This window comes from Dryobates pubescens, chromosome 18, assembly GCF_014839835.1.
Source record: "Dryobates pubescens isolate bDryPub1 chromosome 18, bDryPub1.pri, whole genome shotgun sequence".
In the NCBI taxonomy this organism is placed as follows: domain Eukaryota; kingdom Metazoa; phylum Chordata; class Aves; order Piciformes; family Picidae; genus Dryobates; species Dryobates pubescens.
In genome coordinates, this window is record NC_071629.1 from 15,009,022 (window position 1) to 15,080,416 (window position 71,395).

At 43.3% G+C, this 71,395-nt stretch overlaps 3 protein-coding genes across 3 annotated transcripts in view; all 3 read right to left on the reverse strand.

The window, feature by feature from the left end:
* Positions 1-2,414: 2,414 nt before the first annotated feature.
* On the reverse strand, positions 2,415-32,134 carry LOC104300150 (pre-mRNA 3'-end-processing factor FIP1-like). Its single transcript, XM_054169374.1, has 16 exons — positions 31,976-32,134; positions 31,086-31,125; positions 27,022-27,106; positions 25,522-25,628; positions 24,474-24,532; positions 23,257-23,367; positions 19,684-19,814; positions 18,452-18,576; positions 17,255-17,360; positions 15,641-15,839; positions 14,254-14,280; positions 11,795-11,852; positions 11,001-11,056; positions 9,422-9,620; positions 6,928-7,086; positions 2,415-3,403 (listed from the first exon to the last, which is right to left on the reverse strand). The coding sequence occupies exons 1-16, from the start codon at positions 32,067-32,069 to the stop codon at positions 3,271-3,273; spliced, it is 1,689 nt and encodes a 562-aa protein (XP_054025349.1). The 5' UTR covers positions 32,070-32,134; the 3' UTR covers positions 2,415-3,270.
* Positions 32,135-38,608: 6,474 nt separating this feature from the next.
* CHIC1 (cysteine rich hydrophobic domain 1) lies at positions 38,609-57,651 on the reverse strand. Its single transcript, XM_054169560.1, has 6 exons — positions 57,480-57,651; positions 50,229-50,283; positions 43,264-43,419; positions 41,335-41,391; positions 40,925-40,984; positions 38,609-40,160 (listed from the first exon to the last, which is right to left on the reverse strand). Exons 1-6 carry the CDS (start codon positions 57,641-57,643, stop codon positions 40,110-40,112), a joined length of 543 nt encoding a protein of 180 aa, XP_054025535.1. The 5' UTR covers positions 57,644-57,651; the 3' UTR covers positions 38,609-40,109.
* A 6,507-nt stretch (positions 57,652-64,158) lies between these two features.
* The window catches only part of LOC104300131 (homeobox protein CDX-4), an 8,676-nt gene continuing 1,439 nt past the window's right edge, over positions 64,159-71,395 (reverse strand). The window contains exons 2-3 of the mRNA XM_009900380.2: positions 67,392-67,537; positions 64,159-64,362 (exon numbers count right to left, since the gene is read on the reverse strand). Of these exons, the coding sequence (XP_009898682.1) occupies positions 64,159-64,362; positions 67,392-67,537 (350 nt within the window). The remainder of the gene's footprint in view (positions 64,363-67,391; positions 67,538-71,395) is intronic.

Here is a 71,395-nt window from a genome sequence, read left to right on the forward strand (position 1 = left end):
TTATCAGTTTCCCAGTGATGAGAGGCAGAGATAAGGCAGGGAAGGGGGGGTGGAGGAGAATGATGTACCTGACACAGCACCTGCCCTGTCAGGCATGGGAGATAAATTCCTGCAGTTCTGTATGTGTCCCTCTGCAGCTGGAGGGAGCTGGCTGGAGCAGCTCAGAGGGGCTTAGGAAACAAACCAACTCCAGAGGGACAGCACCACCAGTCTGGCCCCAGTTCAAACCCACTGTAGAGCCAAAGAACTTAAGCCAAGGCAGGTTGGTTGGCTCTGTGAACCCTTCTGAACTTCCTGCCTGCAAATTCCCCATGAAGCAGCTCCCTCTATTTTCAGGAGGCTGTCAATGAGCAGCAGAAGTGACAGCTGTGTCTCCAGCCAGGCTCCCTGCAGAGAGCTTCACGCCTGGGCTGTTCCTGCTGTAAATGCTCAGCTCAGGCAGTGAGACCCATGGGAGCTCTCCCTGCAAAGGTGCTACCTGGTGATGTTAATGCCTGCTCTGAGCTGGCTGCAGGTGAAAGCCCAGCACTGCCTTCAGCAAAGCTGCTCTGAGGGCTGGCTGCTTCCTAATTAGCTGCTGCTGCAGAGCATAATGGTTCCTTAGTTTACCTCCAGCCTGACTTCAGTTCCTCTGGCTCTTAGCTCCAGGCAGTGCATGGCAGAGCCTCTTATCAGAGCTAATGACACCAAAATAGCTCCAGCTCCCATCCTCACCACAGCTCCCCTGGCCTCTCTGGGTGATAAACACCACTGGGGCCAGCTGGGTTTTGGGGCCTTTTTTCCCCCCTCTTGTTCCTACCCTAGTGAAATAGGCACTCAGCCTCTGCCACAAACAGGGGAACCTGAAGTGATATTTTTTTCCCCCTCTCTCTTTCCAAATCAGTGTGCAGAAGCTGTGCCTGGTAAAATGTTTCTGTAGCTGGAGGAGGTGAATCCCCCTGAAAAGTACCCAATTCCCCCTGCAGGAAAAAGCCATGCAGCTGGGGTGAAGAGGGTGCTGCAGGAGCTAGTTTGGCTTTCCCTGTTCCTCCATCTCCTTTCAAGGTGCCTTCAACTTCACCAGAACGTCCTCCTAATTTAAGTGTTGTTTCCATGATCAGCTTGTTAATAGATGTTGAATGTTTTAATGCCTTTATAAATTATTGTGATATTACTGAAAACCATGGATTAGAGGTGGGTGTTTTTTTAACCTTTCTTTCCAGTCTCTATCAGCTGACAGCCCCAGAATCAGTCACCTCAAAAGGAGGTGGGACTTGTAAAGCAGAAAATAACAGCAAGACTGCTTCTTCTGAGCTGGGAGCTGGGCCATCCTGCCATCTTCTATGGTTGAGACCGAGTCAAAAACACCTGAGCAAACATAAATCCCACAAACCATTTCTCTCAGTGCTGGGTCAACAGTTGGACTTGATGAGCTTTAAGGTCTCCAACCAAAACCATTCCATAGTTGAATTGCATCCCTGCAGGCATGTCTTGAATCCTTCTTACCAGTTTTGTTGTGGTATCTCTTCTGCCCCCATCACAACTGGCTAAAACCAAGCTCAGCCCCAGTTCCTGCAAGCTATGGGACAAGCAGAGCTGGACCCCACCATCCTGCCTTCAGGAGAAGCATGCCAGATCTCCCCTCATTCCACCTCCTCAGGGCCAGGCCCTGGGATTGCCACAGCCCTTCTCTCATTTATGCCCAGACCGGCAGCAGCTGAGATGCCCTGCTGCTGATCCTAGTGCTCCAGCACAGCTCTGACCCAGCTGCAGAGGGAGGAACACTTGGAAGCTTCATCCTAGGTGCCACCCGTTCACTCTGGTTCTGTTCACGCCTCCCCACCGCACTCCTATCTCCCATGGTCCCAAAGCACATGAAAAAGACTGTGTTAACCCCCCAAATCTAAAGAAATCCCCCCTGCAGGTTTGGCAGTTAAATCACTCACCAAATGTCACTGCAGAGGAACTGTTAGTGTGGTGCTTCACAGGTTGGAGTCTCTGAGGCTTCACAGGACACTCAGACTTGAGAGCACAATACACAAACCCCAGAACACTTCAGAACCAGAGTATTTTAGGGCAAAGATTTCAGACAGTTTTAAGTTAGAAGTCAAAAGCAGTGGAAGATACTTAAAAAATGAGACAGTTGTGGGCTGACACAAAGGGAGGTGCAGCATCTAAGCCCTACATAGATCCAAACCCCTCAAAATTATTTCCCCTGTTCTTCCCACCCCAAAATCTCTCTGTTTACTCCCTCCCCACCCAATACTAAGTCCAAAAGAACTTTGGAATTCAACTGGATTTATTTGGAGCTCTAGGGGGAAGGAATGTGTGGCACAGGAGTGTGGGTGAGAACCAAAACCAGAAAGAAGCCAAGCCCAGGAGGGCAAGCTGCCAGGTGGGACTTCACCTTCTCTACTGCACTGGGTTCTTCAGCTCTTAGTAAAAACAAAACCAAGTTAGTCAGATCTCATCACAGAGAAATTCATGCTCTGGGTCTTCAGTGGGTTTCCCACCTTGCAACATATGACAGAACTATTTTTAGTTAAAAAAACAAAACAAAGCACACAAAAAGCAGCCAGGTTTGGAGTCTTTGCACACCCTGTGTAAACACACGATAGCTTCTCAAAGCCATCAGAGCAAGGCAGGAGCTTGTGTCCCACCACTGGAAGCAGTTCGTCCTCCTCCTGTGCTGCCCATCTGGCCATGGAGAAATCAGGAGGTGGTTTTGTGCTCTAAAGAAATTTATTTGGGGATGAGACTTTTTCCACTACTAGAAGCCAGGCTCTAAGCTGGCTCTCAGGATCCTAAATCACACCTTTCTTTGGACAATAAATCTTGAGTTGCACTTACTGTCCTGTTTTTCAAAGAGGAATGATGATGATGATGAAAAAAAAAAGGCCATAATAAAAACTGTGACCTAAACGTGTTAGTTTCAGCTGAAGCCATCTTCCATCAGAAACCATAGGATCTGACACAGCAAAGTTCTCTCCAGGGATGCTTAGGAGTAGCTCAGTGCTTGGGATCTCAGGACTGCTGTAGTTTGTCTTGTATCAAAAAGAAAACCCAACAAAAGTCGAAGCGCACCTGCAAGCCTCCACTCTCCACCCCCTGCGAGGTGCACTGCTGCTCACCCAGAGTCAGCCTCTCTCTCCCCTTGGAAAGAAAAATAATAATACCAAAAAATAACAACAATAATAAAAAAAAGTCAAAATCAAAGCCTCAAACCAAACCATCACCACTGCCGCGCTGGTTCCAACGGAGCGAGTTCCTGCTGAGGGCTGCAGGTGATGGTTACTCCTTGGCATCCTGCTCCTCTCCTTCCTGGGCACCGTCCTCGCTGGCCTCCTTCTCCTCCTTGCTGCGCTTGTTCTTTTTGTGCTTGTGGCGCCGGTGACTCTCCCCCTCCTCGCTCTCGTGCTGCTTGCTGTGGTGGGGAAGGAAGGGGAGATAAGTTCCACCAAGTTCCACCACAGCCTGCCTCATCATGGCACAGGCCTGAACACACCAACGCTGCATGTGGAGGGAACAGGGCAGTTTGATCTGCAAGAAGTAGCAGGCAGAGCAGAAGTGCAGAGGACATCAGGAACCCAGGGAAAGGCTGGGCTGTTTGTCTGTGATGATCTGGTGTCCCACAGGGATGAACCCAGAGCAGGGCCTACAAACCATGGGAGAGGGTGGCTCTGCACCATGCACTGCCTCAGCACACGGCTTCAGCAGGTAGAGAGTGAGACAGATGCTGTCAGGAAGATCCCAGGGTGGGTTTTATGAGCAATCACAGCTTTTCGTGTGGAAAAACCTTTAAGATCATTGCGTCCAGCTATTCTCTAGCGCTGCCAAGTCTGGTGCTAAACCATGTCCCTCAGCAACACATCTCTCTGGCTTTTAAACCCCTCCAGCAATCTGAATTCAACCACCTCCCTAGACATTCTGTTCCAAGGGTTGAGAAATCCTTTCAGTGAAGAAGCTTCTTCTAATGTCCAACCTAAATCTCCCCTGGGGCAACTTGAGGCCATTTCCTCTTGTCCTGTCACTTGTTCCCAAGGACAAAAGACCAACTCCCACCTAGCCACAAACTCCTTTCAGGGACTTGCACACAGCAAGGAGGTCTCCCCTCAGCCTCCTTTTTCCAGGCTGAACCAACCCAGTTCCCTCAGCTGCTCCTCACCAGACCTGTTCTCCAGAGCCTTCACCAGCTGTGTTGCCCTTCTCTGGACCTGCTCCAGCACCTCAATGTCCTTGGAGTGAGTGGCCCAGATCTGTCCTTCCCACTCCCAAGGAAGCTCTAACAAATTTGACACATCTTGAACTTCAATGTGAAACACTAAATCCAGGAGGTGTTTGAAACCTTCAGTTCCCTTAAGACCTCAGGAAACCCCTGGACCAGAGGCAAGAAAGGGATTGATGAGGCAGATTCTGTTTCTACTTCTGCAACCAACCTATCACTTGACTGGCTTTGTGCTTTAAAACTCTACCTCCTCACTCAGAGCTGTTTTCCAGGTGCAGCTGGTGAGCTGTGGATGTTTAATGTGGGATTTCTGTGATGTGGGAGAGATCCCAGCCAGAAGCAGCTCTGATGAGGTGGTGCAAACCTCTGAGCCCTGCTACTGCCCACAGCCTGCTGCAGCATGGACACACAGCCTGCCCAGCAGCCCCACATCCCCGGGGATGGAAGATGGGAGCTCTGGTTGGGCCCACTCTGGTCCTTGGTCCTCAAGCATACAATTCTTCCTCCTAAGGCTGAAAAACCAGGTGAGGTCTCTAGAGCTGACTGTGATGTGGAAGTAGCAGGATTCAAACAGATCAGGTGATCACAGGAAGATGTCTGGGCACACAGGACAGACACACAGCTCCACCAGTGGGGACGGTCAGGTGTACAGACAAATTCTTGCCACATCTGGATGCCAGTTTAGCAGAGACAGCCCTAACTGGCTGAGCCACTGAAGCCCAGGAGTTGAGTCATTTTCTGAATTGTTTATTAAATGGTTTCACAGTTGTTGAGGGGGAAGAAAAACCAACCAGGCTGTTGCCTCCTGCTCCTCAGCACATCTCCAGCCACCTGGTGGACAGCACCATGGTGGTGGCTTATGCTTCAGCAAAGTGACTGTCCTCTTATATTGAAAGCAGCATCAGGGATTTCCTTCAGACTGGTCAAGCTGTGGAAACTGGAACCTACAAGGAAACCCTTTCATCTTCCTGCAAATGCCTTCAACAGGCTCAGCTCTCACAGTGCCTCAGGGAGCCCCTGCTCATCCATTTGTTCTGGCTAACGAACACTCTCCACCTCACCACTCTCAGCAAGACACAGAGCACCTATGTGTGGTTTGAGGCACAGGGGATAAGTCACCTCACTACTACCTCATGCTGTAGCCTAGCTCTGGAAATCAAGCCCTCAGGCAGGCTCTGATGTTGCTTTACTAGATTCCATCCTGTTTAAGCAGTCAGGTTTCTAACACTGGGTTTCAATTCTGAGCAGAGGAAGCTGAGAAATAACCCTTAAAGCTATTGCCTTCTTAGTCTGGTATCAGCTCAGCTTCCATTTGGTTTGTTTTCAGTTCTGAAGCCTTTCTTCCCATCCCTTTGTTCCCAACCCGTCAGCAATCCATCCTTTCTTCAAAACGTATTCATCCCCTTAGGGACAAGAGCAGCCTTTTGCCTCCAGCCACTGTGTAGGAGTTTTTCTGATAACAGTTTCAAAATGAAGGTAAATTACCAACAGAGCTGGCAGGGGTTTCATCTGAAAGAAGGAAGTTGAGGCACCAAAAACCAGGGAGCAAGTCTGCTCAAGCCATTACCAGGATGTGAACTGAAACAGCAGCTGAGCCTTGCCTCAGAGCAGTGACAAGAGGAATGCTCTCACAGGAAGATCATCTGCAGCAAATCCATTTTCTCCAGAAAAGCTTTGATTTTTAGGACATCCTGCTCTGCTCCAAGTGTTTCAGGTCTGCCCAGATCATCAGCAACCTCACTACCACAAGCGCTGGACACAGCTCTGATCATGCAGCCTCCTGTCCCAAGGGGAAATTTCAGATTACAGGTTGAAGGAAGCTCTTCTCAAAACACAAAACTCGACCAGAAGCATGAGTGTCCTGTGCCGGTGGCAGGGATCTGCCACCCTGCATGCTGCCTAATTGAGACCTTACCCACACCAAGGGCTCCCCTCCCTGTTCTGCCTCCTGCCCAAGTATCTGCCCCAGAGCACTTTTTCTTCCTGCATGTCACAGCTCAGGACAGCAGCAGCCAGAACAACCAGTTTGGGGGTGCTAGCAGGTGAAGAGCTGGACATGAGCTGGCACTGTGCACTCACAACCCAGAGCCATCCCAGTCCTGGGCTGATCCCCAGCAGCATGGGCAGCAGGTGGAGGGAGGGGATCCTGCCCCTCTGCTCCACTCTGCTGAGACCCCACCTGCAGTGTTGGGGCCAGCTCTGGAGTCCTGAGCACAGCAGAGACATGGAGCTGTTGGAGCAGGGCCAGAGGAGGCCACAGCAGTGATGGGAGGGCTGGAAGCCCTCTGCCGTGAGAGCTGGGTTTGTTCAGCCAGGAGAAGAGAAGGCTCCAAGAAGACCTTAGAGCAGCCTTCCAGGAGAGGGGATACAGGGGAGCTGCAGAGGGACTTTTTACAAAGGCATGGAATGACAGGATGAGAGGTGATGGCTTCAAAGTGGAAGAAGCTGGATTTAGATTAGACATTAAGAGGAAATTCTTCCTCATCAGGGTGGTGATGCACTGGAACAAGTTGTCCAGAGATGTGGAGGCTCCAACCCCAGAAGTGTTCAAAGCCCGTTTGGACAGGGCCTTTAGCAACCTGATCTAGTAGGGTGTGTCCCTGCCCATGGAAGGGGGTTGGATCTTTAAGGTCCCTTCCAACCCAGGCCTGGGGCTAGAGCGTCACCCTCTGCGATTCTGTGTGTCCCCAGCAGCAGCCCAGCCGAAGCCCAGCAGCTCTCACCGTCGGGAGGACTTATGCTTGCTGCTCTCCTCCTTGTCCCGGTGCCGGCGCTCCCGGTGCCGGTCCTCGCGCTCGCGGCTGCGGTCCCGGCTGCGGCGGTAGTCGCGCTCGAAGTCGTAGCTGCGCTCGCGGCTGTAGTAGCGGTACCGCTCGTCGTCACTGCGGGGCGGGAGCGAGGAGTCAGGCAGGGCAGCCGGGCACAGCGACCCCACCCTCACCAACCACACCTGCAGAGCACACGGAATGCCAGCTTCCCGGGGACCCCAAGGACCACCTGGCCCGGCCTTTCGAGGCGATTGTGTAGTTGAAAGGAACTGGCCCAGCGCCCTGTCAGGCTGAGTCTTAACACTGACCAGTGTAGAGGAATCCATTGCTTCCCTTGGGAGATGATTCCAGCGTCTCTCTGTTCTTAGGGAAGCATTTTCTTCTGGAGTCCCATTGGAATCTCCCCAGCAGTAACTTGTACCCTTTGCCCCCAGCCCTTTTCCATCTGACTCCTGGTAGCCACCCTTTATGTACATCTCCCACCTCTTACTCCAGCAACATGGATTTTGTGATGCTCCTGAAAGAACCTGTAATGATGAGCTGCTGCTGCTCACTGAACCCAGGCTGTGACCCAATCCATTTGTCACCATCAAGAAATAACTTTCTCCACTGGACTATTACAGAGCTGGGAAGCCCAGACAGTTGAATACCATGGATTTGCCAAGGGAGTACCTTAGCAGCAGGCATGTGGCCAATGTTTCAAGGCTTTTGCTCCCCCAGTCCTGGAATATGCCCAAGACATCCAAATATCTTGTTCAGAACCAACAGAAACATGCTCCTCTTACCATTCCACCTCCCCTGGTGCTGGGTTTTACCTCCCAGTGCTTTTGTTGCAGATAACCTGTAACTCTCTTGTGTGAGTTACACCGAGGGATCATTTTCTTCCCCATGAGTTCAAAACTCTAAGAACAGCTGACACGGTCTCTCTGTCTACCCCTACCTACCTGCTGAAGGCACCTCATTTGATCCACACAGATGAGTGAGAGTGATGTATCCCTAATCCAGACCCATCCCACACTCTCCTCTACACCTCACAGCCCTTACTCAACTTCTGAAAGCCAAAGTCTAAAAGGTTACAAGTCCCACTGTGGGAAACAATATTCAGACTCTGAGAAATGAAGTCTGAAGCATCACTCTTAACACTCATGGGGCTTGGTCTAGACAACCTTAAAAGGCCCCTTCCAACCCAAAGCATTCCATGATTCTGTGGAATCAAGCTAGACAAATAAGGTCCAGTATCAATCACCTGGGAGTGCCCCACAGGACTCCATGGAGGACAGCTACCTGCCCCGATCTCAGAGGTCATCATGCTCCAGAGCTCTCAGCAATGCCAACAATCTGCTCAGTAGTGCTGTCCACAGGACTTGGCAGCAGCACCAACCTGCTCAGGAAGCGTGGGAGTCTGAGCTCTCCCAGCTGCAGCAACTTTGTCTTCTCTCCTATTCCTCCTCCTTTCACCCACAGTGCCCACAAGTTTGTCAGGAAAAAAAAAGTAGAAATGGGGGGAAGAGCAAAGATTAGGAAAATGCTTCCCTGTTTGCTCAGCCCCTGGGCAGGGAAGTTCCCCAGCAGGAATGTGCATTCTGAGCGTGTTTGGAATGACTCTTGGTATTTCTGAGATGGCAAAACACTGACGCTGCCTGTGACAGTGAACCAGTAAGTGATGGTTTTAGAGCCTCACAGCCCAGCCTTCAGCACTCTAGATCAATGCTGGGAGGTTGAAAGGCTCCCTCCCCAAGTGCTCCCAGCACTGCTGTCACCAGAGATCACACCAGTTCCCACCAAAGAGGCTGTCCCCAGCACTGCCACAGAAATGTCTGGTTAAGGATTTCCAGGTTCTGGTGAAGGGCACTCCTTGCTCCAGGAGTCCCTTGCAGCAGAGCTGAGCAAAGCAGGGTGGTTTTGCCTTTGATCTGACAGCTGTGTTTAGGAGACATGAAGCAGCAGCTCCTGAGACACTTCACACTGAGTATCTACTAGACAGAGGGGCTAGCTCGTGTACTGGCCTCACATTACAGGTGAGAGCAAGTGTAACTGGTTCTGCTGGGTTTAAACAAAAAACAGCAACAGGAGGCCAGCCAGCTCCTAGTTTGTCCTCTGGTTATTGACCCAAGGTATCCCTTCCCTAGACATTTCAGCAATTATACTGGCACTGAGGGTGGCAGAGCACTGGAGCAGGCTGCCCAGAAAGGTTGTGAAGCCTCTGTCTCTGAAGGCACTCAAAACCTGCCTGGATGTGTTCCTGTATGATTTACTCCAGCTGATCCTGCACTAGCTGGGGCTCCGGATTCTTCAGAGGTCCCTTCTAACCCCCACCACACCTGGGATTTGGGGATTCTGTGGTAACCAACGAACCCATCCCTTGATCAGACACCTTCTGGGGCTGCAGGGCAGCGCCAGAGCTCCCGGCTGGGCGGCAGTGAGCAGGCTGTGGGAGCCCAGCACTCACTTGTTGTACTCGCTGGTGGTGGGGGTGCGGTCCCGGTCTCGCTCGCGTTCCCGCTCCCGCTCCCGTTCCCGCTCCCGCTCGCGCCTGGAGCCCGAGTACTCCCAATGGCTGCTGCTGGAGCTGCTCGTGCCTTTGTCCACCGTCGTCACCCAGGGCGTGTGGGACGTGGAGATGGGCGGGTAGCTGATGAAACCTGAATCTGCAGCGAGAGAGCACAACCCTCCTCATCTGAAGCACCTTTCCAAAACACCCTCGGGAGGTACAGCAGAAGCCAAGGAGACAACAGCCCAGCTCCCTCCTGTCCTCACTCTCCCTTTGCACTTTCAGCAGTTGGTAGGAACGTGTAGACACCTTTTCCCTCAGGAAAGGTGAATACAGAGATTTACAAACATCACAGCAACATCTCCCCAGCACATTCCTGCGAGGGCTGTGCACTCCCCCAGCTCCTGCTATCCAGGTCCTGCTAGAAGGTCTCCACTGAGAAAGCTTTTAGCCCATCCCTCTCAGACATCCTGGCTTGCGGGGCAAGGTGCCTGCAGTGCTGAGACTGATGAATTTGGTCAGCCCTAGACTCTAGGGCTAGCCACACTTGGAAGGTCTCACTTCTCACAGGTACCTTCTGGTCTAAGGTGGTACCTGGGGAAGGAGCGAGGGACACAAACTGTTAATCAAGGATTATGCAGGATCCAGGACATGGTTCAATGGCCGTGGTGGTGTTAGGTTGCCAGCTGGACTTAATGATCTTAGAGGTCTTTTCCAACCACAACACTTCCATGAGCCCAGAGCCATCAGCACCTCCTCATCCAGATGCTGGCCTGCTAGGGCCTGCTCAGCTGGACCAGTGAGGGCATGTCCCAGAGAGAACCACCTGTTGGAAGGCAACATGAGACAGCACTTGAGCCTCCCGTTTCTCATGAAGGCCCCACACTGCCCACTCCTCCAACCACCTCCTGCAGAGGTGACAGCATGGTGCTGCTTATCATGCTGTCCATCCTGCCTGTCACTGCTCAGCACAAGGAAGAGTCACTGCTCCATGTGCTGGTCACTAAGGAAAAGCGAGGACATGGACATTGCTGGCAAGCCCGGGACAGGGAAGGAACTCTGGAATTCTGGCACTGCCTCCACCATTACAAAACAAAGGAGACAGAAGTCTGCGTGTGCCCGCAGGCAAAGGAGATGATCCAGTGGGGGAGGAGGGCATTCAAAAGCTCAGGGAGGAGATGGGAAGCTGAGGGTGTGGGGAAAAAGAAGAAAGCTTGAGGGAGTGTGAGCAAATGTGTGCAAACAAGGACAAGAAGGTGTTGCTGAGGCACATGGGAAACTGCTCTGTTGCTGGACATCTGCACCAAAAAAAGTGATCTGAGGCTTTAGCACTCAGCTACAAAACTGCATCCACCAACACTACAAAGCACTCGCTTGCCAGACATTCTGTGGTGTCATCAGTGACTGGGATAGTCTGGGGCACAAGCAGGACCCTACAGCTAAAGCAAACATGATGTCCATCAGCTTAGGGAAGGCCTGAAACACCAAGTACAAGAGAAGAGATGAAGCAATTTGACTTGTTATCTACAGTGCTCACCTGCAGAGTTGTAGCCAAATGGTGGAGGCTGCCTGTTGTTGTAGCTGGCTGGTTGGCTGTGGGGAGAGGAGAGGACACACATTACTAACACCAGTGACCCCCCCTGCAGGTACCTCTGTGCTGTAAGCTCACCCCATTTTTTCTAAAGGTCTGTGGCAAAGCTATGGTTTCAAGTCAATCTGTTTCTGGTGAGACAGGAACAGGCTGCCCAGGGAAGTTGTGGAGGCTCCAAGCCTGGACGTGTTCCAAGCCAGGCTGGATGAGGCCTTGAGCAACCTGGACTAGTAGGAGGTGTCCCTGCCCATGGCAGAGGGTCTGAAACTAGATGATCTTTAAGGTTGCTTCCAACCCAAACCTATGATTCATTTTGCACTGCAAACAACCAGAAGCTCATACAGGTGCAGTTGCTTTGCCTCAGCTTCTGTATCTGCTGTACCTCAAGTGCTTGTCCTGCTCTACCCCTCCCTGCCCTAAATCAGGCAGAATCAGGCACTGGGAAATAGCCAGCCCTGACAAAGTACCTGGAGACCTTTATAGAAAACATCAGGCCTAACATAACCTGCTCTCCACTGCTCTGGATAGACCCAAGGACTGACCTAACTTCCACTGACTCTTTCCTGTGTCATGAATACACCACATCAAGGTGCAGATTCCCTACAGAGTATTCCCTATGGGCTCTGCTCTCAACCCTCACCCCAATCCATCACCAGACTAAGAATTTCTAACCCTGATTTGAGACTTATCCTCCTCCTCTCCTCCTTATGAAGGCTGGCTCAGCCCAGGTGTGGTCTTACCCATCCAAGGTTGGAATGAGGAGAGCTGGTGGTGGTGCCAGAGGAGGCGGGAACAACCCTAGACACAGAAGTAGAAGTCATCACAAGGATCTCTCAGCTCCCCATGAGGGAGCAAGACTTCATTGCTGTTTACAGTTCATAGCAGTTCAAACATCTTTTTACTCTAAAAAAAGGCCCAGTTTGTAATTTTTCCCTCAGGGTAGTATCTACTACCAGAATTAAAACCCTACAGCTATGTTAGCTCTGGAGGGGCATGGAAAGTAAAACAAAGGAAGAACTATCTTTTGTTTTGGCTTGTTCATCTTAAATGTAAGATTAAGTAAGGAGTAAACATTAACCCTTGCAGTCCTGTGGAAGACAAAGATCTTGGGATGCAGACAGGTTGCACCTACTGCAAAGGTTTTATTGATCTATTGAGCAGAACGTTGTCTCCTGCAAAGCAGGTAACAATTCACTGGTTTGGTTTGTCTATAAAGGAAGCCAATTTTGTGAGCTCAGACATTTAAAAACCATGAGGACACAGCAACAACAATGAACAGAGTTGTCTGAAAGGTCTGGCATTAAACATGAGCCCAGAGTCAAACACATGGTGAGTTGGTATACAAAACCACAAGGGACCATCTTCAACAAAGCAGAATTCAGCAGCACTTTATGAAGGCCATTTCCAGAAAGGACATAAACCTTGGAAGCCAAAGGCCTCATGACCAACCTGAAAGTGAAAGGCATGCTGACTGCTCCTAAGGGAGCTTCTTGAACTTGTTTCCATAACCATAAGCAATCATTATTTCTGTAGGCAGCTATCAATGCCAACAAGAGCAGACTAACCACCCAGTGGCTTGACTTTGCATAGCAATTCCTCTGTTTAGTATTGAACAGCAAAAATGGAGAATCAAACTGCACTGATAACAAAGACAGGAATCATCTGTCTCTCTGCAGTCCTTTATATTGAGACTGGCAGCTACAGGTTCCTTTTCAAGTCAAGGGAGTTGAACCAGCAGTCATTGAAACTGTGGGACAGTTCATCACCTCTCCCTCTGAACACCTAAAATAGGTCAGAAGAACCTCTCCCTAGAAGTGCCTCACTGCAAAAAGAGCCTGAAGTATCCAGTGGAGATCTACACTGTGAACTAGTTGGGAGACACATTGCACTCTTGGATACTTTTCCCCTCCTCTTCCTAAGATGTTCCAATAAAATGCAATGCCTAGAGCATTTCAATCACACCTGCTCACCAAGAGCAAGTTCTTCAAAGCGCTGCGATGATAAGCACCCAACTTCGATGCTGCTGGATCGCCATGATCGTAGTTAGCAGGTCTTTTCCCTCATCTCCCTTTCCAACCCAGCAACCTGAAGTGGAAGTACTTTGGAACAGCCTGGTCATCATGTCCACCTTCCTCCTCCCAAACAATCTGAATCTAAATGCATTTGACTAGCAGCTGGGCACTGCAATGGCAACAGACAAGATCAGTTTGTGTCCAGTTGCACTATAATATGGTTCTTCTACACCTGAGCTTACTATGAGTAGGTACTTTCTAGTACAAGATGAAAAACAGCTCTGAAATATTACTGTACACCGAGAGGAGAATGAAAAGTGGCATTTTAAGTGACTGAGAGACTGCCTTGCAAGTGCAAGGTTTTCCATAGCTCCATTTAGGAAGCTCAAGGCAGAGCATAAATACAAAGGCATGGACACAATAGTTGTGTATCAAGTCCAACATGTATGACACACAGTGAGGGCAAGACCCAAGTGCTTTAGGCACAGAACATCTGAGTACATGGACCAATTGTCCAGCACAACAGAGGCAGTGGCCTGACTGCATGTACATGGTCACCACCATGGATTTTCACATGTATGGCATCTGGTCACAACTCTCACTCCAGCTGGTGTGCTGCACAAACAGCTACATCTGGGACTAGGCAAAATTTCCAGAAGGAAAAATAAATTCCAGCTAGAAGAAAGTCTGTTTTATAGCAGCTCTGAATTTGTGGGGCTCTTAACTCAGGCACAGGATTGACTGTTACATTTCTCTATTAGCATTCACCATCCTCACTGCACACCAGGGAGCAAAGGCTTCTGATGGAAATGGCATTTGTTCTGCTCAGTCTCCTCCTCCCAGCTGCCATACAAAGCATCAATTTCTCACTGTGCAAATGCCCTAAGAAGAACTAAACCATTTCACATGGAACTAAGTGGCTTTTGCTATCTGAAGTTCTCCATTTCACTTCCTAAACTGATCTTCAGAGACCAAACAAGATGGCATTAAGAAGTGCTACAGATTATTATTTATTAGGTCCACAATACGAGGTAAGCAGCTGGAGTTCAACACTGTGCTGGAGATTATTAGCCTTAAATCAGGCTTTAAAATGGGCCTTGGTGTCATATTACTTAATTCAAACACTCAGAGAGGGCCATCTGTGTGTTCAGAATCACTGCTGTTACTAAGAGCAAGTTAAGACCTACCTGGAATAGGACCGGGTGGTGGCAGACCTATGGAGACAAAGAGGCAGAACAAGTGAGGACAAGAGGAAAGCACATCATTGCTGCACCTCAAGCTAAACCTAACACCACACTTTTGAATAAAACCCCATGTATCTGAGCAAAAAGACCAGCAGAAAAATCAGTGCTGTTAAGCAGTAATTAGCCTACCAATCTAATTTTTCCTAATGATGATCTCTTTCCTTTTCATGTTACAGATAATTTTAAATGTTGCTGCCCTCTTGCACTAGAGAATTCCTTTATCCAGGAGCATCAACACACAAACAATTGATTTGGCTTCAGAACAACTGAAAGGGCTGGAGAGCAGATCCTGCTGCAGGTGCCTGTGGGTCTTTTTCCTTGTTTGTTATTGGTTGTTCTAAGGTTTATTTTTTAAACTTAATAAACAGTGCAGTCATAACTGCAAAGTGAAATCAGTCACCCTGGTGAGCAACCAAAAAAAACCAAAACAACAAGCGAGGACTGGAGCTTCTCTCCGAGGAGGAAAGGCTGAGAGCCCTGGGGCTGTTGAGCCTGGAGAAGAGCAGCCTGAGAGGGGATCTGATCAATGCTCAGCAAGAGATAAAGGGTGAGGGGCAAGAGGATGGATCAAGACTTGTCAGTGGTGCCCAGTGACAGGACATGGGGCTCTGGGCACAAACTGGAACCCAGGAGGCTCCATATGAACAGGAGAAGAAACTTCTTTGGTGTGAGGGTGCTGGAGTCCTGGAGCAGGCTGCCCAGAGAATCTCCTTCTCTGGAGAGACTCCAAAACTACCTGGACATCGTGATACTGGGCAACCTGCTGTGGGTGCCCCTGCTTTAGCGGAGGGGTTGGACTGGATGATCCCCAGAGGTCCCTTAGAACCCTCACTCTGCTGGGATTCTGTAAGTGAACAATTTGTCTTGATTTTGCCAATCACTTTAATGAAAGGCATGGCTCACCAGCAAGTACCTCAGTAATAATCCTCCTCAGATTAAAAGCCTTGAGCGAGCTTTTTATTCTGCATGTGAAGTGGGTGCAAAATACAGGAGTTACTGCAGGAGGTGTTCCTGGTGACTTCTCAGAATCCTGGCCTCTGCCTACAGGACCATTTATCAATAAAGCAAAAGGATCAGTAACACCCAAACTAGAAACAAAGCCTAGAAGGCTGTTTTTTTTTCCAGGGAACAGCTGCCAGTTCATAAGCATTGAAGGGCAAATGGCTGATGGAGGCACTCAACAAACACTGGCCAGGCCCAAGGACCTGTTTGTTACCCAACTGCTTGACTGTCCTATAGCATTTAATAATCAAACCTTTGGCTTGCTCCAAGCCTGGGCCATTTTAACTTGCAGCCTGGGACTGCCATGTATTGCTGTGTGAGCACATACCTGGAGGATGCAGGGGAGGTGGAACAGAAGTAACTGGCGGAGGAGGATGGAGGAAGTGTGGTGGAGGTGGCCCAGCCAGCGGGGGAGGCGGTGGGCCTGCTGGTGGTGCAAATGGCTGTTGCTGAGGTGGCTGCTGGGGCTGTGATGGCTGCTGGGGCTGCTGGGGAGGTTGGGGCTTGTTTCCATGGTCTCCAAGGACCTTAGACGGAAGAGGAATAAGAAGAGAACTTTAATTTCTTTGCTCCTATGGCTAAGACCAAGCAGGCAGTACTGTGACACCTGGAAACCAGGCTGTGCTATACCCAGGGGTAAGAGCTTCCGGGAAAGAAGGAACGTTGAGCAAAACAATCACCACCCGTAGCAAGTTCTTCTTTCTCATCAGAGTAGATTCCAGCTGCACACATGATTGTGGAAGACAGTTTCAGTATTAGGAACATCTTCTATTCGTGGGAATTGCCACTGGTACAGGCTTTGGATTACAACCTGCCATATTTGAGGGTGACATAGTACTACTTCCTTTATTTTTTTCAACCCAATTTATCTTTCCTGAGAGCAGCGAGAGGCCAAATTCTGCTCTAGATTTGTGCCCACACATGTCAAAAGGAAGAATGGATTCACATCTGCCTGACAAAAGCAGGTGATGCACCCACTACTGCTGAAGAAATGATCAATACAGACACCACAAAGACCTGGAAATGCAGGTGTCAATGCTTGTAAGCAGAAGGAGCAACCATTTCCCTGCAAATTCCTTCTCACAGGCAAACTGTTTTTGGAGACGTTGGTGCCAGAATTCAGAAACTGACTACAAAAAAACAAAAAAAAAAAAGTGAAAACAAATCCAGGAATTGTGTCTAGAGAGAGGAAAGATTCCATATTTGTTTTTTTTCAGTAGGAGGAAGGTAGTTAAGAGAAGACCTCTTGGCAGATGGTCCTCAAATCCTACAGATAGCACCTTCCTACCTAGAAGCCAACCAGGACATTATGGTCATACACTGGATGTGCAAGATCAGAACAGAACACAGTTTTAAACCTCAGGCTTTTATTTCTTACACGGATAAGATCCAGTAACACAGGCCCACCCCAAGTCTGAAGCATAGGTGCATCTAATGATGCTTAAACTAAATATCACTTCCAAGTACAAAGAAACACAAGTCCAAAACTGAAGTCCTCCTTTGCAGACATGGATTCCAATACAACTGTGGAAAGGAAGGCAATAACCCAGCTAAGAGCCTTCCACCTACCCCAAGGAATTCATTGGGAGACTTATGAGGAAAGGAACTTGAGTGTTACCAATTAGATGGCGAGCTAGTCTGTAAAGGACAGTCTCTAGTTCCTAGTGAGATAAAGCTCAAAGACTTTAACTGAACCTGCAGAAGGTTAATTCAACACAGAGACACCTCGATAAGGTGACCCTGCTTTAGCAGGGGAGTTGAATTAGATGATGTCCAGAGGTCCCTTCCCACTGTGATTCTGGGATTCTGATATAACACCTACTGCTTTGCAGACAGAAAGTTACCTGGGAGGTCAGGAACAACAGGGATTTAGGGATTTGCTCAGCCTTCACTAGAAGAGCAGTAAAATTAGAAGTTTGCCAAGTCAGAACAAACCATGTACCTGAATTGGGTTCTCCTCAGAGGCATGCTTATCACGACGTCTTCCTTCTACTCTCCTGATGGTGCCTGCCTGCCCACCGATCACGTCGATGGTCCCACCCAGCTTCCTGGTACAAAGCAAAGGCATGAATTGTTAGGCTCAAAAACATCAGAAGGAGCAGTTTTCCCCACTAGCAGACCTTACTCTTTTCCACCCAAGAGAAAAACAACCCTCTCTTTACCAGTCTAAATGATTCTATGATACATCCAGATCCCAAAACTCTGGTTCTTCTGGTTTCACATGGCTTTGGCCTTGGTTTTTTATCAAAATCTTCAGAAAAGCCAAGTGGTTCTCCCAGCAGAGGCTGCCAATCACAATGACTCAATTGTTTTGCTCTGTCCAGCCTTATAGATGTCCTTTCTCACTGGAGAGCAGAACTAATTAGCACGTATGAAGCAGCCAGTACACCGGCTCAGAAACCAATTGCTCTTCTTATCAGCTGCCAAAAGTCTCATCCCCTTCCACTTCAAGAGGCAAAGATTAACATCGTGGGAATGAGAATAAGCCAAGTAAGCACAAGCAGACAGCAATGTAAGCCCTCAAAGCTCAGGTGTTTGCCTTGTTTCTTCTACTCCCAGAGACATGTCCCTTCAGCTGGGGGGTGGTATAGGTTTTCCCTCTCTGTGTTGCTCTGTACTGAGGGGATCACCAAGGAGAGGTAAATGGGGTGCACAATCCTCAGGAGAGCACTGCTTAAGAGGATAGTTAAATGAGTGACCACAGCAGTTTCCTTCAAGGTTTAGAAGCTTTTTCTCTTTCAGGCATCAGAGAATGGCAGGGGCTGGAAGAGACCTCTGGAGATCACAGAGTCCAACCCTCATGCCCCAGAAGGCTTACCTAGAGGAGGTCACACAGAACATATCCAGGTGGGTTTTGAATGTCTCCAGAGATAGGCTCTACCAACTCTGAGCAGCCTGTTCCAGTGCTCTGCCACCCTCAAAGTAATGAAGTTCCTCCTGATGTTTAGCTAGAACTTCCTTTATTCAAGTCTGTGCCCATTACCCTTTGTCCTGTCACTGGACACCACTGAAAAAAGACTGGCCTGCCCCATCCTCCTGACACCCACCCTTTAAGTATTTACAAGAAGGCCCTGGTAGATCCCAGCTATGCCCATGAAGACCAAGTTCATCCAAGCTTTATGTCAGGACCATCTCTTACCTATTGGGAGGAGGCCCAGCCTTCATGCGTCCTCCCACTAGAGCCAAGAAGTCTGTTTTGAATTCTGTTTTGATGATGTTGTTTTCCACCTCTTTCTCAGCATTTCCTGTTCTTCCTTGCTGAACCTTTGAAGGCAAAATGTAACACACAGGTTTAATGCTCTTCCTTCCAACTGAACAAACCCTTGGCAAAGGAAAAGGGCTCCCTTGAGGAACAATCACAGGGCTCTTGCCAACAAGGAACCTGCTCTTCAGTCAAAGCAGCAGACAGTTCTGTACACCAGCTAACTGTTCCAACCTCAGCTTCCTGTCTGCTGCCTCCTGTTAGAAGTCCAAAAGTGTACTTCATATCCTTTTTCAGGTAGTCACAGAATGTTATGATCATCCAGTCAACCCCCCTGCCAGAGTAGGATCACCTATACCAGATCACAGAGGAACGTATCCAGGTGGGTTTTGAGTATCTCCTGAGAGGGAGGCCCCACAACGCCTCAGGCAGCCTGTTCCAGTGTTCTGTCACCCTCACAGTGAAAAACGCTTTTCCTCACATTCACATGGAACTTCCTATGCCTCAACTTCCACCCATTGCCCCTTGTCCTGTCATTGGGCATCACCGAGAAGAGCCTTAAGTGAAAAGAGAAGAGTCCTTAACTCAAAACTGGAAATGGCAATACTTGCTGTATTTGGCTGAAGTTCTAACAGCTCTCGGCCACCCGATGAACTTCATAGATTCACAGAATGGTTTGGGTTGGAAGGGACCTTAAAGATCATAGGTAGGGACACCTCTCACTAGGCCAGATTGCTCAAGGCTTCATCCAATTTATGCAAAGGTTGGTGGCAAAGCAGTCTCCAAATACAAAAGGCAGCCACACAGCTGTAATAGTCATTAAAACCGAGCAGAACAGCCATGGGTATCCAGTTCCCCTCTCTACAGCTCTCATATCCACAGAACTTCCAAACAGTCACCTCTACTGCTGAGTAGCCTCCTCAGAATCAACTGGAAACTCACACAAGTTTTGGGGCTGTGGTGGTTCAAATCTGCCAGGCAGCTGGAACTGTTTGTTTGTTCCATAAAGATTTTCAGCAGAGACATCTGATCTTTAAAGGTACAGTTTTGTAGTACTCATCACCAAAAGGAAAACAGATATTAAGGTATCTTCTGCTCTTACTCTTGTCTCTGTGACTACCAAGTCCCAGCTTTACTGTAGCCATACACAGCAGTAACATGTCACCTACTGTGATCTTATTCTCCGTGCTGATGGGAGGAGCAGGATCCAGTCCCAGCTGAAGCCGTCGCTGCTTTTCACAGTAAGCTTTCCATGTTTCTTCATTGAATCCATAATTAAAGTAATCAGAAAGATCAGCACCTGCCAAAGGGAGCAGAAGTTAACACAGGGATTCTCACAGGTCTCATTCTCAAGCTGTCCTTTAACTGCTTAAATGGAGAAATAAGAAAACAGAAATCTTCTAGAGGGCACAGCTCCCTTTCCATCGTTCTGTCAGGAAGCTGCTGTGTGCCACAGTGGAGATGGTTGTCTCTTTTGGTGGCAGGGGGACAACAGCCTGAACAGTGGTGGGACCATTAGGGTCACAGAATCCAGCACATGTGCAGGCTATTAAGAGAGACTTGCAACCAATTGGTCACTAACTGGATCTTTTCAGACTGATTTCTTGCCAATTCTCCAAATAAGCTGAGTGCCGAGAGGAACACAGGAATGATGGTTCCAGATGCCAACACAAAACCAGCACTGGTGCCACAGAACCTTCCTCTTGGCAGAGTAAAGCCAACGTGTTCCACTCCTGACCTTTGCTGCTTTGAGAAGAGATTCTGGTACTCACCCATTTTGTGAAACACAGTCACAGAATCATTTAGGCTGGAAAAGATCTCCAAGATCATCGAGTCCATCCATTAGCCCACCACTGCCAGGTCACCACTAAACCATGTCCCTCAGCACCACATCTCCACAGCTTTGAAACCTCTCCAGGGACTGGGACTCTACCACTGCCCTAGGCAGACTGTTCCAGGGCTTAACAACCCTTTTGGGGAAGAAATAGTTCTGCATGTTCAACCTAAACCTCCTCTGGAACAACCAGAGGCCATTTCCCCTTGTCCTGTTGCGTCTTCCTTGGGAGAAGAGACAAATCCCCACTTGGTTCCAGCCTCCTTTCAGGGAGTTGTAGAGAGGGAGAAGGTCTCCCCTCAGCCTCCTTTTCTCCAGGCTGAATAACCCCAGTTCCATCAGCTGCTCCTCACAAGATTTGTGCTCTAGATCCTTCACCAGATTCTTTGCCCTTCCCTGGGCCTACTCCAGCACCTTGATGCGACATGGCTAAAGTGGAAGTTATTTATCGACACAGAGTACACAAGTTCAGTCATGACCCTAACCACAGCCTTCCAAGATCGTCATCTTACTTGGCAGCCTTCTGTGAAATGTGCTAATTCAGCATGAGCACTTCACAGCGAGAGGTGGCCACAGACTGCTTGCCAAGAAAACACATGCAGAGGGACAAACTCAACTGCACCTAACTCTGAAGGCTCACCTCGCAACAGGAAACATTACAAAGTATCTCTGTGCTCTGCTGAGGTGTCCCTCAAACATCCCACTCACAAAGCTACTCCTAGACAGACCAATTCTAAATGAAGGGGCTGATACATAAAGGCTGTACAAACCACTCTGACCGTGCTGAGCTTGGATCTACACAGCAAGGTTTAAGTTTATCTTCTAGGCAGGCTGCTCTTCCTGTCCTACCACCCAAACATGCAAATTGCCCCAGCACAGACTCAGCAACATGATATTTACATATCTATTTTATCAGCCTTTATTTCAGCCCTCTATCAGTTCTTCCATACTGTATTTCTTCTTCCTCTCACTTCAAAGAGATCCCAACCTGCTGAACAATTAACTGGCTATAAAGTTGAAAGGCTGTTGAGTAACAGGCTACTTGTTATCTAAAATAAACTTACACCTCTGTAGGCTTACAGGCTACACACTTGTGCAGACAGCTTCCCTCTACCTGTACTTCAACACTGTTTCAAGGCCAGTTGGCTTCATTTTGGTCCAGGGATGTCAGCATGACCACAATTTCTATGCTTTATCTCTGAACTTCACTTTGTTGCCTTCTTCTAATTTGTTTTCATACAGGCACTGGGAAATCCCCTGCAGAGGAAAGGCTATATGCTCTGTTACATTTGTACTAGCTACAGTGCTTCAGTACTGGTTTGATGCCATGATGTGCCCATGTAGTTATCAGCAGTTACACCGATGCCCTTCATTTCAGGTGGGCAAGAGCTACCAAAACACACCATAGACAACCTTATAAAAGCAGAACATACTCAACAGGCAATAAAAGAAAGTACAGGGGCTGGAAATGAGAATAATTCTGAGAAGAGGTAAGAGGAGTTTTTGCTTCAGATATTTAATTGTAGCAGTTTTTATGTAGCACAGCAAAGTCTGGTTCTCTTTAGTTCCTTCATTTCGTTTTGTATCGAACTCTGATAAACCAAATGGTTTATTTGTAGCACCTTAGAGCTGTGATGCAGGAATCACTTTTGAGCAGGAATCTCCCCAACAGTAATCAGGAAAAGAGACCATGTACATAGTAAAGCTGCTGTGCAAAGTACTTCTGGTCGGCATGGTCTAGACAATATTGTCCAGAAGACAGAAGTGGAGATTGCTCACTTGCAGTTATGCAGCAGGGGTAGAATCTAGTGCAGAATTAGGCAGCACAGCTTTTCTAAAAGAAAGACCTTAGTCCTTCCTGTCAGTCTAGACAGTGTTTTGCTGTCTTTTGTTCAACTGTTTGCAGCAGAACATTCAGCATAAGAAAATGGCTTTCCTATCATGACATGCTCATGTCGTAATTCCCACTATCAGTGACCTCTGCAAGAAGCACTGTCCTGCAGAAGGGTGGACATCCCAGAAACCACATGAGAAGGGTGCTCAGGGATGATTCTGAGTTTGGCCATGGAGAGACAGAGTAAGCAAAGTGCTATGTATAGAGAGGAGAGCAAACATCATCAACAGTCAATCTTGGTCCTACTCAACTGACTTTAAGGCCAACAAATATTATCATCTCGATATCATGGAATCACTTTGGTTGGAAAAGATCTCCAAGATCATAAAGTCCAACCATTATCCTAGCACTACCAGGTCACTGCTAAACCATGTCCCCCAGCACCACATCTCCATGGCTTTCAAACACCTCCAGGGATGATGACCCTAACACCACCCTGGGCAGCCTGGTCCAAACCTTTCCAACCCTTTACAGGGAAGAAATTATTCCTCATGTACAATCTAAACCTTCCCTGGTGCAGTTTGAGGCTATTTCCTCTCATCCTGTCACTTGTTGCTTGGAAGAAGAGCCCAACCCCTACTTGGCTACGAACTCCTTTCAGGGAGTTGTAGAGAGCCAGAAGGTCTCTCCTCAGCCTCCTTTTCTCCAGATTGAACAGCCCTGGTTCCCTCAGCTGCTCCTCACAACAACTGTTCTCCAGATCCCTGTATTGTACAATATACAACACTACAATTTTGTGGAATAGGTAATTAATAAAACCTTAAATAAAATGTTGTTCCCTCTGGGACTATTAAGTTACTGGAGGAAATGCAATCCAAGTTTAGGTAGAAGCATGGGTTGATAATCACTAAATGTCACTGATTGTCTGGACAGGCATCAGAGGCTGAGCAACAGGCATTCTTCTGACTTTCCTACTCCCTGGCAGCAACACATAGACAGAAATTACATGTGAAATCAAAGGGAGATAACTGAAACTGCAGAAAATATTTACCACAAGGAACTGTGAGGCCCCACCTGGTTTCCTCCATGGTTTGTCTTCAAATGAATCTAAATCCACTTCGATAACAGGCAATCCATTTATATTCCCTGCAGCATCTAAGTCAATACCTTTGGGCTGCAACTTGGCTTTGGAGAGAAGAGAAAGGAATTGCATTCAGAGTAGTAACAGTTTCATTCTCTAATTTACTGAGCAAATTACTCCAGTCAAAAAGAAAAGCGCTACTGTGAATTCATTGCTGGCTTTAGAACATATAGGGAGCAACAATCAACTTCTACCAAGAATTACTTTAGTCACTTTATAAGTAAGTATCCAGAGTATGCAGCTTTTGCAGGTGAAAAGCAGAGAAGCAAATCCAGCTCAGAATTTTGCTACAGATAGAGAAGTTTAATAAAGAATGCATCAAAATGACCCCAAATGAAAACAGAACTGATTTCCTACCTAGACAAAATTCTTCCTTTTCCCTCCCAAGATACACAGACTTTCTTACAAGAGATTTCTTCAGGATCAGTCTTAAATGGATTGTGAACTAACAGGACTCAGCAAAAATCTGGTGGGTAAAGGAACTTCAATTTGTTTTTATTTTGTCAATTAGAAAAGTAACTTCCATAAAGAAATTAACGGAAGGAAGTATGTGAAACCCGTGGAAGGAGAAAACCCAAGTTTCAATACACAGTATAAACTAAACTGAACAGAGGGGAAGGTTTCATCTGCAGAAACATGTAGCTGATACTCAAAGCCAGAGCTTACTTCTTTTAATATCTTACACTGCAAGTAGCTCAGTAATCTGACCAAGAAGTTTTTAACCAAGCTATTTAGACTGTTTGGCCCCAGTGAAACAAATAGTTTAGAAACAGTCTGGGGTTTTTTCACTATGGAAGTAATAATCAATATTTCCCCCCTCTCCCCAACTTAAATAGAATTATATTATAACAGAATTTTAGAATTACATATTTAGAATTTTAGAATTATGGATTTAGAATTGTGTAACATAACAGAGTAATAGAATCACATTATAACAGCTTGTTCAGTGAGGGGTAATTAAAGCTTGCCACTGCACCCTGGACCCCAAGACTATCCTGGAACCCACTTCCCTATTCCTAGTTTAAATAAAATGCACAAATTTTTATATCCTCCCAAACACAGGCCAAGATTTGCAACTGCTCTAGCTGTTAGATAAGGCACAAGTAAGTGAAATATTGCAGAAGCTGAGGGATAAAAACATCAGCAGTACCTGAAGCAGATGCTCCATAGCCTCTACCCGTTTTTAAGTTCAGATTCATAGGAGTTCCCCTGTATGGAAAAGAATCACTGCATTGGTATTTGAACAAGTCACTGGGATGAAGATTTTCAGGCAAAAGGTATTCAATCCTTTAGATGAAGCTTAACTCATTTGGGTTTACTCATACCTCTCTATGGTTTCCAGTACCAAGTCTCAACACTTTAAAAGTGAAATTGATTTGCCACAAAGTTTCTTTAACCCTTCAGAAATGTAGCAAAGAGTCACTGACCAGTAACAGAACCCAAGAGGACTGTGGAACCTGAGGGGAAAGGTTATTTCACACAGTGATAATTAGATGGAAGGGAAATCGTTGATGATCACAGAAGGAGGAGAGGAAGGTGGGAAAAGCAAGTTTTGAAAAGGATGTCTGAGCTAACAGATGGAGCTACTCGGTGTAATCCATCAGTAATCCGTCCTGAAACCACCTCTACAATAAGAGAAGGAAACTATCCATAAAGAGGAAATACTAGGGTGTGCTGTAAAGCAGGCAGGTGTCATTTCCTGACGGAAAAGGCTGCCAGCAGCAAGCAAAAGTGCTATCATCTTGTTTTAATTCAATGCAGATGAGGTAGAATTTGAAGTCAGTGACATAACTTCCTGGTTGGCAAAGCCAGCCTCACCATTTTTGAATTGTGAGGGGGAAAAAAAATTACTAAATGTCACAGCTTATGAGAATTTTAATAAATGCAGATTTGGGTTCTTGAAGCTGTCACAGCTGATGAGTTACATGTAACCTCCTACCTTTCATTCTGCCTGATGAAACACAGTAATCACACGATTCATTTTCCAACAGCAGCCCCATGAATTATCCCTCCTATTTTACAGATGAATTCTCCAACGAGCAGGACAGAGCTGCCCATCAGCTTCTAATCCCATCCCAGTGTTCCGACCATTGCTCCACTGTTTCCCAGAAGACAGCTCTCATTGCTGCTTCCAAGCCCAGCTGACACTCCAGAGGTACGGCAGATGAGAAGCCAAGCCCACAGTCAGCCATACGTACATGTACGATGGTGCTCCCGTTTTAATGTTGCCAATTGTAACTTTGACGTCATCGTCATCGCTGTCGCTATCACTGTCGTCTTCATCATCTTCACCACTGGGAAGGGCCTAGCAACAATAAAAGCTCCTGAGTATGTAAAATTGGAGCTCATTAATACATAAAAGTGATGAATTTCCCTCTAACGTTACAACGTTTGAATGATGGAGGACTATGAGAAAGAACGATTGTGATAACGAGACATAACTTCTACTGCACTCCATGGCCACACAGCTCTAGAGGCAAAAGCCATGGTGGCAACCAGTCTTCAATGGAAATGGACAAGTGCCCACAAAGAAACTCCTGTGTACTTTAAAGAAGTGACTTTACAATAGAATTTTGGTAAGATTTCTGAAGGTTGGGAAGGGTTTAGCTCAGTTCTAAGAATTTCTCCATAGAATTATTTAGGCTGGAAAAGATCATTGATTCCAACCATTAACTCCACACTACCAAGCATCACATCTTTGCAACTTTTAAACCCCTCCAGGAATGGGGACTCCACCAGTGCCCCAGGCAGCCTGGTCCAAGGCTTGACAATCCTTCTGGCAAAGACATTTTTTCCTAATGTCCAATCTAAACCTCCCTCGGTGCAACCTGAGGCAGTTTTCTCTTGTTCTGTCACTTGTTACTTGGCAAAAGAGATCAACCCCCATCTGGCTAGAACCTCCTTTCAGGGAGTTGTGGGGAGCCAGAAGGTCTCCCCTCAGCCTACTTTTCTCCAGGCTGAACAACCCGAGTTCCCTTAGCTGCTCCTCACAAGACTTGTGCTCCGAACCCTTCAACAGCTTCACTGCCCTTCTCTGGACCTGCTCCAGCCCCTCAATGAGTGAGGGGCCCAAAACTGAATTCGGGATTTAAGGTGCAACCTCATCAGTCATGTCTCACAGTTCCTCTCCCTTACTCTCTTTTAAAGAGCTGGAGCTTTTCTGATACATCTCTTTCCATGGTCCATGGGGAAGTACACCACCCCCAAAATACATTCACCCAACAACTTCGGAGCAAATAAAACTTATGTGGCAGGAAGCTGCAGAAGCAAATCTCCTCCTACTCTTTCAACATTGAGCCACTAGACTGCACTCTTGAGAGGTCTGAGCCTGAACCAAAACTGATTCCCAGCACTTTGGGCTATCCCAGTGTTTCCCATACTTTACTGACCTTCAAGAAGTCATACTAAATACTGAGCTGGAAGTAACATCACATTCTGCTTTTCCTGCCAGACTGCAGCATCAGAAGCTCTCATCAGCCTCTTCAGTGGGCACAGAAGAGGGTTCACTGCCCACTACAAGAGGTAAACTGAGAAGAGAGGCTTGTGGCTGTAGCTAGGATTGGCAATTGACCATCAGCACACTCCTAAGGACACATGTAACATGTTAGTAGCAGCATCTTTACACTTACATCGTTTCATCCATGGGCACTGAGAAGCACAAAAATAACTAGGTCTACCATTTGCAGTGGAACACGTACATGTTGTGACATCTCTCGGTCTTCAGTGCTGACAGGCCGGTTCTCCTGAGGAGCATCTTGCAGAGCATGAGAGGATTCTGTGTGTCTAGTAAAGGTGACAGGTAATAGAAAGTGGGTAAGCCAAATCTAGAGGTCCACCTATAAACATTCCTAGAGCATTCATTCAGGGGACTGTCATATAATAGCTTCCTTCACATAGCGTGCTTATTCTGATGCAGTTAGTTCAAATAGACAACAAAAATTCGAATCGTAGAATCATTATGGTTGGAAGAGACCTTTAAGGTCATCAATTTCAACCATTAATCATCCCTGTCTGGCTTTGCTTTTGTTGAAATAGCCACTGTAGAGCTCCTGAAAATCTAACAGCATGGCTTCCCAGCCAAACACCATTTAACAACTGATGTGTAAGTGGCAGCTCTAAGAGCTGTCAGCTTTGGTTCAGCACAATCATGACTAACAGGACTGAAACCCTAATAAGTCAAACTTCACCTTGTCCTTAAGGATGCTGGTAATTATCACAGAATCCCAGCATGGCAGAGTTGGAAAGGACCTCTGGAGCTCAATCAGTCCAAAGCCCCTGCTAAAGCAGGGTCACCCACAGCAGCTCGGTCAGAATCACAGTGGCCAAGTGGGTTTGGAATCTCTCCAGAGAAAGAGACTCCACAACCTCTCTGGACAGCCTGCACCAGGCTCTAGCACTCTCACAGCAAAAAAGTTTCTCCTCATGTTCAGAAGAAACCCCCTGGGTTCCAGTTTGTGCCCCTTGCCTCTTGTCCTGTCACTTAACACAGTTTGGCCCCATCCTCTAGTTCTTAAAAAGCATTGAGAAGATCCCCTGTCAGGCTGCTCTTCATCAGGCTAAATACATATATTTAGTAAGCAGCAAGGGCACCTGCCCCATAGAAACTAAAAGTTATTCTAGTGTTCCTACAAACAGCTTACATTAAAGAGTAGTTACAATTCAAAGAAGACAAGTAATTATCCACCTAATCTCATTCATTACAAATTAGTTGTGATGCAACAACAGCCAGGTTGAGATTTAATCATAGAATCATAGAATCAATAAGGTTAGAAGAGACTTCAAAGATCAAGGATTTACCTGCAGTTAAAGAGCTCATATGAACATTAACATTATTTACTACATTAGCCAAGTAAGGAAAGTCAAACTGATTTACATGTGCTAGGAAAAGAGTATACTAAGTGTTACAGAACTAAAACGCAAAGAGAAAGAAATTTTCTTTAATATCATTGGGAAAATCAAAATCACTTTGGCTTTTCAAGAGACAATTAAAATAGCCCAGGAAACCAAATTCTCCTCCAGTGCTTTGTGGAGATATTGCTATTAATTTAAGCCCTCACATCAGATAATAAATATACATAGAAAAACCACAGGTAACACCTAACAGACTCCAGATCAGATTAAATTAATTTCAGAAATGGCAGGAATGGAGACACCAAACAAGCCAGAAGATCACACTAACACAACTCAGAAAGCAGTTACCAGGCATAAAATAGAATAGAACAGAATACAATAGTATAAACCAGGTTGGAAGAGACCTTTGAGATCAAGTCCAACCTATCACCCAACACTCTTTAATCAACTAAACCATGGCACCAAGCACCCCAACCAGTTTCTTCCTAAATACCACCAGCGATGGTGACTTCACCACCTCCCTGGGCAGCCCATTCCAATGGGCAATCTCTCTTTCTGTGAAGAACTTCTTCCTAACATCCAGCCTAAACCTTCCCTGATGCAGCTTGAGATTGTGTCTTCTTGTTCTGGTGCTGGTTGCCTGGGAGAACAGATCAACCCCCCACCTGGCTATGACCTCCCTTCAGGTAGTTGTAGAGAGCAATAAGGTCTCCTCTGAGCCTCCTCTTCTCCAGGCTAAACAATCCCAGCTCCCTCAGCCTCTCCTCACAGGGCTTGTGCTCTAAACCCCTCCCCAGCTTTGTTGCCCTTCTCTGGACATGTTTCAGCAACTCAAAATCCTTCTTAAACTGAGGGGCCCAGAACTGGACACAGTACTCAAGGTGTGGCCTAACCAGTGCTGAGTACAGGGATAAAAGCAAACCAAAAACTTGACAGTTACTGAATCTCCCATGTTAGAAAGGAGCCATATCAAATTCAACACTCAAGCCAAAAACAAGAAGGGATGAAGATTCAGCAGCTAACCAAGGAAGCACAGGCCCATTTTGACCAAGTTCCTGAGGTGACCAGCTGAAGACACTTTGTATTATAGAAGTAGCCAAGATGTCTTAAGGGAAAATCAGCCTCTGAGAGCATTTCAGAGTTGTGGATGTCAGCTATTATATGAAGGCCAAAAGATGTACCACTGGAGAAAAGCTCCTAAACAGCTCCAAAATCTTTTGCATTCTGTTTGCCAAATCCAAGCAGCTTATGGCATTGACCTCAACCCTGGAGTTTCAAGAATCCAAGATGACTGAATTAAGGCAGTTACAAGTACTACCTTCAGCTTCAAGTCACATGAAGTTATCTGTGGGTGTGCATTAAAATTTATGAATCTAAGCTCAAATAAACATTTGCTATGGCACAGTCTTTCCCTAACCTGTTTGCTGCCCAAAAATGAACAATCTGATAGGTGCACAGCCATTATCTGCACACAAAAAAAGGTTTTGATGTCCCCAGAAGGTCACCACAAACCTGTGCATTGCAGAGATGACAGCATCCTAGTGGTATTTAATGCATCCTTTAGGCTAAGAAATGGGAATGGGTGCTGCATCCTGCACTGCGCTGATTGCTGCTTCATTGGTAGAGACGAGCACTCCAGACAAGCCAGCAACACAACCCTGGAGCTGCAGCCCTCAACAGCATAGCAAACAAAGAGTCATTTTTCTTAAAACACCCCACAGCTCTTCATTTAGGAAGAGACTCATTGTGCAACAAAGGAAAGGAAAAAAAAAAGAGGAGGAGAAAAAAGGAGCAAAATCAGAAAGGGAGCTTTAGTATGGCCACTAATGTTTTTCCTTCATATATGTTGCAGTTAGCAGAAACAGTTGTTGGAAATTCAGATCTTTAATCCTGTTTGTAATGTAAAACTACATTCAGATGAAGGTGATGAAGGAGCAAAAGATTTATGCAAGTTAGCATTTAATTTCCACCTAAAATAAAAGTTGTTCCTTCTCACAAAGCCCAGCTGAAGTTTTTAGGCAACAATTTACCGAGTCTGCCTAAAACTTGGTTGTGAACAAGTCTGTATATTGCCTATGCCTGTGATACTTACTGCAGAATCATGACAGCATCTGTAAAAATGTCAGAAATTCCAGTTACCTAATTAACAATGATCTCAAAGGATGATAAATACCAAAGTGAACTTTTGAGAGTATGCAGCACAGACGTCCAGTGAAGATGAAGTCTCTTGAAAACCATGTTATGTTTGAAAATGGCAAACAGATAACATTTGTGTTGAGATAAAACTATGCTGATGCAAAACTGCTACAAATACAATGGAGTTACAGCTAAGGGCAGATAACACTTTCCATAAACAAGAAAGCTAAACCGACCACTGAGATCGCAGAATCACAGACACATTCGGGTTGGAAAAGACCCTCAGGATCACTAAGTCCCACTGATAGCTGTCCCCAGGTCTCACTCAAACCACATACTTCATACATCTCATGTAATCTATTGATCTAATCATGTCCAGATTTTACCTAGGCTCAAAAGTTTTTAGCTTCTCCACACAAAACCATGGGCCACTTTCAGCCATGCCAGGCCAGCACAATGGCCAATCCTCAAGGCACCATTTTTCCCAGGGAACTAAACAGGAAAACAGATCTGATTTAAAACTAATTTGGGACAAAAAAAGAGAGAAAAGTTATTTTTAAGTCAAATCAGTTCACTGATCCAGTTCACCTTCCAACTCCTTAAATGATGGCCTAGCCCAAGAGTGGCAGCTAGGGATGATCCCATGGGATAGGAAGAGGACAGGCTGCTCTTTCTGGAAACAGCATTGGTCTGAAGCATTCCTAAAACTATGTTCACTGTGGCTTGACCTTTACAAAATGTATTGTTTTAATGAATAAAAAGCCTCTGGACTCACCCAGAAATTGGTCCATCTTCTTGCTTACCGGTGGTGTCATCTGCAAAAAAACCCAAAACAAAAAATATCATTCAAGTAAAAGAAAAGCAGCTAAATTTAAGCACAAAAATACACCATAGATACAGAAATACCTTGTTACTGCCAAGGCACCCAAATGTTCTCTTTTCAAAGTGCAACTAGAAATGGAGAAACTAAAAAATAAACCAACTGAAAAATAAGCCAACAAACAAAACCTATCTGCAGCAGTGAAATCTTACACCACCAAGACAAAATTCAACATGTGAAGTCTCAGAACAGGGGTAAAACCAAATATCACAGATGGGACTGAAGTCAGCTCTGAAGGTCTTTATAGAGACTTTTAACATTTCAGGGAAGAGAAAATGTGAAAGCACTCGTGTGGAAAAATCTATGAGGAGAACAAAGGCATTTGAATAAAGCCCTATGTCTTTTCCTAGGGATACAGAAACACATCAGTCCCCTCCTAGCCCTGAGGTTCATCTTCATCAATCAGATTAGCAAAATTTGGACGAATAGTAAACCGAAACTGTACTAAAGCATCACATTAACGTCTTTGCATCACAGTGTGAAGTGTTTAACGGACAATAACCCGTCCCCATCCCCAGAAACAAGCAGCCAAAGCGCCTGCCCCGTAAAGGGAAGCGGCCGGCCCCCTCCCGAGCCGGGGCAGGGGCGTGACACCCCGCCGCGGCCGGGTGACACCGCCCGGGCCCCGCACACCAGGGGCAGACGGAGCCACCCCAATGCTACCATCCTAGGGACGGCCCGTGAGGCGGGGCCGGGGGAAACTGCTGGGTGCTTTGCATTATCCCCCCCTTCCCCTGCCTCCCGGGGCGAGGCCTGGCTGTGCGACCGGGGGCGGCGGTACCTACCCCCATAGAGCCAGTGCTCCTCGTCCTCCTCCGCCTCCAGCGGCGCCGCGCCCGGCACGGAGCCAGCCGCCGGCGGCTCCAGCTCGGTGGCCATAGCCGCTGAGGGGAGTGGGGCACCTCGGACCGCCCGCCCGCAGCAGGAGGTGAAGGAGGAGGAGGAGGAGGAGGAGGAGGAGGAGAAGCGGCGGCGGGCGCCGGGGCCCCGCTAGGGTCCCGCCGGGGCCTGAGGCGAGGCGCGCATCCGCTGCGGTCGGGACGGGGCGGGGATTTCCGCAGGCGCCGGGCCGCGCCGAGAAACGCCGGGCTTAACGCGCCGCCATTGCTCTTTCTTTGGCTCCGGCGGGCGGGGAAGGGGCAGAGGGAGGTGCGGAGGAGGGCGAGACCCCCCGGCGCGGGCGCGCAGGCCACCGCCGGGCCTTAGCGCCGCCCGCTCGCCCTCACAAAAGGCACCGGGCCCTGGGCGAGCGCGGCGGCGGCGCATGCGCGGCGGGACGGCGCAGGCGCTGAGGGGAGCGCTGGCGCTTCAGGCGGGCGGGAAGCGCAGCAGCGCGGCAGCCTCGGCTGCGCCTCGCCGGAGGGTCTCGGTCCCCTTCTCCAGCCTGCGCCACACGGGAATGTACGGCTGCCGCACCGTAGTGCGGCCCGCTAAGAGCGACTAAGGTGGGCACAGGGGACGCTTCTCCCTTGTCACAACATACCGCAGCCAGCTGACCAAGGAGGTTTCCATCTCCCCCTGAGACTCGAGCCTTACCCAAAGAGCCCAACATCAGTTTAACCGCACTGGGTTTCAGTAACACACAAATTACTTTCATTTTTACGTCACCAATCTGCCAAGATCTGTTGTGGAGGGCTGCAGCCATGCCCTTACAGGACGCTGCAGGCTTGACTGAAGAGCTACTTCGCAAGCAGAGCCAAGCACCTGTGCTTTACAGTGGAAATGTCACATTTCCATATAATAACACTTTCTTCAGCCTTTTACAATGATTCTGACAAGATCAAGACTGGACATGTGAAGTGAGATCAGCATAGAGTGAGTAAGAGCACAAAAAGCCATTGTGGCTCTTGAGCCATGGGCTCTCGCGGGCTTCCCAGAAGGAGCTCCCCAAGGGGTTTGGAAAACTCAGAATTCCCAGAGATTTTTGCCTCAAGTCACTTCCAAATCATGCTGCTATTTGTGTTCATTCCACAATTCCTAACAGCTGTTCTCTCAATACAGTGTTACAAAAATCTTGGCACCATGAAAGGATTTGGTACTTTCTGGGTGGGATTTACATGGCTACAGATTTTACTATCCAATAGACTTACCACTTCAAGGTCAAAGCAGATTTATCTTTGATGACTGATGAAATGTGCAGGTACCTAGGAAACGACTGCAGAATTAAAGTCCATGAGCTGCCCTGCGCTGCTGAGAGGCACTGTATCACTGTGGTTTCTTCAACTGTTCCCATTATTAATTGGGCACTTTGAGCTGTTTTATTCACTCAGCCTTAGGGCTACTGTTTGCAGACAGTACTAATAGACCATATTCTGCAAGTCATAAGGCTTCAAAGCATCTCAAATTGGGCACCCACCACAACCGCTGGGCATGTTAGAGCATTGTCTACACTGCTGCCCAAAGGAGAACTCCTTTTTACGTTGTTGCCCTATTCAGGCATCTCATTGTCATCAACGTCCCAAGGATATCCCTTGTAGACATTGTCTGGAGAACCTGTAATTTTCAAATTACCCATTTAGGCTTCCACATCACATAATTTACACTAAATACAGAGCACTCACCACCTCTTCTTTAATAGAAGCCTTTTAATTTAACTATAAATTCTTTTTAGTCTGAGACCTACTCCCAAATCCTCCTCCCAATTTATTAAAGTTTTGGATATCCCCTGTGAACCAGAGTGTTCTTACAAAGTCATTTTTTCCTAGCAGAAGTCACAGGTCATATTTATTAGTGGATATAGAAATCTATTTCCTGCAGAACTTTGAATTTACGGTACCAAAAAAAGGCTACTGGGGATCACAATATGGTTTACATAAAGGATGTGAAAGAAAAGGTGGAGTATATGAAAAGAATAATCCTCTGAACAGATCCAGTGTCTACAGAAAATGCAGAAAAATCAGTGGTGTAACCTAGACAAACTACAAGGAAATTTACATCAGGGCTTTTAAGATGGTGACACACAGAATTCAGGCCTCTGTCTTGGAACTAATAGTTTTAGTAAAAACCATTTTTGTTGACTTTGTAGATAGAGTCTGTCAGTGACAAAGATTATTTTTTCCTCACAGGAGGAATGGGAGCATACAGACGAGGATATAGAGGACTGGGAAGACCACTGTAAGTATCAAGAAATTCCAGTCTAAAGTGTAAAATGATGAGACTGGGCTGTTTGGACCAGTAACAAGTGTCTGTTGGGAGCTTGCATAAACTAGAAGTCACTGAAAAGTCCCAAATTTATTGCAGAATGGCTGGGAATCAGAAATGGCTATGAATACAGCCACCATTAAGGAGACAGACATGAACCTTTAAATGTGAAGGCTATGATTATTTTCAGAGAAGAGATGGAACTCTCTCATGGAAATACCTGAGCCATTCTCTGCAGTAACTCATTGAATTTGTTTGAGTAAGGGTGGCAAGAACCAAACTGGACTAGCTGCAAGCAAATGCAAATAGGATGATCCAAACCAGAGAACTTTGCTTTTGAGAGAAGAGTAACATTTTGTTTTGTCCAGCAAATAAAGACTAAAAGGTGTCAGTCTCTATAAGCTTAACTACAAAATATAAACTCAGCTGGAACACTTCAACTCTGTGCTGAACAATACTGACATGACACACAGCATGGCAAATAGACTGGCACAGACCTTACAGAAAGCCTCACTACCAAACAGTTCTGAAACTGCCTTCTGATAGCAGAAGTTGAAGCCAAATCCAAGTACTTTTCAAGTGGACCTAGTAGTCTAGGCATTACATCTCAAACTCAAACAGGGGACTGACATCACGACTCAACCCAACATTCCTACACATGGTGTTAACACCACAGCCAACATTCTTCGTGTTTCTCATACAACGTTCAGCAGCAGTTCCATGCTTGTGGATGTCAACCCAGATGCTCCCTGGTTTGTCCAAAACAACTGAGGACACCAACTTTCAACAAAACCACTGCACATGCCCATTCTAGCAATGCAGCATTTCCCCCTTGGAGATAAGCCAAAGGCTTTAAGTCCTGCTTTCACAGCTACAAAGTTAACACACACACACAAAAGGCTGCATTGTGCAATGTTCACAATCCTGTAAGCCTATGATTTATGTCACACTAACATGCTGTCCATGCTCAAGTTTGGCTCCCTTTGAGGTGCAATCACAAAAGCAGGTTTACTTCTGTGTTGCTTGGAGAGAAAAGCTGCAAGAGACTCCTACAATAGGTCACAGAATCACAGAACTGTTTTGGTTGGGAAAGACCGTAAGACCATTGAGTCCGACCATCCTCTAACTCTACCAAGTCTGGTGCTAAACCACATCTGTCAGCTCTGCATCACTGAATCTTTTAAACACCTCCAGGGATGGACATTCAACCACCTCCCTAGGCAGCCTGTGCCAGTGTTTGAGAACCCTTTCATTGAAGGGGTTTCTTCTAATATCCAACCTAAACCTCCTCTGGTGCAGCTTGAGGCCATTTCCTCTTGTCCTGTCACTTGTTAAGTAGGGAGAAGAGACCAACACTCACTCTGCTCCAACTTCCTTTCAGGGAGTTGTACAGTGGCAAGTCCTTTAAACAAAAGGCTGGTAAGCCAACCAATTATCTGGAAAGATGAAGTGCAATCATTCCCCAGTTCTCTTTTCTGGAAAGCCTTCCTAAGCTTTCCAAATCTTGTTCTTTAAATCAAGCAAACCATACAGTCTCAACACAAGCACCTGATCTGGCTGTATCAGAAACCTGTCTCAGTTAAAAACCCACCACTCACCATTCCACCCACAGCTGATCAGCACCCTACTCCTACAGGGAGAGACACAGAAGATGATTTCCTTTTCCCATAAGTACATCGCACTATTCAAAGGTTTTCATCTTTCAATGTAATTAAATCAAAACATCTCAAAGTGATTATGCATCTCTGACATCCAGCTCCTTTCAATGGCACAAGCCAGTGCAGTAACTTGTAGAAAGTGAGCTCAGTTAGAATTTTGTTTTCCTTTCAAACCCCCGAGCTCTCAAGATGTGAGGTCCTGTTAAAAAAAAAACCCAAGTGGCTGTTCGCTTGTAAACACAATAAAAATGTTAAGAACACAAGAAGTTTCACACAGTTTAAACAAAACCACTTGTCTTACGCGGTGCAAGTCCTGTGACACCACAAGTGAAAACCAAAATGGCAGAAGAATCACAGAATATTATTAAAATGATAAATAATTTACACTGAATATCAGTATCTTTGACATTTTTTATTGCTCCAATGGTAATGTGTAGACAAGGAAATGTAGTAAACTGTCATGTGAGACGAGAACAAACATTTATATGTGGTTTTGCACATGAAGTTTTGTACCTGTCAAGGAAAGAACAGGAATTTATTTATCAGGACCACACCAAATTTAGTAAAAGTGTTTTCCTCTTTTAAAATCACCCATTTACAACTGAATCCACAATTCCTAGACTTGTCTGTGCATGTTTTGGAACAGTTTTTGTTTTCCTCCTCCTATGGTAAAGCAATTTCACAGAGCCAGGTGAGGAACTGGCATGTAAGAGCTTTGATGCTCTGCCACTATTTAAAACTTCAATACTCTTAGATACAAAACTTAGCAGATACAAACCCAAATATTCCCAGATAAAAAACTAGAAGGGAAAGTTAGTGTCAACAGGTTTATATGAAAAATAAACATAGATTTGGTACAGTAACTGCTTTTAAATCTGCTGCAAGCTCACACTCCTGATAGTCACTAGTTCCCTTCTCTCCTTATTCTCTGCACAGCATTTTCTCTTTAGTTGGAACCAGTCAAGGCACTTTCTTTACCACTTCCACTACACTTTGCTAACATTAATCTCTGTTGTATTGCCACAGATTCTTTCCCCACTTAACAACCAAGCTCCACAAATAGGTTTACCAATTCATGCTGACTTCCTGTCAAAAATAACATTTTCAGTCTTGCAAGATACATTTTCCTGCTGGATGTGTTTATATTAAAGCAAAGGATAGCCCTGGCATTAAAAAAAGAACCTGTAGGCAGAACAGAAGGACAGGAGTTCACAGCATTACTTAGAGCTGCTTTCATCATTACATGAGCTATGGAACCTGTCTTTCAGATGCAAATATAATACTGGTGCTGGTTTTGCATTTTAATGCAAACTTATCTACTTAATAAAACATAGTGCTTACTGTAAATGGCAGTTTGGGCTCTCATACTCTTCATGGCCACTCATTTAAATGTCTGTTAGAACACAACAAAAAGAGACCCTTCCATGGTATGAAGGCTACAATCAACAATCATGCATAAAGTTAATGTATAGAATTTACACACTTAAAATGTAAACTTTATTCTGTGCTTAAGTGCCTTGTGATGCCCGGGAGAGACCCAGGGGCAGACAATCTGTTGAGGGGTAGAGCAGCCTCTGGCACTGGACAAGGCCAGACCCACAGGAAGGGGACAAAGGGATGAGGGCGAGAGCGCACAGCTGAGGTCTTGTTCTGCCTTGGATCTCTGGTCCTGTGCAGAACGAGGCAGACAGGGAGCAGCCCAGATGGACTGGGAGCTCCAGCAGATCAGGATGTCCTCTCAGCACTTCACAGAAACAACACAAATCAGACATTTTGAACTGCATACCATGAAGTCAGCACAGCCTGAAGATGATTTCTATTAGCAGCCAGATTGAAGACTGCTCAGCATTCACTGCTGACAGTTCTGAGACCTCTCATTGGGCTTGTCTGTTCTCCCAGTTGGAAAACAACATCTTGAAAATAGTCACATGAAGAAGAAAATAAGAACCTGCTGAGATTTTTTTGAGTTTCTTACACACAAAGAAAATTACTATCAAAGTTCTTGCACACCAGTAAGAAACTTCCATTGCTGCGTTAAGCTAAACTCCTTTCACACCAGAAACTTATTTGCAAGGGAAATACAATCCATAGAGTTGGGTGTGCTGTTTCAGTTTTGGTGTGCACTGTAATTTTCTGTGGTATTTTCTCTGCTTCCAATTAACATTCACACACACAAAACATAAAAAAGGAGCGAACCTTTTGCTTGTTTCTGTGATAGAAATCTAGTTTGCAAAGTGTAGCTGATGGGAAATTCAAACACAGAGTTGGGTTTTATTCATCATGTCATAAATGAAATTAAACAGTTAGTTGTCACCAGTCTACCAGTTAAATGTAACCTCTGCACTGAACATTACAGATTTCAGGAGGTGAAGCTTCAGCCTGGGATTGGAAACTACTGCAAGCACCAGAGGCTGACACTCCTCAGCTGTACAGTGACAACAGCCCAGCATTTGATTCCCAGTAACAACTTGCATAAAACTGGCCTTCTGTAAACACTGTGTACAGGAAATCTCATCTACAACAGTTAGTAGAACACAATGGTCTTACAAACACTGTATTTTAATACAATATTGCATCCTGAAAAAGATGCCAAATACATTCAGAGGATATCCCAAGCCACTTGGGACGATGTCACAAGGTGTCAAGTTTTTGCAAAGAAATGCCTGGTCACTTAGGATGCTGCTGATCACAGCTTGCAGACAGTCAGACATCTGCTCTTTTTAATTTGATTTCTAATTTCTAGTTAGGAAAGGGAGAGAACTTGCATCAACTACCATTTGCTTACTATTAGCAAGTGGCCCCGCTTCAGCCAGCCACAACAGGAAGTTTTCCTGTTTCCTGAGATCAGGCAAATGGGGAAGAATCCAAAAATACTTGTGAATTCCATGAAGCATTTGTGGATCTTCAGACTGTGCCTGGATGCCAAAACACATTGCATGAACCCTTTCAACTGAGCCACTTACCAGCATATCTTGAAACAGGGCTCTGATTTAGGTAAGATTTATTTCCACTGAAGAGGATGCCCTGTCACTCAAATGTTAAAATGCTGAAGCATGATCACACTTTAAAAATATCAAAAGTGTTACTTCAGCTTTGATTTGGTTGGTCCACATATTTCTCCTTAGTAATAATGAAGATCTCCAACTAGGAAACATTTTTTCTTTACCTAAAAACAGAACTTGACATCCATCTATCATTAATTAACAAGAGGCTTTAAAGCATTTTGTTAATAGCAGCCACCATCTCCCCCACGAATTCAACAGCATTTAAAAGTTCCTGTCTCAGGTGCTACAAACCACACCTGAAATGCTTTAAACCCAAAAGACGACAGAAATGCTATGCATTTTTCATCCATTTACTAAACAAAGTGCAACTGAGCCCTAGACATCCGATAGTATGTACAGACTTGGATGGCTTTACCATGAAACCAGCGTGTGGATGGGTCTATACAATCAGAGGGGTAACAGCAAATGGGATGAGGAGAACGAGGTGGGACCGTTGGCAATAGAACAAGAGCTATATTACATTCTGTAAACCTTGGCATACCACACTTTACATTATGCGAAGAGTCAATATTTACAAATCCATGGTGGGTAAAATAATTAACCCCCTCATGTCAAATGATGAATTTGCAAAGTGCAGGACAAAACCAGTGCTGTTTGATTGCAGGTCCTATGCGAGCAAGTTAAGACTAAAATCATCACTACCAGATGCTTACCTGGATGTTTCTACTTGAGGGTTTCTTGGCTTGCAACATTTAGAATGAATTATAGTACGACATGGCATTAGGCTGCATGTTGGAGGACAGCAAACAGAGAAATTAATAAGGCAGCATGCTCAGAACAAGTTTAAGCAGCACTGATGTTAGATCCCTAGTGGCAACTCTATCAGTTCTTAATGGTAAAAATTCAGAGTGCAACATAGAAGCCTCATGTAATATTAAAAAAAAAATGTGCAAATTGTTCTCTTCTTAACAAAAGAAAGTAACATAGCGAGGAAGATACTCTACTGAAGAATGTTTTTAAATCACAGCGAAGTAGACCATCTTCTTTCCAAAATCATCTACAAGGCACTAAGGGTAGAAAATTACAGGAAACAGGAAAGACCCAAATGCTGTTCTTCAGTCAGGTCGAAATATGGGATATTTTGGTAAGAACTCTATTAATATTACCTGTTGGAGAAGGGAGAAAGACAAGAGGAGAACACAGTAACCAAGAAGGTCAAACCTTCGGCACAATTACCATGCAGCATTAGCTAGTACACAAAGCTAAATGTATCTGAAATGTACTGTAAGGAAGGAAAGTTTCCCAGGGTAACAGAGCAGAGATTTTGGTCATTTTGAAACACAGGGCTTTAGGACACCCGATTTTTGGAAGACTCTTCTTCAAGCCTTGGTAATTGTATATCAAAGGGGATGGGGGAGTAGCAGAATCACAGAAATATTCTGAATTCGGCTTTCCTAAATGCATTATCTTAGTTAAAACTTTATGAAATTGAGAGCTGGCAAAAACAGACCCAGACAAAACCCACACTACTGTAAAAATGCAGCAGTTCTGCATAAATAGTTCGAGTCAAAGTAATTATGAACAGCAATGGAACAGGTGGATGAGTTTTAAAGATCTAGGAACTGGTATGGTAATTCCCACAGTGGGAATTACCACATTACAAATTACAGATCAAAGCAAGGCTATCTGCAGTGCAATCGCAGAATTTATGATGAAAGAAACAAGTTTTGTGGTGATAATTCCTAAGCTTCTATATATAAACCATAGTTGCTTTTGTTAAAAGTGGCCTTCACAGGAGTACATCAAGCACAACTGCATGTTTTCCTGGGACATTCTTTTGGATAGGTGACAGTTCAGTAAGTTAAGGATTTTCTCTATAAAATCCTAGTTCTATTCTCCACAAAAATCAAGTCACGGGTGTAATACTTACATATTCCATCATATTGCTAGTTTCACATTTCCTTTTACTCAGCTTCCAGTGCAAACCAAGCTAAGAAAAGAATCATCACAGCATTAACGCACACCACAATATTGTTCTGATAAGTAACATAGCAAGCATTAGCAATATCCAAATTAGGATCTGGAACACTTCAGACACAGGTTTAAGTGTCCATAAAGTACGGAATTATAGCAAGACCATGAAGTTCCTATATGCCAACTATGAAAAAACAAAGAAACAAACAACACCACCAAAACCCTAACAAAAAACCAACCAACCAAAAAAATCACTACACAAAGCAAAACAAACAAATCCAAAGAACCAAAACAAAGAAACAAAACCAGCCAACCCCAACTTACTGTTCTGAAACCTGAAAAATCAAGCACTCCAGCTTTGCTTACCTTATGATACAGTCTGTTATTTTCCCATTCTAATAACTTCTGAATTGATCTTCTAGTCTAAAAAGCAAGTCAAAACTGTATTATGAATGGTTCAGAATCCAGCCTCATCCTGAATATCTTCTACCAGGCATTCTGGTTTAAAAGGGATTTAAAAGTAAGCTTGTTTTATAAAGGAGAACCAAGCAAAAGAGAAATTCTAAATAGAAGTCCTACCATTTCAACACCCCAGTCCTCATCTTCAGACCTTCTTCAGGAAAAGAATTGCCCAGTTTTGTTTTGTTCTTTAACTTTGAACTACAGCTCCCCATAAATAATTTTCTCAGTATGAGATCCTTTTGAGTTTAGTTTACCACGGCCAAACAGCATCTCCTTCCACTAGACCAGGTTGCTCAAAGCCCTGTCCAACCTTGAACACCCCCAGGGAGACCGCATCCACAACCTCCCTGTGCAACCTCTTCCAGTGTCTCCCCACCCTCACTGTGAAGAATTTCTTCCCAATATCCTTTTTGCTCATGTAATTGGTATTTGAATGCTCAATCTCGCCACCAAAGAACGTCAGCTCTCAACATCTCAACACACAGTACCTGTTTTCAACTCTTGAATATAAAGTGCATGTGACACATTCTCCTCTTTCCACCATTGTGGGAGAAAACGTCTTACGGAGCTTCAGTGATTTTAAAGGTCATAAAAAGACCAGTAAGCTGCTCTGCTCTAGTTCCTGCAGAGCATGCCACAAAACTCCATCCACCAGTTTCTTTGCTAAAGCTCATCCTATCAGCTAGCAGTTCAACACTTTCATGTAATTAGGCCTTTAGTGCATTTTATTTTTTTAACCAAAACCTCAATCCAAGTCAATGCAACTGTTACTTTTTTTTTTTTTAGCAAGTAGGCAGGTTTGCCAAAACAAACTTTATTTCCTCTGAAAAGCACTGCCCGTTCACAGGATCACAGGGTGGTAGGGGTTGGAAGGGGACCTCCAGAGGTCATCTTGGTTTTGCTTTCAGTTTGTTTCATTGCAGACCATAAACTCTCAAAGGCCAGAAGTACTACTTTTTAACTAATTTTTACTTAATATTTTTTCTTATAATTAAATCCACAAGTGTGAGGTTTTCTTCCTAGTGCACCTATATACTACTTAGATTTGTGGATAAGAAGATTTTATGGGCACAAATTTAATATAGCTGCAAAGACTATCAGTATTCCATACTTATTTATCTACTTCCTAAAGAATACCGGCACGCCACGTCTATTTATGTACTTCCTAAACATTTACTGCTGTGATAAATCAATTCTAAATGTAAACCACAGAGGTAATTAGGATCATGTCTACTTGATATTGCTAAAGCTTCTCCAAGTTATTACTTCAGGCCTGATTATAGGAGTTGTCAACTTTCTGTTGGCAAGGAAATAACAAAAGGAAAGAAAAAAAGAGAAGTCTTTAAACCTCCCAAATAGCAAACAAATCCGAGTTTGTTCTTAACCCTCTAATGTAAAATATGTCAACAAAACCACAATTCTGAAATGTTTTGGGGTCTATTGCATACCAAAAAGTGTGGGTTTTTTTTTATTTTAAAACATATTTATTTTGGAGTTGGGATGGGGGATGTGAAGAGAAAGTAATTTTCACTCTGGTTTATGCAGTCTTTGAAGGTTCAGATCTGCACTTATTTAATTCAATTTTTAGACCTTTAGAAATCCTGAAAGTATAGGTTTTCACATATACTCCATCCTGCTCTTCAAAGCAAGATGGAACTGGCTTACTCCTAAAATTATTAACTCAATTTGCTTTGTAAACAAACTGCTATTTTCTGTTTAAGGAATGGAGAGACCAAAAAAAGGGGGTTGAAAGAGGGCTGATACCAACAAACGTTATTTAATGTTATTAGCAACTGCAAAATCGATCCAATTAAGTCTGACACTTGTACTTACTCTTTTGTTAAGACAGACTACAGGCCACAGGCTACAGCCCAGCGTGCAGCAGCAGCAGAGACAGCCACAAAGCAGCCATTTTACATTGACAGGGAGATTCTTTCTTAAACAGGCATTCACGCGACCGATGCTGGTCTTGAATTCTTCTGGGGCAACCTACAACAGAAGTGCTGAACTTCAGTGGAAAGCCATTACAAGTCCTTTTTCTCCATAACTGCCTCTACAGAGTAACATGTAAATGAAACATAATACAACATGACCTCATCTTCTAATACACTGGTTATCTAGTGAGCAGGGAAAGTCACTTTCCTCTACTAAATAGTGTAAAAGCCTGGTGCATGCTTTGCAAAACTTGCATTGCTTTACAACAGCTTACATTAAATATCACTTAGGTGAACAGCCTCATCTTTATTTACTGCCCCATTAATAAATCAATTGTCCTGATGATGTGGTGACCCCAAACAAAACTAGAAGCAGGAGACAGCAACATATGGAATGGCTATGGTGACTTAAAAAACCAAGAGAATGACAAGAAATCTTATTTCCAAGGGAATGTGGGGCAGCTGCCTAGTAAAAAACACCTGTCACAGGAAAAAGAATAATCTTGTCCAAAATTATTTCATACCACTGTGTCTGGGTGAAGGTGGACCTCTGGCCACAAATCATAGAATGGCTTAGGTTGGAAGGCACCTTGGAGATCATCTATTCCAACCTCTCAACTAGGTTTGGCTGCTCAAGGCCTCATCCAACCTGCCCTTAAGCAGCCCCAGGGAGGGGTGTTTAAATTCCTAAAATGAGTCCATAATGACGTGAGACCACAACTTCACTTGTGGCTGCTCCCTAAAATAGGGAAGCTTGAAGAGACAGACTGGATTATATTCAAAGCAAAGAAATGCATCTTTGTGCAGGACCAGGAATAAAACCCAGCTGTTGAAAACCATTTAAATTGAGGAATATTCAGCAAAACTTGCTCAAAATACTATTTTCTATATACTTCCACTGTAGTCACAGTGGAAAAAAAAAACATCTTCTATCAGAAACAAGCTCCCTTCTCTGATAGCAGCACATTTCTTATAGAAGAGTGAGTACACATACCAATTTACAGACCACAAGCCCCTCATCTCTCTACAGAACATAAATAACTGGTATCTGTCAAATACGGATTTGTGTTATTTACTCCAAGATGGCACCTTTAAACTGTAACACAATCCAGTGTCTGAATGCACAAAGCAGAATAACCAGATCCAATCTCAACAGATTTAACCAGACACCTCAAAAAAAGGAAAAATCTTTCCTAATTTGCCATGTTGAAGAAAATACAAAAATGAAAACAAAAAATAAAACCAACAACCTAGAATTAATCTGTCTAAAACTGTGCAACTGCTACATTATCCTTCCAACCATGCTGGCCCCACTCTGGTCATTTGGTTCTGCAAACAAGGGCAACAACAAACACAGAAGCATTAATTTACTGACAAAAGTGTCTGTTCACCCAAGGTGCAAAACCACAGGGCAGGAAATGGAGAGGACCTGATTCTGCTACCCCTGCCTATTCACAAGAGCTAAATTCATTAAAACATGGCAGGAATGGGAGTAAATAAATCCAACATCTGTTTCCTGGCCATTCAGATCACCAGGCAGCCACAGAGCCAGAGGTCATCTGTGTTTGTACACGAGCCAGGCCTACAGTTAGTAATATAAGAACATAATTTAACACTGTGATTATTTTGTAACAGGAATTAGTATGTGCACAGGAAGTATTTTTTGCATGGTGATCCAGGCTCTCCCATCTGAAATAGTCTGTCCTGTTATTCTTTTTTCATGTACAAATAGAACAAGTAAACCAATTTTCCTTAGACTGACTGGAACATCAACATTTAAATGTATTTTACGGTAGGTGCCTTATTTTAAAAAAGACAACAGTAAAAAGAAAACACTGGGATCTGAAACAGACTAGCTTATTAGTCTTTTTACATATGCAAATGAAACAATTTTCTTTAGACTGACTAACATTAGCAATTCAATGTATTTTACAGTTAAAAAAAAAGGCAGAAAATAGCAAACAGAAGCAGATCTCACATATTGGGACATTTTTCATCAGCAGGAAAACCAAAAATCAGAATCACAATGGGGTGTGGGAAACTGGCCCGTACTTGCATGTGTCTGAGACAGAAGTTTTACAGATCTGTTTGCCAGAGCTGGCTCTTGTATTTAGGATACAGCAAATATCAGATGCACGTGAGCAAGATTGTTTCATCTTCCGCGTGGGAGAATGTTTTGCAGCACAGTACAGCTGGGCCGTGAGCATGCAGTAGGAGTAATGTTGTACAGCTTCTGCAGTCAGACAGGCTTCAGTGTCAGTGGAGCTCACATATACTAACAAATGAGCATTCTCAGTGCCTCAGGTCATTTACACATCCCTAACATTTAGATATATACAAATGGCACTTACTTTGCTAAGTCTTTTAAATGTTTACATGTATGATTCTGTCTCTTAATTTGAAAAAGAAGTAGGGCTTTTTTTGTGCCCCTATTAGTACTTGTGTAATCAATCCCACTAAGAAAGGAGAAAATTTCCTTTTCTATTGGACATGAAGATGACTGCACCTTGACAACCCCCCTCAACCTCAAAATCCAGCTGTACAAACCTACCAAAGACCATGGATTTACAGTCTAGTACTTAACAAGAAAACTCATCATCAGTTATAGCATCCAACATGATAAACCAGTCAGCCAGGCTCTTAGCTCACAGATGACAGAGAAACTGGAAATCCAGCAATAAAGCAGAGGGATGGTGAGATTCCCTGCTCTGTGCTGCTTTGGAAGTAGTCTCTAACCACATCAAGTTGACAGTTTGATGCTAGTTTATAAGAAGCACATTGAAGTACTCTCCTGTAGAGAAGAGTACTGCAAATGGTTAAAACAGGATCCAACTTTGGATGCCATCAAGAAAGAGAAAATGTCTATTTCAGAAATTCTAGCGAGATGCTTATCTCAATATGGTACATGAAAGCACCACAACCACCTGCCAACACATCAAACACTTACATGTAAAGGTAACTTTCTTAGCTGCACCCTAAAATGAAATCACTTCAAATGGTTTTGGATAAACCAGACAATTTGATATATTTCTCCCTTTAGGAAATGTAATCACAATAACTATTTGTGTCAACAACCCATCTTCATTTGAAACTAAAGGGACCAGTGACCCAGATGAGCTTCATGCTGTGACAAATACAAGCAAAGTGAGTTTGTTGCTCTCAAGTTTCTAGCTCAGTAAAAGCATTAAGCATTGTTACACACTACAAAGAACAAAATATCTGCAAATAGAAGTTCTAGTAAAATGGTTTCCAAGTGAAACAAATTGTGTTAATTTTCTGGTTTTAATCTTGTGTTTCTTGTAGGTATTGAAGCGTTAAGATGAACTAAGTGATGGATTTGAAACAAATGGAAAATTCAGAGTGCCTCTTTCACAAAGAAAGCTCCATACTGAAGTCCAGTTTTGAGCAATTTTGAAAAGCCTCTTGGAGAGTTTCCGTCTGGGTCTTGAAAAGAGCGAGGTAAGTACATAGCTCCTGGCTGTGCAGTACACCTTGTAAATAGACTTTAGTTCCTTTCAGGTCTTCAAGAGAGGGGGGAAAGAATTGCCCAAAACATAAAAGGAAAGGACAGGGTGTCATAATATTTTACAACAGGATGCTAGAGAATCTACAAACACAGGAAGGGAACAAGCAAAGCCCAGCAGGCCTGATCTTTCTCCTTCAATCATCATGATCACAAACCCTATCAATCACACGCTGCAGGGGGATCACAATACCAAGACCGTGTTTTATGGCCCACGTTTCCCTGCACTGCACAGTAATCTCAGTATAGGACCTTTAGTCTTTTAAGACTGGGGCAGAAAACTCCACTTTCTTCCTTAAGGTTCACTGCCTCCATCATTTTCTTGTCACCTGGAACAGAGTGTGGTGGTGTACCATGTTATCATGAAGATTATTTTGTTAAATGCTTTTAAATGTTTGTTTTAAAAGAATTAATAATCCTATAAAAACATAGCACCCAGAAGTTAAATTTAGGCCAAAGTCTAATCATATTATTGAAAATTAATTACTGCTTCTATATTAAGGATAGTCAAATCCTTTTTAAAAATCTTCTGTTGAAAACAATGTACTGTTTGAATGCCCAGCTCAGTCTTAGAAACCAGCTGAAGATTGTGTCTCCTCACGACAAATATTAAGTCAATGGAGCTGAATTAGCCAAGCCTAACATCTGCCCTACCTTATAGTTTCCTTACTTTTATTGTTTTATTGCTTATGTTTTATCCTCCAATATATACATTTACCTCTCCCACAAGCAGCAACAAACGTCTCAAATATCTGAGGTGTAATTATGCACATCTTGGCTCTAGGCTAATTTATTCAGAGTCTAACAACTGGGAGACATGGAAATAGGGAGATGGGTGAAGGAGAAGAGGTATTTCAGGTTTTAAATTTAAAAAAGATAACCAAAGGTTTGCCATCATCACGTAGATGGGAAAACTGAAGGTCAAGTAGCTTAAGTAAATTCTACACAGCAGCATGAACCCAAAGTTAGCACTTCCGGGAGCAAGGTGTAGCTAAAGACTTGTAGCTATTTAGGTTTTTCAGTCATCCTTTGCTTAAAAACATCCATCTATATTGTTGAAAAAGGAAAACAAAACCACAGGGAAAAAAAAAATAATCTATCAATCCCACCTAATGGTTTCATCTTTTACATTCCATTAGGAGAGGGAATATATTATTAATATCAATTTACTGCAGACAACAAAGTGGGCATTAAATGTTACACATTGTGAACAAAGCAAGTATTGCTTTATGCTGGCTGTGTACTAACACAGCTTCAGAGCAAACATTTGAATCCCAAACTGTTAATATAAACAGTCACTCTGCTACTCACAACTTGTGATTTCATAAAAACGGTGTTTTCAGAACAGTAGAAGATCTTAAAGTAAGGTATCATCAACTGACTACAGAGCTTCTTATTGCAAATTACTTCTCAGAGTATTTGAAGAAAACCTTACTGGGAAAAAAAAATAATCAATTTTCAGTAGGGATAGAAGTGATTGACTGCCACAAAAAGAGGAAGCAGCACATTATTTATTGCAATTCATGAAAGTATGAAAACCCCAAAGCCCCACAACTGTGGTTTGTAAAGTCTTTCATGGCAGTGTGTGGCAAGCAGTAAGAAAAATGTGTTTACTATCTCATTTGATCAGTGTTTTCTTCCCTCAGAAGGGAACTAATTTGTTTTCAAGGTCTTCTTCCCCAGAAAGCCCCTCAAACCCACACATAAGAAAAAGATAACAGGCTATCAAGATTCTCAACAGAAGCAATGTTCCTGTGTACAGCAAATCCCTGCTCATACCATTTGTGCTGTCACTGATTAGGTCTATACAACAACAAGGGTAAATGCCAAGCAAAAGAACTTCTTTCCTCTGCTAAATTAAGTCCAAGCAGTCAACTGAACGTTAAATTAAGCATTTATTCACTGTCCACTGCCCAGAGGAGGGCAATCAAGCAGAAAATGTGACAGGCATCAATAAAAAGTGTAGATTTGGGGAAGGTTAGGTTTGTTTTGGTTTTGTAATACACAGACATATTTTACAGAGACCAAAAAAAACATCTGTAAATAAATTACATTTTTAAACTTCTTGCTAGGTATTTTCTACAGGCTTATTTGATAACAAGATAAAACTTGACTAAAAGAACATTAAAATTGTTGTGTCCAAAAAGTGTTCTCAGACTTTTCAGGGCTTAGAAAGAGTTTGGCAGAAAAGAAAGGCAGTGAAATGCAAATGGTGTTATCACCAACCCTCACATCACACATTATGGAATCAGTAAGACTTTTCCTTTTGAGCTCAGGGAGATCCTGAAGCTAGGCCAGAGATCCCAGGCTGTCTTTTAACAACCCAAAACTCCCAAGAGCAACCTGCTTTTCAGCTGTACTGCTGTCAGAAAAGCTGGACAAGTTCAATTTGATTGATTATATTCTGGGGTAAAAAGTAAGGAGCAAAACCCCAGGTGATTTTGGCAGACACAAAAGACACCATCCAGCTGCATTTTCAGTATATTGCTAGCATGACTCAACAGCTATTGCAAGAGGTTGCAGGGGTAGAGTAGCTGTATGGTATGACATCAGAGAAAGTAGTAAGAGCCAAATAAAAATTTTCCTCACAGATGTGGGATACAAAATTAAGCAAAAGAAAAGCACCAGAAAAAAAAAAACAGGAGAAAAGGAATTTTAAATTTAAAAGAAAAAAAAAAAAAATACAACCCTCCCCCCCAACAGTTATGAAAATATTTTAAAACCATAACCCAGAATTTTGTTACAATATTTTAATAATTCATAGCTCTGAATGAACATTAATTCATCTTGCACTTAGTATGAATATTAAACTTGCAGTTAGTGAGATGACAGGACTCCAGAGAAAGCAACAGACTTGTCACCACCAATTTTCAGAACTAAATAATGTACTAATAACCTGCTTGATGTGTTGATTTAAGACTGTAATTTTTTCTTCCTTAATGCTTCAGATAAAACAGGTTCTCTTCCCAGAGATCTGTCTAAATATAAACTCGAGGCTTGAGCTGAGGTCTGGTGTTGAAAATAATTTCATTCACACAGAAGGCAGCACAACTCCAGATATATATAAAGCAAGGTGAAGTGAGTCTTGCTTTCATGTAGATCACCTGGATGAAAAGTGTGATGCCACCTTGAGCTTTTCTCTGTTTCAACATGACAGAATTCCTGCACATAGCTGCTTCTTGTGGGACTGACCCTCAACCAGCTGGTTCATTCAGGACAGCCAATATAACAGTCTGCAGTGCAGTCCTGGCCTGCACTGAGGCTTCCCCAGCATGTAACACAGAAAGCACTCTATGCACTGGATCTTTCCATTTAAAAGAACAGTTTAATCTCACACTTACCTTCCCTGTCAGAACAGAGGGAAATTCTGTATCAAACTTGTTGCTCAAGCCAAACCTTGAAAACAAAAGAGACAAACAAAATATATTCCACCTAACTTACTTTGTTTCCCTTAATAAAAATCTTGTAAAGATTTTTAAAATCCCTATTCATTTCTTTTGCCCTTGGATTTACAGTATTTCATGAGCTTTCCATCTAAGTGGATGTAAGTTCTCCAGTACCATTGATAAGGTCCTTTACAGACAGAAACATAGTTTTGCTGCCTTACTTCAAGGTGCTACAAGAAGAAAAATTCTTTTATGACTGGATGGCAGCAAGTTTCAATCTTTGCTTTAAGGAAAAAAAAAAAATCTCCAGCCATTACATTTACTAGGTTCAATAATCCTTTTAATGCTATTTTTCTTACTCATGCAATTTATTCACATGCAACTGTTACAGCTAGCTGTAAGGAACCCATTCATCATCACTTTACAAGTTCATAACCGCAGAGTTGTAAAAAAATTTGCTTTGGGCTGAGCTAAACTCTTGCAAAACATGTAAGAAGCTATACAATGAAAAGTTTTAGGACAACTATGAACTTCAGAGAAATTAAGTCTTAGGTATTACTGTGCTTATTCTTCATTGAAGAATTGTTTTTGAACAAGAGGTTAAGTCTGGATTATAAACAGTAAAACCTCCAAGGAACTAGACTTTGCTTGCAAATCTGTGTTACTACTAGCTCCAAAACTGCTCAAGCATCTGGAATTTCCAACCATCAGAACTGACTTTTTGGTTTCATTTAAAGCATGTAGGTAGCCAAGAAGTTAACCAAGCTCTCAAGCTAAACCTGCTAGTTTCTGAAGCTCTCATCTTCCATCCCCTCTACCTTAATTGAAATCTTTAACCTTTGCAATGTGCTAATTTAACTTAACAGCAGACAGCCTATCTGCTACAGCCTTTGTTTGAACAGAGCTTAAAGCTAGCTTTGCAAAGTTCAATATACTGTATAAAACATTCACTTCAGCTCTGCTAAACTATCCTGAGAATTTTTGATCTCAAAAATTACAAACCCCAAAGGATCACAGCCAACACCAGCACAGACCAGTATTATAATATTTACTGTAAAAACAACCCTTCTGGAGAGAGGGCACTCACACTGAGTTAAATTCTCACCTGAAGGACTCCTCACTGGTCACTTGCACAAACACCAGTACTGCTGAAATGCCACCGGTCCCTATTTTATAATACAAACACACTCGTGTACAGCATAATGATTCCAACATCCAAACTTGGCAGTGTAACTCAAAAATGTAAAATAAACCACAAGGAAGAGAGAAGCTTAACAAAATGTAGATACATACATAATAAAAAAGTAGTTGTGGTGCTGAGGGACATGGTTTAGTGGTGACCTAGCAGTGCTGGGCTAATGTTGGACTTCATGACCTTAAAGGTCTGTGCTGTCTTTAGAATTCCAGGAAGCCAATTCAAATGCTTGTCAATAAAACTGGTAAAATCCAATAGTTTTTCAATAACTTATTTAGGTCAGAGCCCTGACTCTTGTAGAGAGCACTAGGTGCGTAAAATACTAAAAGAAGTCTGCAAGAGTAGATCTCCATTGAAGCATTGCTCAAATTTTGCCTCTTACTTAAGCCATTATATGCACTATGGCAAACTGTCACCTATTTGTGTTTTATTCAACAGTGACCAGCAGGTCAAGGGAGGCTCTCTTCCCCCTTTACTCTGCCCTAGTAAGGCCACCGCTTAAGTACTGGGTTCAATTCTGGGCTTCCCAGTTCAAGAGAGACTGGGAACTACTGGGGAGAGTCCAGTGGAGGCTACAAATATGCTGAGAGGCCTGGAGGATCTCTGTGTGGAGGAAAGGCTGAGACACCTGAGGCTGTTTAGCTTGGAGAAGATCAGCCTCAAGGGAGATCTTCTCAAAGCTCATCAGGAGCTAAAGAGTGTAGGGCCAAACTCTTTTCATGGTGCCCAGTAACAGGACACAGGGCAAGGGGCACAAACTGCAATCCAGGATGTTTCATCTGACCAGCAGAAGAAACTTCATTGGTGTGAGGGTGCTGGAGCCCTGGAGCGATTCTGGAGTCTCCTTCTCTGGAGAGATTCCAAAACCAGACAGACATTATGATGCTTGGCAAGCTGCTGTGGGTGACCCTGCTTTAACAGGGGATTGGACCAGATGATCTCCAGAGATCCCTTCCAACCTCCATTCTCAGATTCTGGAATTCTGTAATTTTCACTGAAAATTTTCTAGAAGTGAAGGTGAGTGAACACCAGCACAGACAGGCTACTGAATATCCCAGTCAGCCGGAAAGCCATGATGTTAAGGTAGTGCTACAAAAAGACACAATAAGAAAGATTTTAGGCAAGCACAAAGGTTACCAATATAAGCACTTCCCATCCTCTGTGAATGTAATCTGCTAAGAAAGCCTCCAATTTTTGTAGCTTCTCTTCTTAAGACAAAATCTTCCAAGGATTGTTATATACATCCATTCTTAAGGAAGCTTGAAGAGCAATATCCAGAAAAGATTAACAATATGAAGCACAAGCTTGTTTTCAGGAACATGGATTTTCTGTTTATCATCAACAAAACTACCTGGAACTATCACAGTTTTAGCAATCAGACAAGATAACAAATTAACTACTGGAAAACTCAAGTAAAACTGCACAATTATTTATTTTAGGAAACAGAAGAAAACAAAAATACAAAGGTGTGCTAACATTTCCCCAGAATCCTCTTCTGATCTTTAATAACTCCTAGTTCAAAACTTTCTAAGCCATAGGTAGTGTCTTTCCTCTCATTGGTCACATATACTTGTTAAAATTCCCATTCCACCATCAATTTCCATAAATAATAACATAAATCAGTACTTCCTGATTTAGACCTATTAAAAATACAAGATCACAACATATTTTATTACATTCAGTGTGAAGGCTGTCAGGAAACAGATTTAAACCCCTAAACTTTTAGCAGTTACATTCCTTTCACTTACTATACATTCAAGGAGTCTCAGTTACAGAAATATACCTTTTAGACTGATACTTGAAAATGGCTAAAAGAATAGAAAAGGTGCTGGTGATACTGAAAACAGGATTATGCTACATTAAAAAACTATTTTTAGTCACCATCACCAATGGCCTTTTGTACTGAAGCACTGTTAGCAATTTATGCAATAAAGTGAAAACCTGAAGTCTTGATTAAGAGATAACTAACTTCATTAGACCTTCTACAACAGACTGATCATGATCCAGCATGATCTGGTCTACCAAGTCTTCTAGAATTCAGTGTACTTGAAAATCACTATGTAAAATAAATTCCACTGCATGTCCTTTAAATCATTTGGAACATTAGCTGGTGGTGACGTATTTCTGGGCTACTTCTCTGGCTCCTTAGCTGAATTTATGAATGTTAGATTTGTGCAGCTCTTGCTAAGTCCCACATACTTTGATTGCAATTTTCTTGCTGGATGACAAACATCTCTAAAAGCAAGGCATTGTTCCACATAGGCAACAACACTGGAACAGAACTTGGATGACCTCACTTTGTACTTCTGTCTCTTTCCTCATTTCAATGTATGGCATCAGACAAGCCTTATGATCTCATTTTCTCCTGTTTGTAAAGTGGGGAGAATGCAGCTTCTCAAAGGGAGTTGTAATAAGATACATTCATAAACCTCTCAAAGACTGGAAGAACACCTGAATCATCAGTTGCAAGCCTCACCTGTAACACGTATCATTGTTGTACAGTTCTTTCCGTTAGTTTACAATGCATAAGGAAGCAAAGTTTCCTGTCCACAGAACTGCAACAGGATGACTTTGGAAAACACATTTTCATGTCTACAACAGATACATTTACAGGTTTGTTTTTGTTGGTTTTTTTACTTAAATAATACTTCATTCTTATTTATCCCACTACAGTATTTATAGATAGTAATCAGCCTTACCAGCCTATAGAAGCTAAACATGTTCTGTCAACTCTAGTACTATTGTGGCTCTCCAACTTCCTTTCAGCATGGCTCCTTCCCCCACATCTAACAGACAACTCAGACCCTATATACTTTTCTTCACGAGGTACCATTTAAGCTGTGCCAACCATTACAGAATGAAGACATTTATCAAAAACCCTGAGCCAATACCTCCTTGAACACTTGACATTTCTCTTCCTAGTCTAGGAGCTTTTCCAATTGAAGAGCATCCTTACCCACAGATGAGATTTTGGAAAACTAAGTTTTTGGTAGCTAGTAGAAAGCCAAGGTAATTTGCTCTTTTAAGCATGTGCTATTTGAACCAAGCAGAAGGTAGAATACCATCAGACAATAATCAAATGTCATCACAATTGACAGCACCTGGCTCAGAATACACTTTTCATTAGCACCTGGGTTGTGGATCCCTGGGGCACTCCTACAGAAAATATAATGGAATAACCGAAGTTCATTTGCATCCAAAGCTAGAGGTTTGCAGACTTAAGCAGAAATCACAAGCTGCACACTAAGGGCAAAAATCTGCTTAATGGCTGTGTCATTACCTCATTACTACCCATCCACATGGATTTAATTATATGGAAATATTACAGAACATTAAAAAAACTTCTAACCAAGATAGAGTTTGTTTACTGCTGTTTATGAAAGTCATTGCTGTTGTTTTGGCAGGGATATGACTCAGTCTTCACTAGAAATGTTTATGTTGAGGTATTTGGATATGCCAACCACAGTCACACTGATTATGGCAAGGAACAGCGAACAATGGGTTTATAACTCATTAAAATGGAATTTCAGAAGCAAAGAAAAGGCATTTACTAGGCCCTAGTAATTTCTCTGTGGTAAAATTCAAAAGCTTTCTGAAAACAATAAATATGACTGATGGATAATCTTTTCAAAGTAAGAATCTTCTAGAGTGAAAAAGCACTGAACAAGATGAGCACCAATTTTGCTAACTGCTTTCACATACATTTTCTCTCTATGAGTAAAATGAAACAAATGCACTTTACATGATCACTCTTACCATGCAGAGGGGTAAAACTGTTAGCAAAACACTCTGTGGAAAAAGCATGATCCTGCTAAAAAACCTCAGAAGATTCTAGGAATTTATCTTTAGTACTGGAGGATTCTGCAGCAGAATGCTGTTAGGGGCAGCAGCTCACTGACATGGTCATAAGGACAAAAATCTCTCATGCAAAAACTCTCACACAGTTTGAATCTACTGACTTTGGAGTTTTGTAAGAGAACTGTACGTGAAAAGCTGGACCTGAAGATGACCCTGTAATTAGAGACTTACGCTTCTCTACATACCAAAAGTATCCAAGAAGCCAGTGTCAGATGAGGAATAGAAAGCATCTGAAGCAAAATTCCAAGGGAAACAATGGCTTTTTAAAAAGAAATGGGGTTTTGCCTTTTTTCTGATTTTTTTCCTGAGTGTCTGACTTGCCAGGCCAGCAATTTTTATCAGCAATGCTCCAGACTGGTTCAGAAAACAAACACAAGTTTCACTCAGTGACGTATCTCCCTTCAGTAACTAGAGCAGCCTGCTTCTAAAGCCAAGTGATTTCAAAAGCAGCAGTATTCCTGTGATCAAACAGAGACAGAATTTCAGAGCTGAGATGTACCAGGCAGAAACTTTTTAGGAAGCAAAATATTTCCCATTAAATAAGGAGGTTCAGATTAACATACTAGAGTGTTCAGGGTTTATCTACATTTGATTTTTAACATCCACTAACTTTTTATTAATGTAAGGACATCTACTATGCCATAAGCTGATAAAAACTGCCTTGTACTGTTCAGATATCAGATATGTGTACTTGTTGAAGGAAGAAAGCTGGAAGAAGTGGAAGAAGGGGAAGATAACGTGGATGGGAATTCATTTGAGGTAGCTACAAGGGTATGTGTGGTTGCTCATGATTTCATGTCATTTACAAGCATTGCTCTCTTTTGATGCAGGCATCACTAGTTGGAGAAGCTCCTGCCCATCCCCAAAAGAAGCTGGAGCCAAGAAGGAACTTTAAGGAATGTCACTGATACACAAAAAGCATTGCAACAGACAAAGCAGTGTGTGATATGTTTTCCAGTTTAGTGCTTAAAACCAGATAACTAATAATATGGGCAGGTGGTGTTCTGATGATTTTGCTTGTGTTACATCCCTCCTTTAGTCAGGCCACATGCTCTTTAGGGTCAGGACAGGAAGAAATTCCACCAACACAAGCAAATACACCATAGTGCAGCAGAACTACCCACTGGCACTAGCTGAATGCAAACCTGATTTAGACTTACATGATGGACACAGTATCTCTTAGGTTCTCTTAGGCTGAGAGAGCCTTCCCCACCCAGTGTTTTTGCTGCAGATAGCTAGATCCCACTGCACCTATTTACAGAGAGAAATGTGTGTTCTTTTATGCAATCCAAAGACAGACCTACAGCAACACAACCTTGATGGATCTCTGCAATATAAAGTACCTTCCCCTCACTGCCATGGAAATTAATTTAATGACCAAAAACTTCTTGTGGATGTACTTTTTGACATTAATTCCTCCACTTGCTGGAGTAGAAATAAACATTCCATGTAAGGCCACAGTTTGCTTATCAACTATTTAAGTAAGTAGCAAACGTTCTGCTTCACATTGCCTTTTAGTAAGAAAAACACTTAAACCTAACCCAAACTCTCCACTGAGTTTGGAGCAGATAAACTACCACCCAGCCATGTGCCTGCAGTGTGGGGGCTTCCACGGCACAGCTGAGGCAGAGCAGGGTTACAGGGAAATTGTTTGCACAGACTACTCTGTGTAAACGTGTGGAGTTTACTTTTTTGTCTTACAGATTGGTTGAAAAAAGAAGTACAGAGCTGTCAGGGAGGATCGGATACTGCTCCCGCACCCAACAGCTTGAACACAACTTCAGCTGCTCATTCAGGACTTGGTGCTGTTTCCACTTATTAGGAAACACCAAGTTTCCCATTCTAACACGTTAAAAGCAGAACTCCTCTCACAAAGCAGGTGACATTGTGGGGGCGGAGAAGGAGCAGAGCCGCAGCTCACGGTAAGCCGGGCAGCTAGCAGCCGCAGGGGAGGGAACGCTCGGGGCACCACGGGATGGGGCACCGTCCTCCTCATCTCCTCACCTCTCCCGGGCCCCCTCCAGGGGGTAACCGTGCCCCAGCAGCTCGGTACCATCAGCAGCACGCTGCTCCCGCCCGGCCTCCGTCACCCCCGCCCCACCACACCGGCCTCCTGTCATGCTGCCCACCACCAACCCCCTCACACTCCTTACACGGTGATGTGCCCGGCGCCCCGTACCGCTACAGGATCCGGCGCGTCGCGGGGCCGAGGCAGCTCCTGGCTCCGCACCACAGGCTCGGACGACTCCTCCTCCTCCTCCTCCTCCAGCTCATAGATAGTGTCGAAGTCCGCCATATTGGGCAGTAGTACGCTCATCTCAAGCCCTCCCCCGGCGCCGCCTCGCCGGGCGCCTGCGCACTGCGCGCCGGGGGCGGAGCCCCACGCGGCCGGCGGGCGGCGGGAGGCCGGCGCGCAGGTGCCCTATGGCGCGTGCGCGGTGCTCTGAGGGGAGCGTGCCGCCGGGGGGTGAGGGTCGCTTCTTCAACTGCTGCCGGAGGCCCGCATTGCCCACCGGTGGCTCAGGGGTCTTGGGTATCCCCCGTGGCTGTCGCGGTGCCTAGGGAGGAGGTGCGTGCGGTCCCGGTCCCGTTAACAGGAGGTCGTCCCTGCGGTCCCAGCCCCGCTAACAGGAGGAGGCGCCGCTGCTGCCGCTGCGCCTCAGGTGCGTGCGCGCCGTGCCCGCCCCTTCTTGCCGCCCCTCAGAGGGTGACGCGGCTCGAGGGGGCTGCTGAGGGCGCTTGGCGAAAGCAAGTTTGTGTGAGCTGCGCGTTTGTCAGTGCCACGCACACTTTCTTCAGCACCTTACCCATCTTGCACAGAGTTGCGGATCAATCCCTGTGATGAGGGAAAAAAAAAAAAGTCTTGTTCTCTGGTTACCTCCCCCCACGCCCCCCAAGGTATCGTTTTAAAACAAAGGCTAAGTATTATCCCCCTTTTATCAAAATATTTTTTTCTTGTTCAGTGATGAATATTGTAGATAAATTGCAGAGAAAGTGTGGCACCACATATCTCGCCGCCAATATTTGAAACATCTAAGGAAAATAATTCTCTGATTGAGGCTCTAACACTTTCTTCCCTTTGCCTTCATACACAATTACCGTTCCTAATGCATGGAAAGACACTCCTGAAACCACTGAAATAAATAGGGGATTACTAGTAAGGTATTGGGTTTTATTTTACTCTCGGGTAAGTTCAGGATCCTTTAACTTACGTGAAAGTCAAAAAAGAGCAAACTTGGAGCTGAGAACACTTTCAGAAATGAAAGGTCCGATGCTGTGCGTGGGCATTGCAGGCTTTAATTATTTGAGATTTTCTTGGTAGCTTTGGTGAACTCTCCATGAGAAAAGTGATTGTATTTAAAATAAAACTACATGGGATGTAAGCTGCTGTCCTTCTAGCCAGCATTTCCTTTAAGGAATACTTAACACAAACTCTCATGTTCAAGGCTCTGTGCTGATGCTAGCTAAAGTCAGACAGTTCTGCCAGTGTTTCAGAGCAATCCATGGAACAGTTAAAATGCTGGGTTTAGTTTATAATGAAAGCATTTTCCAGCACAGGCCTTGCAGAATGCTGAATAAAATGGTGAGTCGTAATTGTTTTATCATGTTCCCTCAAAGTTTTGTGTGGCCACTGATTTTTCAAAACCTTGCTGGTGGATTTCTTCTTATTTCTTAGAATGTTTTAAGATGACATATGAAGAATTTTTACAGGTGCTTCTCTGACTCAAAGGAATGATTTTATTAGAGGGCCACAGGTAGGGTTTCTAGCTCTTACCAAGGTAAGTATGAAATGTGCTGCCCTTAATCATTAGGGCATGTTGGTGAAGATGTTTGGTATCTTTTCCTGTGTTTAACTAACTGTCACATTTTGTACTTCTTGATGTCATCATTGTTTTATCTGACACTGCACTGCTGGCATGATCCAGTTTTCATGGGGTAATGAGCACTTCTACTCTGATTTGGGATGTAGATCAAGCCCTTGAAGAAGATTTGTGCTGGACTGGGGTTTTTGAGCACTTAGGATGCTAATAAAACCACACCTTCTTCCTGTTCTTTGCATGTGTTCAGTTTTGTTCAAATAAAAATTATTGAAAATGTTAGAAGGGTTAAAAAAAGGAGAGGCAAGTAATGTGTATGGAGTGTGAAGTCAAAACAAACCAGGTTACAATTTTAACATTTGATATGAGAATGATGAGATACTTGAGACAGGAAAAGGTGTGGCAAACAATGAGATGCAGGAGCATCATTGTGCTTGTTTCATTGAAAAGCCTTCATTTGAGTGCAACTTGTGTGCTAATTTAGTACATAAGTGAATGTTACAGGCATTTAAATGGACAGAAGTGAACATTTGGTGGAATTAAGGCCTGACCACTGTTAGGTGCTGAAATGGGCTAAAATGATTTGCTGAATTGAAGCATAAAATGAGAAAGTGTTGAGTTTTGGCATAGTATACTGCATGACCTCCTTCTAATGAGTGTCTCAGATCTTAGCAAACCAAGAGAGAAAGTATCTTTAATTAAAAAAGATCCTTTGCTAGACTAGCTTAATATTTAACCTATTTTGCTTTTTAATTAATAGATTGAAATAAAAGTTCAGCTGAAGTTGGAGTTTCAGAAGACTTTTTTTTTTTTCTAGTGAGAATTCTCTCTGACTATTCAGACTATTTCAGGTACACATCTTTAGTAACTCTTGTCTGTACTCAAGAAGTTCTCCTTGGTGTTGAACTTCACATGTAAATTCCAGATTCAGCATGGTGGGGACTGGAAGGGACCTCTGGAGATCATCCAGTCCAACCCCTCTGCTAAAGCAGTGTCACCCACAGGAGCTTACCCAAGATCACAATGTCCAGATGGGTTTGGAATCTCTCCAGAGAAGGACATCCCAGACTCTCTCTGGGCAGCTTGCTCCAGGGCACTATGCACTCTCACACCAAAGTTTCTCCTCTGTTTAGGCAGAACCTCCTGGGTTTCAGTTTGTGCCCATTCCCCCTTGTTTCATTTTAATGGATCAAAGCATTAAGTTGATAAGAGTTATGAGACTTTTAGAAAATTTTAGCCTCAATTGCACATGAGAGGCAGCAGCTAATACTTGTTTTCAGATCCATCCTCACAGCTTGGCCATCTAGCATTGTTCTGGCTCAGCAGAGGTTGAGCTGTTTTACCTGTGATTGTCTTATTCATTCTCAACTTAGGATACCTTGACCCAAACGCCGTGATATCACATGCTGCAGAGAATTTCTGTGGGACTCAATGATCTTGAAGGTCCCTTCCAACTGAAAATTCTATGATTCTGTGATAATCATTGTTTAGCATGTCCATGGAACAATAAAGGTAATCTCTTCAATGCAAATAAGATTTTCTTTTAAGAATGCACCTGTAACGATCTGTTTAATGCATTGGAATTTATGGTGAGAAAAAGACCCTGGTAATTTCTGTGGGTTTGGTTTTTCCCTCTCAAAGTGCATCCAGCATCTCATTGAGATGTCATTCTTTTGTTAGAAATAGAAATGTATAACTCCTGAGGCAAACCTGGATGTGTTCATTTGTGGAAGTAAGGTGAGTCAGTGATGGGGGAGCTTTAATGAAAAAACTTTCATGATGCAGTTATTTTGTAGAAACTAAGAGGTTTTTGGCTTTGTGCAGGAATGTGCAGCTCAATGCTGCTTATAGTGAAAGTGCTTAATGCAGAGGGAAAAGTAATCTTAGTTTGAAGAGGCTGTCAAGTTTTTAATCCAGGTTTTTATTTAACTTGCATTACTATCTCAAGCAGCCAATTAAGGGTTTAAGTTATGTCTCCCCTGTAAATTACTATTTTTTAATATAATAAGATCCTTTCCAGTTTCTAGTCTACTACCATACTGTCACTACTGTAACTCTAAATCAATCCATCATTTTCTTTATTTCCTGCCACAGATCAATATTTAGAAGTTAGTTAATGAAGTCAGATCATTGTGCTGCTCCACAGAGTCTCAGCATGAACAGGTTGTGGCAGATTGTTCCTCCCTTGATTAAGTATTTATAGACAGAGGGACCAAGAAGGACAATGTTCCCAAAGCTTTGGCATCTCTGTGATATTCTCTTCAGCATAAAGATGATTCAAAGAAAAGTAAGGAGGGTGTGCTGGCTGCTGGAATTAGACAGTTGTGTGATGCAGAATTTTCTTTTGATATCAGCATGGTGTTAAAGTAGCTCGTGACTCTGCAAACTGGAAATACCAACTCCAACAGCTGAATTTAAACAGTGTGATGGTTCTCCATTTACATAAAGTGAAAAAGACAGGAAGCTGAGAGAGCATGGGGAGGAAACCCACTGGGTGAGAATGATTGTGTTTGATTTATTATTATTTTAATTGCCTAATGGTGCTAAGGGAGAGTCTAATTAAAGTCACTGGAGAAGTCTTCAAAGGAGGGAAGATAAATATTAGAAAATGTTATTTATAGCCTTTAGTATTCCTTTGCACCCATGTAAATACAAAAATCAAACACAAAGAACTGGATCACATCCTCTGAAGCTTTACCTTTATGTGAGCAATGCAAAAGAGTCAAACACAGCTGCCCAGAAAAGAGGAGTGATGGCGTCCTCCCAACAGCACAGCCTCAGCCGTGTGTTCCCGTGGTCATCTTGGGAGGACATGGATGTCAGATGCACTCCTGTCAGGCTGTGGTGTAGTCTTTAATGGGCTGTTAATACATCTTGGGCTGGGACAATGTTTTCTGGCCAGAAAGAAAAATTACTGATGTGGGCTACAGTCAGATACAATGTCCAAACTCTGTGAGAATCAGAGGAGGACTTTTCTTGTTTCAGCTGTTAGCCATATTCCCCTCTATGCCTTAACATCCTCCTGAGCCGGTGATATAACTGCTTATTTAATCACTCTGCAATCAAGTTTACTAAAAATGAGCCCACTTAGTGTTTTGGGTTTTTTTTTTTGATTATTTTAAGGAACAGCTGTGCCACTGCACTTTGATTTAAAGGGATATTATGATCTAGATGGGGGAAAGAACTTCTTCTATGACTTAGTTGTAGCCAGAGAAGATAATCTGCATGGAAGAGACTGTCTCCTCTAATTTTTTATTAAGTTATGCTTTGAATATCTATTTAAAATATTTATTTAAAATAGACCTGATGGAAAGAAATCAGGGTGAAGCTCATGAAAAAGGAAAACACTTTTATTGTAAAGGTTGATTTTAAATGCTTTGTATCCCAGTCAAATTCCCATTTGACTTCTAAAATTATTTCGTTTAAAGTCAGAATGGTTTGGGTTGGAAAGGACCTTTAAAGGTCATGTACTCCAACCCCCCCTGCAGTCAGCAGGGACATCTTTGAATAGATGATGTTGCTCAGATCCCCTTTTCGTGCCTTGGTATTTATTTCTACTTTTCCTGGCCTCACCAGTTGTCTCCCACATGCTGTTGCTACCTTCACCTGCTAACATGGACCAATAATTAAAACTGACCACACTGTAAGCATGATTCTCCTTAATTTGTGCTCTTTCAGGAGTGAACACTTTGTTATGTGTGGTGTGATGGTATGAGTGGTAAGCTTTGATAACAGCTTGAAATAGTGTCAGCTACTTTGGGAAATTTCTTGCTTTTAGCCCAAAATAAGTGTCATGGAAAAAATCAGTGACCCAAGATTGCTGCTATTTCACTTTAAAGGTTTAGAGACATTAAATAGATTCTTTATTTGTTTTGTGGTGGTTTGCTGGCAGTAACAGCCCTGTTTCCATTCTACTACTGAGCAGCAATAAGGGCACTTACTGAAGATCGAACCAATACTTCTGTTTTTCCAAACTATTTGGCAGTTACTGATGTATGTAACAAATCCTGGCAGGTGTGGCGTGATCTTGTAAATCTGTAGGCTTAGGAGATTGACATGCATGGCTGCAGTTAGACAGGGCAAAGAAGATAGGAGTTATTGCATTAAATCTGTTGATGTAGGAACATTGTTGGGTATTACGAGGAATGGCAGAGGGAACTGACTGTTCAGTGTGGAGAAGAGGAGGTAGAGACCTTATTGGTCTCTACAACTCCCTGAAAGGAGTTTCGACTGAGGTGGTGGTTGGTCTATTCTTGCTAGTGTCAGGTGATAGAATGAGAGGAAATGGCCTCAAGTTGCACCAGGAGAGGTTTAGATTGAATATATGGAAAAATTTCTTTCCTGCAAGAGTGGTCACATGTTGGAACAGGCTGCCCAGGGAGGTGGTGGAGTCACCATCCCTGGAGGTGTTCCAGAAGTGTGTGGACATGGCACTTGGGGACATGGTTTAATGGTCATGGTGGTGTTAGGTTCATGGTTGGACTTGATGCTCTTAGAGATCTTTTCCAACCAAAACAATTCTATGAGTCTGTTTAAGTGTTTTAGATGTTTTGTTTTTTTTTATATTCAGAAAGTAGCATTCATCTCAGGATACTTCAGTGTGAGTATTTATTAACATCTATGGTTTACTCTAATGATATAGACTGTAACAAACCAAATACACTCAGTATCTTGTATGCCAATAGTACTTTACAATCAGTTCTGTATATATATATAAATATATATATATGATCAGACTAGAACTACATTTACTGAATCTTCAGTTGTATCATTCTTTGGGTCAGTGTCTGAAGCAAATTGCCTCCTACTCAAAGATTTGGAGTGATGAACCTGAGCAGCACAAGTTCCCTGAGATTTCAGCAGTAATTAAAATACTGTGATCGTAGTCCCTGATCCTGCACTTAGAAACCAACACTCTGAGGACAGGTAAATGAGAACAGCCTTCTGCAAAGTGGAGTTTTCAAGAGAAGATGTGTTGCTTTTTCTTTTATCCTTTTCCTTTTCCCTTTGTTCATTATGAAACTATGACCTGTTGAATGTCATCAGGCTGTAATCCATTTATCCCATGTGGTAGGGGGAACAGAGAACTGGAGATTTCATTTGGACTGAGTGAACCAGAATCACTTTGAGCCGAGCCCCCACTGCCATCAAACTGAGATATTTTCTTCTTGATCATTTTCCTTTCTTTTGCTCGGCGATTCTGGAACCAGATTTTCACCTGTGGTGTTATAAATGAGAGCTGATTAATTCAAAGCAGTGGTCAACTTTGTACAGTAAGAATAGCAAAGAAAAAATAGGGATGTGTTAAAACCCTAACAAACATTAAAAGATTAAACAAAACCAAAGCCAAAAGCCAATATAAAAAATATAACCTCCAAACAAACCACCCCAAACAAAAAAGTCCCAAACAATCAGAACCCCAAATATTGACTCTGTAACCTTTTGGTTACTTTGTATTTCTGCACCATAATCAGTAGACAATTCCTTTCTTCTCTTAGACTAACTGTAAAGTGAGCTTACTAATTTAGTATTCAATCTACACAAGTAGATTCAGCGTCCACCCAGTTCATCACCTAAGTTTGTAGAGTGGTGTGTGTCAGGCTTTAGAAAGATGAGACTATAGAATAAGTTTTTATATCATATATGTTACAGATTAATTCAAACCTTGAGTGAGTGATGTTTTATGTGTATGTATTGTTGAATGGTTTGGGTTGGAATGGACCTTAAATATTACCTACTTTTGACCCTCCTATTGTGGGCTGGGACACCTCCATCTAGATAAGGTTGCTCAAGGTCACATCCAACCTGGCTTTGAACTCTTAAGGCTTGGATCTTCCACAGCTTCCCTGGGCAACCTGTTTCAGTGCCTCACCACCCTCATGGGGAAGAATTTCTTCCTAATGTCTAATCTCAGTACAACTTTTTCCAGTTTAAAGCCATTAGCGCTTGTTCTGTCACTCCACGCTGTTGTAAGAAGACCCTCTCTTGCTCTCCTGTAGCCCCCTTCAAACACTGGAATACATACTCTTACGTGTTTTAGAAGTTTGGGATTCTTTTGTTACTGCTCTATATATCTGTATTTCACAGCTAGCTATGTGATATGGCATGTGTATAAACAGATCAGCATTACTTAATGACAGGGAATTTCTCAGGCTTGTGTAAAGACTCCTGGCTTGGCTGTTTGAAATCTACTTTCAGTTGAAGTATCTCTATTTTCTTTCCTTACATGAAAGTGTGGATGAGTAGAAAACACCATTTGTGTTTTGCTTATCATTAATTTTTATGTTTTTACTTAGCAGTTGTCCTTACATCCTATAAAGTGTTGAATACAATATGTGTTGGAAATCTCGGTATTATTTTCTAATTGTTTTCTTTTATAACCTTGCTAGTAAGGATGAGTAAGAAGCATTTAACTTTGTCATCAGTCCTGTAGAAATGCAGGTCGATGATGTGGGTTTTCTACATTATGCCTGAAGGAAATTCTCCAGTCAAAAATCAGATGGCTTTAAGAGCAACAGTTCTGTAATAGGAAACTGATTTTATGCAGTGTTGCTGGTTACTCCAGGCATGTCTGTGCTCTAAATCAGCCAGCTTGCATAACACTGAGGTGCAGGCTTTGAATCTTTCATAATTGCAATGCTCTCTTAACTCCAGTGCAGCTGTATTACAAACTTAATTCCAGCAGTGACAAACTTGCTTTTTGTAGTTACTTTCTGGGCCGAATTAGAGTCTGCAGAGTTTAATCTATCCACTATATGAGTCTGGGATTGAACATCACTGCAGTATGATGTATTTATAAACAATGCTTGATCCTAAAATGGCATTGCTTATCTGTGCTTTTTTATACCTCCAGCCTCAACTGGTGTCTCTCTACTCCATGTTCTCGCACAGATTGAATGCTGAAGCAGAGGAGGCCACTGAAAGAGGAGAATAATTTAGGTGTACATTCAGCAAGAACAAAAGTTTGTAAAATTCTAGAAACAGGCCTCTTGCTTAAATTTACCTGAAGGGCAATAAATCTGGTTGCTAAGGTATGAGATGCCTTATTTAATACCACCAAATCTTCCCCTATTTCCCAGATGCAGAAGAACCAGTGCAGTTCTGTTGTGTAAGGAGGGTTGAATTTTAACAGTTACTATATTTGCAGGCTGCAGAGCTTCTGCTTTGTGTGTTCTCCAACATGGTGATTTTAGGAAGTTACAGAATCCTAAAACCCCAGCATGGTGGGGGTTGGAAGGGGCCTCTGGGAATCATCTGGTCCAACTCCCAAGCTAAATCTCCCACAGCAGCATGCCCAGCATCACATGTCCCAGCTGGGTTTGGAATCTCTCCAGAGGAGACTCCACAAACTCTCTGGGCAGCCTGCTCCAGGGCTCCAGCACCCTCACAGCAAAGAAGTTTCTCCTGATATGCAAACGGAAGCTCCTGGGTTCCAGTTTGTGCCTGTTGCCCCTTGTCCTGTAACTGGGCACCACTCAAAAGAGTCTTGCCCTCCACCCATTAGCTCCTTCTGAGCATTGAGAAGATCCCCTCTCAGGCTCCTCTTCTCCAGGCTCAGCAGCACCAGGTCTCTCAGCCTTTTCTCCTCACAGAGATGTTCCTGCCCCCTTGGCATCTTTGTAATCTCTGTTGGACTCTCTCTGGTATTTTTCTGTCTCTCTTGAACCAGGGAGCCCAGAACTGGACCCAGTATTCCAGATGAGGCCTCTCTAGGGCAGAGTAGATGGGGAAGAGAACCTCCCTTGACCTGCTGTTCACCCTGGAGAAGAGAAGACTCCAGGGAGACCTTATAGCGGCTTTCCAGGGAGCTACAGGATTGATGAGGAGAGACTTTCACAAGGGCTTGTTGTGGTAGGATGAGGGGCAGCGGTTTGAAATGAGAGCAGGTAGATTTAGGTTGGACATAAGGAAGAAATTCTTTACAGTGAGGGTGGTGAGACGCTGGAACAGGTTGCCCAGGGAGGTTGTGGGTGCCCCTTCCCTGGAGGTGTTCAAGACCAGGTTGGACAGAACCTTGAGCAATCTGGTCTGGAGGTGTGCCTGCCCATGGCAGATTGAACCTAGATGATCTTTAAGGTCCCTTCCAACCCAAACCATTCCATGATTAATTTGTATCTGTACATATATTGTGTCAGATATACTCAGAAACTGTGTGATGGATACATAAGGTGGATGCTGCTCATGTCCCTGAGCAGTCGGAGTTTCTGGTGAAGGGTTTCATACAGGTAGTGGATAATTTCTTTGTACCTGTCTTTCAGATAGTCCCAGGTTTGCTGCCAGCTCTGACTTTCTCCTGATTGTAATGTATCTGTTGCAGTGAAATTCCTTCTCTAATTCTAGTCTCTGATGATCTGTGTAAACCACTCGGTACTTTTCTTTTGTTCTTGTTTTACCTGTTTAAGAAAGAAATATTATTACTGTGTTGCATTTTAATTTCTATAGCATCTTTCAAATATTTTACAGACATGAATTAAACCACAGAGTACTTGTTTTGTGTGTTACGATGGAGGAATGCGAAGCGCAGAGTGAATAAGGGAGTATTGGTTATAGTGACTGTCCTTCCCTTTATAGGTCCCTCTCTCTGTAAACATACATTTCAATGTAAAGCTCTTCAGTGAAAAACACCCTGAAGCATCTTAAATAATTCACAACAGTGCATTCCTGGTGCTGTCTGTATTTGATCTTAAAGGGGTTTCATTTCAGCACTCACTCAAATGACCTCCATATATATGCAGGCATAAATACACAGGATTTCAAGACCAAGGTTCAGTCGTCATTGATTTAGTTATAACAAGTCCTAATTATTTGAGTTTTAAAAGCTCACCTCTAAGACAAGGAAATGTCCTACTAGAAATGGTTTCCACTTTCTTCTGTGTTCACAGAACATGCTTATAATTCAGTAATTATTTGAGTTTATCTTTTCCAAAAGGTGGAGTCTCACCAGCTGCCTAGTGCCTGTGAGGTATTGCTGGAGGTATTCAGTGTGCAGGACTTCCCTTTCCAGTTGAGGGCACTTAAGTGATTTGTATCATGAGGCAATAAAATACTTGTAAAAGGATTTAAGTATCATCCTCTCTCTAACATATCAAAGAAATATTCTTGGTTATATTGGATAAATACTGTGAAAAGAAGCATTACTTGATGGTCAGAAAATACCACTAATTTCATAGACTTTTAAACAATTATACACATAGTAAGTTGAAGAGTGATCTCTGTACTATTATTTGTTCTCCTTTGGGCTTTCAACAGCCAGATAGATAGTTTTCCTTTTTCTTCTGATCTTCCCAGGTTTTTTTTGATGTGAGTTTTCTGGGACAAACTGTAGGACAAAGACTCCTTTAAAGTGGTTCCCTAAAATCCATTGAGGTGTTAAGATGAAGCACACGCCACACAAAGGAGCGACAAGGAGATCTTATCAAGAACCCCTTTCACATTCAGAAACACAAGCCAATTGGTTTGGAATTTACAAGCCCTAAACAAATGTCAGACTCTTTCATCTTAGCAGAGGAAAAAAAGGACAGAAATAGATGAAGGAATATTTTTCCCTTGTTTCTCTTTAATTTTGGACCAGCACTGAGAGACTGTGATATTTTTATCTGAAGGCTAGAGGTAGACATAGCTTAAGACATTTTGAAGTATGCATAATTAAGGATGTTTTCCCCTGTGCCATGCTGACTTTTAGTGTACATTTCCTAGCTTCAATTTGCAAGACTAAACCAAATCATCAAACTAAGTTTGCTTTTTTTTGAGGGTACAAATCGTTGGCTTTCAAAGATTTGCTCTGAATGATAGTTTTAATGTTAACAATGGTTTAGATATGCAGGTTCCCCCTAAACTGAAGGCTTGGAAGGTAATCTTTGAAAACAAGTTAAAATTCAACAGGGTTATTCCGGCTTCACTATAATCAGCAAATATAACCATGATTTGAAGGGGTGGAGAAAAGGAATAGTTTTCCCCATTCCCTTTGGTCATAAAATTCACAGAGCATTTCTTCTGAAGACAATAAAGCTGGGAGAAGGCCTCTTTATTTGCTGTGAAAATCATCACCCTTTCCGGCAATATAACTCCTGAAGAAAAGAGGGAGAAGGAAGAGACAAGACTGCATATCAAAGCAAAGTGAAGTGTTAAAAGGGTCTGTTGCCTCAATATGACAGATAGGCCTCAAAACCCCAGACAATGTAGGCCAGTGGAAAATAGATGTCACAACCAGTTTACAAAGCAAAATAAATTAGCATTAGAGCGGAGACCTGGCTTTCCCCACCCCTGCTTTTCTAGTTTGCTTTCTGGCTGTATTTCTGCTGTGATGTAATCTGAATTACTCGGACATCACTGCTTGTTTAAACACAGACATTGAATGTATTGACTGTAATTAAAACAGAAAAAATAAGCTGAGGCTGATATTGCAAAGTGCAAAAATAATGTCCTTTTGTTCAGACCCCTGGTAGTCCATCCTCTTTTGAGAAGGATTGCTCCTTGATGAAGTTTCATGCGAAGTTTTCTAGGCCCTTGTGCAGCTATCTTCTTTTGGGTGTGTTTCTTGCTTTGAAGGCTCACTCACCCTCACAAAGTACACATTTTACACTGTTGATTACACAGTTCTCAAAAATGAATTGGTCTGAAAATGTGCTCTCACATAACTGAAGCTAAAAGAGCATTTTGTCGCTGATTATTAATAAAGAGAGGAGCAGACTGCAAGCAATTCTATAGTTGTTCCATTTCATTTTCATAGCCTCTATTGGAAGACCAGCCCACTTGTGATGTTTCTATTTTAAAATTTCTTATTGCCCTCATATGTTTGTAGTGTCTGTGTTTGACAGAAAAAAACGTTTTGGTTCTGCATATACAGTTAGAGCAGATATAATTTCAAATCATGTTTTATCTGTCAAAGGACATAGTACTTCTGTCTCCATGATATTTTATCCAGAAAATTGACTTGGGTCAGGTAGATTTTTCATTTCACTCTTCCTGCAATTTAATTTTTGTTATAAAATGCTAAATACTAATATCAAATCAGAATACAGTGTATTTAATAGGGGGGGTTGTGTGTGCAAAAGTTCCCATCAACATCTGCCCCCACAAATAATTTCTATTGTTTTTAGAACAGTATTTTAGTAGGTTCCTTCATTTAATAGGATGTGTTTTGCTCTGTTAGTCCATGTTGCTCGTACATCCATGTGAGCGCGTGCCACTAGTGAAGTTAAGGACATGCACACATTTATGTATATAGATACATTTATTTGTAAAGCTTAGGACTGTAATTCTGAAATTTCAGAGCACTGAACCGTATTAAGCAATGGTAATATTGAAAGGGAGAAGCCAGTAGCTACTTTGGTAGTATGAATCGTGTGATGGCAACAAGGGAAAAAAGAGCAAATTTGTTTCAAAGAGTGATTGTAATGACAACAAATAACTTTTCTTACATTATCTTTGGGAGAAAGCAGTGATAATTTAATGTGTAGCTGTTACACACATAATTTTAGCCTAACTTGTTTGAATTTCCTTTCATTTTCACAACTTTTTATGTGGCAGTTCTGTTTTCACAGTTAACATTATTTTAAAAACACCATCAAAAAGCCAAAACTATATGGGAATTTTCTTGTTTTACCAAACCACATTCGTGCTTTTCTCTCCCAAACCCTTTTTTAAGCTGGGTTGATGTCTTGAGCCCAGTTGTGTGAAGTCCTGAGCCGGTTTTAACACTTCAAAGGACTGGGCTCTAGGAATGTATGGCCTCAGGACATGTACCTATGACAGGCCTTATTTCACCTGTCTGCTGTAGTTCATAAAGCATTTCAGCATGTCTGTAAATGCCCTGGAAGTGCTTTTCAGACTAGAGCTGAATTTAAACATTTTGAATTTTCATGAATTGCATATTTCAGGAAGGTTGAGTAAGAACATGAGACCCTCTCAGGTTCTTCCATGTCTGCACAGTAAGTTATAAAATGAGGAATTAGATGTTTAACACATAAAATTCAGTGCCAACATGACAGGGACAGGGTTGCCTAGTTGACATTCAGTGGTCTTGGTTGAATTTATCTACCCTCAAGTCTTGCATCACTTCTACACCTGGAAGTCTCCAAAGATGTTAATGAATGTTGATGTTGATTTACATCAGTATACAGAAGGGGGGGAAACAGACTATAAATCTGCCTGACTTTGAAGATCTTTGTGGAGGCTACAAGTGGAAGGGTTACATTGTGATATTTTCATGTTCACTGGGCACTTGAGATTTAGTAACAGTGGGAAAGAAG

What these genes read in the sequence shown, in the direction of transcription:
- LOC104300150 (XM_054169374.1), bottom strand. Translation starts at nt 32,069, where the DNA reads ATGGCCACCGAGCTGGAGCCGCCGGCGGCTGGCTCCGTGCCGGGCGCG. An exon ending in ACCTCCCCTGCATCCTCCAG is followed by an intron (nt 14,281 to 15,640) that starts GTATGTGCTCAC and finishes TTGTCTCCATAG; the next exon opens with GTCTGCCACCACCCGGTCCT. An exon ending in ACCACCAGCGAGTACAACAA is followed by an intron (nt 7,087 to 9,421) that starts GTGAGTGCTGGG and finishes CCCGCCCCGCAG; the next exon opens with TGACGACGAGCGGTACCGCT.
- CHIC1 (XM_054169560.1), bottom strand. Translation starts at nt 57,643, where the DNA reads ATGAGCGTACTACTGCCCAATATGGCGGACTTCGACACTATCTATGAG. An exon ending in GGCGCCGGGCACATCACCGT is followed by an intron (nt 50,284 to 57,479) that starts GTAAGGAGTGTG and finishes TTTGTTTTCAAG; the next exon opens with GTTTGGCTTGAGCAACAAGT. An exon ending in TAGTCTGTCTTAACAAAAGA is followed by an intron (nt 41,392 to 43,263) that starts GTAAGTACAAGT and finishes CTTGCTTTTTAG; the next exon opens with ACTAGAAGATCAATTCAGAA.